Genomic DNA, 53,931 nt, shown 5'->3' with positions numbered 1-53,931 from the left:
TACCACCGTGGACGCTACCGCGACGGACTCAACGCCACGTTGCCGGTGCTACGGTCACCGCAACGACGGTGCGCGGGAGTGTCGTCTTGAAAACTTGGTGGTGCGGGAGTTAAGTGCGTTGAGTTTGAAGATGTAGACTCACGTTTCGCGTGGACAAGAACTTGCCAGTAGACTTTCGTTAACCTCGTATCGTCCTGATGTTCTTTGTGAGATTTCTTCGTGTGTGTTCTTGTCCTCGTCCAATATCCTTTGTGTGTCCTTTGTGTGTCCTTGTCCTCGTCCGTCACTGGAGGAGTTCGCACGAAATGTGGCTGCAACAACTGCGCAGAAACAACAAGCGACCCACAATAGTAAGCTTGCGACGCTTCAAGGAGAAAAACACCACTACAGTCCTGACAACGAGAATTTCGTCGTCAATCTGTCCTCCAAACAACTCTCCCCGACAGAGCACAGCGTGCTGGCAAAGGGACACAACTTCAACACGACCACGACACGTCCGTCACTGCCGAAGATCATCGCGGCTACGGAGGAAGGCATAAGGCGACTTGACAGCGGCATTCGGGAGAACGTGCGTCTCAAGGCTATCGGCGTACTATCAAAAATAGGAAAGCGCCGTGAGCACAACCTCTCGAGAGAGGAGTGTAAGGCGATCCATGCGCTCCGAAATGATGATAAGGTTGTCATCCTCCCGGCCGACAAAGGGAACGCAATGGTCCTGCTCGACAGGGAGGCATACAACGACAAGGTGCGAGACCTGCTGGACAGTCCGGCCTACGAAAAGCTGACGAAGAACCCCACACCAAGTGTCCAAAGGGAAATGAACAAGCTCCTGGCGGATATCTTTAAAGCGCACCCGAAGGCGAGAAACACATACCTCCAGCTCATCTGCCGGAACGGCTCTGCACCAGGATTTTACGGGCTTCCCAAGACCCACAAGCCCACAGTTCCGCTCCGTCCTATCGTGGATTTTACAACATCTCCACTCCGGGCGCTGTCCAAGTATCTCCACCGGACTCTCGCGCCGCTCGTGGGGCAAACACCGACCCACATACGCGACGCCAGCCACTTCTTGGAGCGCATGAGAGATGTGACCGTGAGCAGCGATGAGTGCTTCGTCTCGTTCGACGTCGTGTCCCTGTTCACCAGTGTGCCCGTAGCACTCACGGTATCTAGCGCACGAGCAGCATTAAACCAAGACGAGCTCTTGGATGAAAGAACCTGCCTGGGCGTCGACGAACTGTGTCGCCTACTGGAATACTGCATCAAGGGGACGTATTTCAGCGTCAACGGGAGCTTCTACAGACAAGCCAGCGGGACCGCGATGGGAGCGGCGATCTCCGTTACGGCTGCGAACCTCACAATGGAACACATAGAAGAGACGGCACTGGGCTCCTTTATTGACAGGCCGAAAGTATTTGTGAGGTACGTGGATGACTGTTTTTGCATAATAAAGAAGGCAGCAGTAGACAGCTTCCTCGAACATCTAAACTCCATCGACCAAGCGATACAGTTCACGGTGGAACGAGAGCGAGACGGGGCGCTTCCGTTTCTCGATGTTTTAGTCAGACGACAAGGCGAGCCCATGACCTTTTCGGTGTATAGAAAGCCAACTCACACCGGCAGGTATTTGCATTTTGCGTCCTGTCATCCAACTGCCCACAAAGCTTCAGTGGTTTCGGCACTCCTTTCACGTGCACGAGTAATCTGCACGTCGGAGGGTGAGAGGAAGAAAGAAGAAAAGAGGATTGTAGCCGAGCTACGAAGGAATGGCTACACAGAAGCGTTCATCCGCCGGGCGTCACGCCGTTTGTCGAGACGACAACCACCGCACCGCGGAAAGACACCTGCAAGCGACACACCGCCCGACCCCCTTTCCGCCCTGGCCACACCACCGCACACGAGAAAAACGAAGGCGCCAAACAACCGCGTCGCCATTCCATATGTGCCGGGCATAAGTGAACAGCTCTCGAGAGTCCTAGGAAAAGCCGGGGTCACGGTAATCCATAAACCTGTTTCGACGCTCGCTCTTTGCTACCGCGGCCGAAAGACCGACCTCCGAGGGAGCTACACCCGGGCGTTGTCTACAAAGTGTCGTGTTCTGGGTGTCCAGCCTGCTACATAGGCGAGAGCAAGTGTTTCCCGGAAAGAATGCGCCAACACAAGAGCGACGTCAGGAAGATGGAAGTGCAACGTAGCGCTCTGGCGGAGCACTGCGAGAAGCACGACCATAAAATTGACTTAGACGGCGCTTCTGTTATTGAAACAGAACGGAATTTGGGAAAGAGGCTCTTGCTCGAGTCTTGGCACATTCAGCATACGCCTGCCAACGTGAACCGCTCGCTGGGAACAATGCCTTCGGTGTACGTTCACGGTCTCCGAAACGTGGTGGAAAGGGAAAGCCGGAGCCGTGGTGACAGAACACGACGCGACGACACTTCCATGACCAAGACAGTCACCCCCTGAGGAAGGGACCGAGTCGGTCTCGAAACGTCGGACTCTATTTGAACTGTGGCTGGAGCAATTTCAATTTTCTAAACTTTTCTACCCAGCCAGACAGATTGCTGTCAAAATGTTTACGTTTAACGTTTAATATAAAGAACGTCTTCGTGTTATCAGGTTGTCTTGAGTGCGTCCGATGACCTGGGCCCATTGAGTAAACCCCTTACTCACCACAACTAAAACGGATCGATCACCAAACACTAGAGGCTGGCGACATTCAAGCCACTGAATCGAAAAATTAAGGTCGCCTAAATATTTTTTGTATGCGCAGTGGTGTTGGTGTTGGTTATTTAATTGATATATTCAAATGTGGTTGAGCTATCAGAAGCCCGAGAGCCCCATAGCAGACCTCTCTAAGCAAGTACGGCCCACCAGACCTAACTGGTCATTTGACCTTGGCGTATGATGAGGAGTCTCCAGACGGAAAGCGAAAGGTTGAGAATAAGGACTACCACCAGACAATTGGGACAGCTCCCCAAAACACAGAAAATATCTGCCTAGAGAGCGGGCCAGGTTGGCACAATGATACTGAGTTAGGCAGTACAGCCGTGTCTAATAGGGTCTGCATTCGGCGTCAGACGGGACACAGGTGCGTGGGTGTCGCAACTGTGGCGCTTCCGTAAAATGATATTTCTATAAAAAATCACAGAATATTACACATTATTGTCATTATTTCTGCAGTATTTTTTTTTCAAAATATTCAACAGCGAAAATGTTTCGACAACATCTGAAATTCATGAGATGTTGAAAAATCAGGAACGAAAAAAAAAACATTCTCTACAAGTTGATCACTTCGCTCATTCTTTCACCGCTTGCTTTATTATGTTTTTCGAGCATCGTGGTTTTATGACAAGAGAATTCTTTGAGATATCTTTAAGTATTTAATGCCTGGGCACGTAGGCAATGGTCAGTAAATTACAGCGTTTTCGGGAAGTTTCCTACAAAAGACGAATACTGGCAAAATTCATAAACTACCTTTATCAAACTCTCCACAAAACATAATATTTCATTATATTTTTCTTTTGCCTGTGTGTGACAGGTAGGCATGACGTAGGTAGGTAGAAAAAAAGCACGAAGGAGCGGTCCATCAGAAAATACTTATAACCGGTGCCCCCAAAACTGGTCTGATCACAAGTTTTACGCTGCAAGTTTTAAACGCACAGTTTCTTTAGCTAAAAAGAATATGATGAAAAACACTATGATTACTTTTCCAAACGTAGTAACGAAAATGCACTGTTTTGATATAATGATTTGATATGATGATATGATTTTGAATGATATTGAAGGTGATGCTATGTCTTCTAAAAAACGAAGAATTTTTTTGAAAACATAGCTAAAGGCCTAGAATGCCGATTCGCATAAACTATGACAAGTTTGCGATTAACAAAAACCAGCGTTAACAATGGAATTTACTAATGCTACACTGGAAGAATTAGCACAAGTGATTTAAGATTTGTTCTCGTCAGCTCCAGGTCAGGACTGAATTACAGCTGCTATGATAAATATATTAGTCAAGTTATCACCATGTGACCTACTGAACACTGTAAATTATTCGTTAAAATATGCCTGGATTTCGTATGAGTGGCAATTAGCTAAAATAGTGCTATTACAAAAAAGACAAAGATTAGGCTATAAAGTTAAAAAACATTCGATCCATTTCTTTTACTTCTAATATGGTTAAGCTCATGTAGAGGGTGCTCCATAAGAGAATTAAAAACTGGATAAGGAAAAATTCAATATTTATCAAATTGACTTCAGAATGGATTGTTCAATCTTGTGGGTACACACAAACTTAGAAAGCCACATTTAACTTGTTCGCAAAAGAAGACAACATGCTGCTGTCGTGACCTTAGGCATAACCAAGTCGTATGACAGTGTGGAACATTCAGTTTTATTGGATACATTACAGAGTCACAATTTTCCAAAATATATAATTGTGTGGGTGAAAGAATTTTTAAGAAGAGAAAAACTTTATTGTTTATATATGGTTGTGCATCGTCAAAGTGCAAACAAACCCGCTGTGTGCCCCCGGGCTCTGTATTGTCACCAACATCATTTAACTAATTAATGAGTTAAATTTACAATTGCCAGGACTTTAAGGTGTTTGTATACGCAGATGATATCACGTTTTTCGAGCAGATAGTGACGTATATTTTATATAAAAACTACATAGATACGTGACTATGCTGATTACATAGATATAGACAATCTGCATGACCTTCAGTGTAAATAAAAGTACATTGTTGATATTCCCGTTAGCAGATCTCATCTCAACTTGAATATGTTATAAACAAAAGCCCAATCCATTGGTAGAATCGCTTAAATATATGGGAGTAGTTTGTAATGGCTACCAAAACTCGGCTCTTCACATAGAGAGCATTACATCTAAAGCACAAATTGCCTTAGGAATTCTTCGCAAATTAAGCAGCCGTCAATATAGACTATGCAAAAACATAATGGTGATGATATACAATATGTATATTACACCTATAATAGAATTTGGGTACGTTTTGTTTGTTCTCTGGTGGCCATGCTTACAAAATAAAGCCTCTGGTAATGCTGGAACGAGAAGCATTGAGATTGTGTCTAGGGCTACCTATACGTTTGTAACATTTTTTTTTTATCAAGAAGCGCGATTGCTTACATTGCCTTGTCATTCCCGTGTCCTAACGGTTCAGGCATTTTTAAAATTTTGTAGCTATGCCCTAAGACGATTAGAATATGCTTTTATAAATGATCCAAACTGCTTTTTTTTTCTTGCCCATTCACCAAAATTTCGAACACCTCATATTATTTTTTGTCCAGAAACAAATAGACAGGATAAATGAGAATTCGAGATGTGCTTGCAGTGCAGGTTTCGAATCAGGAAACAAACATTGATGTGATTTTCCTCTTTAAGCCCAAATTCCAGTCATACAAGGTCTTGAATAGCCGGCTGCAGGATTATCTTGCACACGCAGAAATTAATAATGTCATATAGCCACTGATGTTCCAGTAATAGAGTAAAAGATAAATGTTTATACGTATATACTCCAATTCGCTTGGCTAGTCTTTTTCATTAAGGCTACCAGACTTCACCCCTGTTTTTCAAGCTGAACTGTTGGCAATATTTCCAGCACTGTGGAACCTAGAGTTACTGTATAGGTAGCATATACAGTAACTCTTGCGGAAGCTACCTTTGAACGCCCATAACGCAATAATTATTACTGATTCCCTGTCAGCATGTACGTCGATTACGGCATCACCAAATTTATGGCCTTAAAGGCACTTCTTAAGGATGCTATTCCCTCCACAGTTGCAGCTACTGAAATTATTATGGGTACGTGGTGATTGCGGATTAAAATCGAATAAAATCGCCGACTGTCTAGCACGAGTGGCATTGACTGGTCCAATATTATTGATTCTTCCCGAAGTGGGCACAATAGCTGCGATAAGACACAGAAAATTGTTGCTTTGTGCAGATCTTATGGAATCAATAACGTCATCAACAGAATTTAGTGACTTTATTCTCGTGAAAAACTCAGTGGTGTCCTGCAAGATATTTAGAAGTCATATTAACCAGATTACGATGCCGTGTCCCCTCGTTAAACTAAGATTCACAAAGGGCTGGTCTGAGGATATCGCCTCTATGAAACTTTGGTTCAGAACCAGACACAATAGAGTACTATGTTTTGTCATGTCACCGATACATATTGCTAAGAAAAATACTTTTGATTGATTTATATGTAGGGTTTATTCTCCCAAAACCACCATATGATTATGAGAGACGCCGTAGTGGAGGGCTCCGGAAATTGCGACCACCTGGGGTTCTTTAACGTGCACTCATATCTGAGCACACGGGCCTCCATCATTTCCGCCTCAATCGAAAATGCAGCCCCCGCAGCCGGGATTCAATCCCGTGACCTGCGGGTCAGCAGCCGAGTACCTTAGCCACTAGACCACCGCGGCGGGATAAGGATATCGTAGTTCAGTGGGATCTTAGTCATCCCATTCGATATAGCCTGCTGAACTTCACAACTGAGAACAGACACTTTCCTTCGGTGCTTGGGATCTGGCTTTCAGCCAAAAAAAAAAAAAACGTTTTCGATGCCATTTGTTCTTAATTTCATGAAACTAAGTGAATTAAGTTTTCAGTTGCGTGAGCTTTATTTCTGCCGAAATAATTTAACATAAAACAATTTTTTTAAATCACGCTAACTTCTGTTACACATAGCCACTGTATTGTCTGATCTGAACGAGTGAAAAACAATTATTGCACTACTTTCATTTTACGTCATTGTATTTCCTAAGGGTATAAATATTGAACACGGAAAAAAGTCTCACTAATTTATATAATAAATTCTTGGCCGATCCCCCTGAGTGAGTATGAGCCATGTTTGCAGAATCATCATTAACCTTTTTTTTGTGTGTGAGCCATGTTTGTGGATTCATCAATTTCTTTTTGCGTTGCTGATACCGATTTTTACGCGGATGACATCAGGTTTATGACCGTGAATCCTAGCTACAGTGCCCTCGGGCACACTATCAGTTAACTGCTGTTGCATGAATAGTCGCTAGGTATTTCCTGGTGATGTTGCAAATTATTTGTATCTGTTCTTGTCATTTCATTAGAAAAATGTTGTATAATCCCCAACACACCTTACTCCGTGTGTCACCAGTGTCGCTACTTTGCGTGCTCGGCTATATACTGACGCAGCAGAGGTGGATTCGATTACGGCCGTGGCGGCCATGTTTCGATGGAGCCTAATGCTACAGAGGCCAGGTTACTGTGCAATTTCGGCACACGTTAAATACGACCCCGTGCTTGAAATTACCCGGAGTTCTCCAATGCGGCGTCCTTCACAGCCTGAGCTGTTTTGGTGTGGTAAAAGTTATAAGTATAGATATATAGAAAAATGCATGTGCGTTTATATGTAGTTTCTATTCTTTTTGACGTGGTACCTCCCTCTCGACACGGGTCTTTATGTGCGCGCGAAGGGCGTTTCACTGACTTGAACGTGACTTAAATGAGTCTATATAAGAAGACCTAATAAATTAACCGACTGAAGTCTGCCACATTCTGAGTTGCCTCTAGCGTTTACTATCGTGTTACAATGGGTATACTATCGTGCTGGCGGACGCGTCGACACAAAAGTAAAGCACGAATAATTTTGTGTGCTGCAGCTTGCAATACACACGAAAAAAAAATTCTCACACATCGCCAGAGCCTAGAAAAATACTCCCTGTTCAAGGATCTCATTGAGCACCTCGATTTAAGGGAGCTTCGAAGCGAATAAGGAAGAAAGCAATACCCCGTGGGCCTTCGTTTGCTTTCTGTACGCGTCGTCATGAAGTGCGCGATCTTTAAGATGTCCGCGTTGCACCACTGTCTTGAATAGTTGACGGCGTTTAACGTCCCGTAAGCAGTGATGGCGTAGTGGTTCGAGCATTCGCCTCGCGTGGAAGAGGTCCGTGGTTCGAATCCTGGTGCCGCACCCTTTCGAGCCGGATTTTTAAAAAAATCTGCGTGGTGATGAAACTGCACTAAGAGGCCTGCAATGCGGACTCACCGGACCACCGGTAACGCACTCCCTCACTAGACAAGGATTGGCCACCCTGGTGCAGTATTTGGCCACTACCTCCCACATGCATACGTCAATTAACTCGCGGCCCTCAATCCCCAGCGGCTGCGAAGAAAATGACCACGGCGGCGGTCAGATCTGCAACGCAGCAGAGGATGCTAAGAATCTATGGGTCCGCACAGGCCGCCGTTGGAACCTGAACTTGGCAACGTTAAACGCTAGAACCTTATCTAGTGAGGCAAGTCTAGCTGTACTATTCGATGATCTAGAGGGTGTTAAATGAGATGTAATAGGCATCCGTGAGACTAGGAGGCATATGCAGTGCTACAGATTGGTCTTTGCGATCATGGGCTGGCTGACAGAAGAGAACTGGACATGGCGCTCCTTATCAAGAAAAATATAGCTCCCCGGAATGTCATTGTGGGCATGCAGAAGAAAATGTTCGCCATATATTTTGGAGTGCGTTAAATATGCGAAATAAATAGAAAAATTAAAGAACAAATTAGCAAGTTTGGACAGACGGCCCCTCACACTAATGAAATTACTTGGACCATAGCCTGAGATGCATCTTCAGAAAAAGGTGAACATCTTCCTGACAGACTTTTTAGTGGAGGCCGGACTGGATAAGCGCCTGCGATAGACAGCCAGGGATCGATATGTATAAAATGTGTTAGCGAATACTGACAGTAGAAAAGGAAGGTGTGTGTGTGAACAGTTTACGACAGTGTGAACTGCTGTAAGCAAACTGTGTATTGCCATGATATTTGAACTGGTTTCAGTGTGCTATTAAGTTTTTTGGATAGTTCATTTTTGGGTACCATTCACTATTATTCTTTTTTTTTTGCTGAGAACTTCGTGATATGGACTAGCCAAGGCAATATGGATCTCAACCTCTCCACAGCAAAACAGTTGGAACAGAACCGAACAGAAATATAGCTGGCAACATAGAGGAATACTAAATCATTAATGAAAGGCTGGTAAGTAGCGTAATTAAACTCAATAAGAGATACAAAATGAAGGTGGTACAGGCTTACGCGCTTACATCCAGCCATGGTGACGCTTCAGTTGAAAGCTTCTATGAAGACGTGGAATCGACACTGAGTAAGGTAAAAACACAGTATACTATACTGATGGGAGACTTTAATGCAAAGGTATGGAAGAAGCAGGCTGGAGACCAGGCATTAGGAGATTATGGCATCGGTACTAGAAATGCCAGAGGAGAGCTTCTAGTAGAATTCGCAGAACGCAATAATTTACGGATTTTGAATACCTTCTACCGAAAGCGATGGAACCGTGAGTGGATGTGGAGAAGCCCTAATGGCGAAAATAAGAACGAAAAAGACTTTATACTGACTGCCCACCGAGGTGTCGTGCAGGATGTGGAAGTGATTGGCAAGGTACGATGCAGTGATCAAGGAATGGTACGGTCTCGAATTCGGCTATACTTGAAGAAGGAACAACCAATACTTATACGCAAGGAGCTAATCATTGAGCTAGTACTGAAACGGAAAGTAAAAGAATCTAGAGTCTCGCTTCAGAACAGGCGGTACTCAGCTATTATTGAGGAAACTAGCTTCAGCATTGACGCAATAAATATCTGAGAAGTATCATTACAGAGTGTGCAGTGGAAGTTGAAGGTATGGCACTTGAACAGGGCACAGGTAAGCTGTCCCAGGAGACGAAGAACCTCATTAAGAAGCGTCAAAGCATGAAAGTATCAAATGCAGCAGACAAAATATAATTGGCAGAGCTTACGAAGAATGATTAATAAGCGTAAGGTATCCTATGTAAGAAGGTATAACATGAATAAAATTGAACACGCTCTGAGGATCGGAGGAAGCGTCAAAGCAGTGAAGAGAAAACTTGGGTTTGGCAAAAACCAGAAGTATGTACTGAGGTACAAGGAATGCAAAGTAACTACCAAAATGGATAAAATAGTGAAAATTGGGGAGGAGTTTTACAGAAATATGTACAGTAGCCGGCACAACCGCGACCTTAACATAAGAGCTATAGCAGTATCCCAGATGGCATCCCACCAGTAATGATAGAAGTCAGAAAAGCCTTGGAGAGCATGCAAAGAGGTAAAGCTGCTGGTGAGGACTAGGTAACATCATATCTGCTGAAAGATGGAGGACAGATTGTGTTAGAGAAACTAGCCACCCTGTTTACGAGGTGCCTCCTGACGGGAAGAGTGACAGAATCTTGGAAGAATGCGAACATCATCTTAATACACAATAAAAGAGATGACAAGGACTTAAATAATTACAGACCAATTAGCTTGCTCTCTGTCGTATACAAGCTACTTACAAAGGTAAATGCTAACAGAATTAAGTCATTAGAACTCTATCAACCAAAGGAACAAGCGGGATTTTGAACAGGCTACTCAGCAATCGACCACATTCATACTATCAATCAGGTGATAGAAAAATGTTCAGAATACAACCTACTATTATGCATAGCCTTCATAGATTACGAGAAGGCACTTGCTTCAGTAGAAATATCAGAAGTCATGCAGACACTGCGGAACCAGGGCGTCGACAAAGCATATATATGAACATCCTGGAATAAATCTACAGGGGATCAACTGCGACTATATTACTCCATAAAGAAAACAACAAGATAGCAATCAAAAAGGGTATAAGGCAGGGGGATATAGTCTCGCCAATGCTATATACCGCATGCTGACAGGAGGTTTTCAGAGGCCTATAGAGTGGGAAGAGTCAGTGATAAGAGTTAAAGGAGAGTACCTTAGTAACCTGCGCTTTGCCGATGACATTGCATTGCTGAGGAACTCAGGGGACGAATTGCAACTCATGATTACGGAGTTAGACAAGGAGACCAGAAAGGTGGGTCTTAAAATTAATCTGCAGGAAACGAATGTTGTGTACAACAACCTCGGAAAAGAGCAGTGCTTCGAGGTAGGTAATAGTGCACTTCAATTTGTAAAAGACTATGTCTACTTAGGGCAGGTAATAACCGCAGAGCCGAACCACGAGATTGAAGTAACTAGAAGAATAAGAATGGGGTGGAGCACATTCGGCAAGCACTCTCAAATTATGACAGGTAGATTGCCACTATCCCTCAAGAGGAAGGTATATAACAGCTGTATCTTGCCGGTACTTAGCTACGGAGCAGAAACCTGGAGACTTACAAAGATAATGATATGTGGGGTTTAACGTCCCAAAACCACTATATGATTATGAGAGACGCCGTAGTGGAGGGCTCCGGAAATTTAGACCACCTGGGGTTCTTTAACGTGCACCCAAATCTGAGCACACGGGCCTACAACATTTCCGCCTCCATCGGAAATGCAGCCGCCGCAGCCGGGATTTGAACCCGCGCCCTGCGGGTCAGCAGCCGAGTACCTTAGCCACTAGACCACCGCGGCGGGGCAGACTTACAAAGAGGGTTCCGCTTAAATTGAGGACGACGCAGCGAGCATGGAAAGGAGAAGTGTAACCTTCAGAGACAAGAAGAGAGCAGAGTGAATTAGGGAACGAACCAGGCCTAATGATAGCATAGTTGAAATCAAGAAGAGTAAATGGACACCAGCCGGGCATGTAGCACGTAGCATAACCACTGGTCATTAAGGGTAACTGACTGGATTCCCAGAGAAGGCAAGCGGATTAGGGGGAGACAGAAAGTTAGGTGGGCAGATTAGGTGGGCAGAGTTAGGTGGGCAGCACAGGACCGAGTTGACTGGCGAAACGTGGGAGAGGCTTTTGTCCTGCAGTGGACGTAGTCAGGCTGATGATTATGATCATGATGAACGTCCCAAAACCACGATATGATTATAAGAGACGCCGTAGTGGAGGGCTCCGGAAATTTCGGCCACCTGGGATTTTTTTTAACTTGTGCCTAAATCTATATACACGCGGGCATTATCCCTACCATCAAAAGTGCGGTCGCCGTGGCTGGGATTTGATCCCGTGACTGAAGGGTCAGTAGCCTAGTGCCTTAGCCACTAGACCACCGCGGCGAGTCGGAATCACTGTTTCCGTCCGCAGGAAAGAAGCGTAAGTTCGAGAGCTCGTTTTCTTTGTTAGACACACTATTAATGTTAACTAACAGACATTGATGCCAAGGAAAATATAGGGGCTCTTATTAGGATATATTTTAATGTAAATGTAAAGAAAAGTGGGCGAAAAGATGACTTGACACCGGCGGGAAGCGAACCGGTGACCTTCGAATAACGCGCCCGATGCTCTGGCCCGGAGATATGGTGGCGGTCATCCCTCTGTCCACTCTATAGAATACATACGTAACATTTAAACGTGGGAGCGTCAGTTAGCGCCGCCACTAGCTATTGCAGCGAGTGTGGAACACCGTTGTTGTTTGTTTGTTTGTTTGCTTGCTTGCTTGCTTGTTTGTTTGTTTGTTCGTTTGTTTGTTTGTTTGTTTGTTTGTTTGTTTGTTTGTTTGTTTGTTTGTTTGTTTGTTGTCTGTTGGCGCCACGTAGCATATGAACTTATTACAAGCTGGCAACTGACCAACGCCTGTGTTGCTCAAGAAAGAGAGCACAAAACGAAAAGTTCTCGCTGTACGCCCATTATGAAACTGACGTTACATATGCATAACACTAACAATCAAATCAGGTGATGAATGCTGAAAGTAAGCCCTAAATTATCAATTCGCGATTGTGATCTAGAATTGGCTATATCACTATAGCGCAATGACATGTACGTTCAGAGCTATCAACCTCCATGAACTCAAGTAGAGTTTTTCTTATAAAACACACAGCATAGAGAGAGTTAAACTAAAGCAAGGAATGAGAATATCTAGGCAGTGGCAGCACATTCAGGATAACAATACTCGAATGATCCGTCGACAAAGAAAGTGCCGGTGTGCGTTAGCTGTAAATTAGTAAAAAAAAATACTACGTCAAAACACATCCTGACGTTCATGTGTTCGCACAAACGCAACTATTAAAAAATAAAGGGGGAGGGTAAAGGAGAAGTGGTGCGTGAGACAACCACAGCAAAGATGCTGCACAGGAGAGAATAGAGAGCAATGAGACTCTATACGATAAGCAGTTGACCATACAGCCTTGGACCTTACTTTGTACGGTATGTGGCACACAAAAATAGGTGCCTTGAAGCAAGTAAACGGTATGGCATGCAAAGCAGAAGGCAAAATATTTAGAGCTTTAAGAACCCACAATTTGTTTGAATAAAACTTTCTTTTCTCTTCACAACATATGGCTGTGCGGCTTTTACCGTAGACGTACTCGTCTCGTAGACATACTTTACAGCGCAAACGCAAAGACACGCCGTGCACAAAGAAAGAGACGACACACTCTCTGTGTCTTTGTGTTCGCGCTGCAGTGTGAACATACTTCTAGGATCTTCTTGATTTTATTCGTGCACTCGGGAACGAGTACTAAGAAGAACAGAATGTGCAGAACACGGGCGCTGACTCGCAACTGAACTTTATTAGGAAAAAAGATGCAAATATGAAGGTGAAGAAAAACTGAACAGAAAATCGACAATCCTTGTAATTGATTGACTTGATTGATTTGTGGGGTTTAACGTCCCAAAGCCACTCTAATACGATTATGAGAGACGCTATAGTGGAGGGCTCCGGAAATTACGACCACCTGGGGTATGTTAACGTCCACCCAAATCTGAGCACACGGGCCTACAGCATTACCACCTCCATCGAAAATGCAGCCGCCGCACCCGGGATCCCATCCCGCGACCTGCGGATCAGCAGGCGAGTACCTTAGCCACTAGACCACCGCGGCGGGGCATGACTTCACCCTGTGTCACAGTCAGAAGCAATCATATGTTACTCTACAGGCATATTTAAGCATCTATAACATTGCTCCAGTACAGCAATTGGTTTAGTGGCTAAGGCACTCGGCTCCTGACCCGCAGGTTGCGCGATGAAATCACGGCCGTGGCGGCCGCATTTTCGATGGAGGCGAGGATGCTTAAGACGCATGTGCTTAGATCTATAGGTGCACGTTAAAGAATCCCAGGCAGTCGAAATTTCTGAAGCCCTTCACTACGCCGTCTCTCACAATTGTATAGTGGCTTTGGGGCCTTAAACCCCACATATCAATCAATCAAATTAGAGCTGGTCGCTTCGCTGAGGCAAAGTTAACACTTTTTTTTAATTGGTTACTGCCGCAAAAATACAGGACAACGCTGGTTGCCAAGTCATACCGGTGTGCTCGTTATATCAGCGAAGTGGGGTGTTAATAAATCACCATGCTTTTGGCGAAAACTTTATTGTTGTTTTAAACCATGACATGCACGCATGCGTAATAATTTTCTTTATTTTTTTTCTTGTACCCAACCCGTAATTATGTCTTAGTAGGTAAAATATCCCGCCGTTAAGCTCGAGAACGCGGGTTCAATTTCTGGTCATGGCGGACGTATTTAGATGGGGGCGAGAAGCCGAGAACACCCGTGCGCCTAGACTTGCGTACGAATGAGCCCGCACTGGCACAGCTTAATCACATGATAACTTTCACCCGTAAATCTCCCCCACACAGGGGCGTACTAGGGGGTAGTACACCCGGCCTGTGTCCCCCCCCCCCACCGAAAATTTTTCACCATGGCAGAGAGAGCAAAAAATGGCCATTCTAAGGGGGTGCCCTCCGCGAAATAATGGAAGTGCCTCCCCCCCCCCCCCCAAACAATTTCCGTGTACGGCCCTGACCGCCTCCCCCCTTCTTTTTGTTGTTATCGGGTGAAACGCGCTACTTTCACAAGGCCCTAATTGCATACTTTGTCTCTGTTCGTGGCGTGGAATTATCACAGGCTTTCGCAGCGTGCATGCCAGTCTCTTAAAACAAGATAAGCCATCCGCAAATGTCCTTGCGAGGGCATTGGATGATTTGCCCCATCGTTGTAAATATTGCAGTCGCCATACACGGCCTAATATATAACTGAAGCCCCGTGAGTACTAAGTTTATTTTTCTTAAAAATCAACCTGTCTTCTCAAGCTTTTTTTTTCTTTTTTGTTGCCATTTGGTGTTTATCGGAGTTTATTTTCTGTCAGTTTCCAATTCTCCAAAATTCAGAGTTTAGCTTTATGCCTTTCGGAATACTTCAATATTTTAGATAAAGTGCTTCCTGAACACGAAATGGTCAGAATACACGAAGCGTATGTTCATGTTCTGTATGGTCTGAATGTACAAACGCCGAAGCAGAAATGCTTGAATATAAAACAACTGTGTTTGAGCGGATTGCAACCTTAAAGCGTGTTGTAAAAAACGCAAGCATACTTTACGGGGTCCGCGAATTCGATGTCTTCAGTGCTGCCAGGGAACAGTGTATCAACATGCTGTCTCCTGCTCCCGGTTCGCTGAATAACTTGGCGTCTTCGTGTGCGACAAGAAATGTACGATGGGTGTGGTCTATCAAACAAAATTAATGTGAGCTAAAGCTTATATTGGCCCAACCGGCCGCTGTATAAATGATAGCTTAGAACATGCCCTTTTGATTTAAAAAAAAATAGAACTCGGCCATATTGGCCACCAAAATCGAAGTTTTTCGGATAAATCCAAATTCTCAAAAATTTTACTGCCGAGTGTTTAACAGATTTGTTCAGATTTATCAGAAAACACTGCGTCCTGTGCATAACTCAGGTTGCGCAGGCTCAAGTATTATCAGCTCGTTTCATCGCCAACTGGCTTAGCCGCAGCACAGGTAAACAAAAAAAAATTACGGCATATTCACGGGGTGAATGATGATGAATGGGCGAAGCTCCGGAGGGATTCATCGGTAAACTGTGAATCTTCCGTGTAATTCGCCCAGTCGATCATCATGTAAAGACGTGAGAAACGCTGTGTGTGTATATACACAAATCAACTTTTATTTGTTCTTAGACGATGGATGGCTTGCGATATCCCTTGCCTCGCGCGCTCGCACATCGGGATTCTGTCCGCGAGCGCGCGCTGCTGCCGCCTTGCGCTCTCTCCGCTGTGCAGCCTTATCCATCCGGCGACTCCAAGCGCGCGCCAACAGCGAACGGATTTTATTACAACGCTCCCCCTAGCGTACGTCGCCGCACTAAATCGAACGATTGCCTTCAACCAATGACACGCGCCATATGTGACATCATTCCTATTTTATAAGATCTCGCATCTTTCATCAACTACAAGTACCGCTTTCTAGTTTATAACATCTTGCATCTTTTCATCATCAGCTACAAGTACCACCATCTAGTAAACACTACAAGAACTAAACGAGAGGTGGCGACATACAGGAGACGGTACCGCCATCTAGTGAACACTGCAAGAACTAAACTAGAGGTGGCTACATACAGAGGACGGTACCGCCATCTAGTGAACACTGCAAGAACTAAACTAGAGGTGGCTACATACAGGCTACAGGGGACGCACAGCCCACGCCCTAAGGAGCTTCGCCCCTAAAACATGATAGACAGACGGGTTGCATACCATAGTTTTTATTGTAAAATTAATTATTTCTCTCTTTCAGCGCATTCTCGACTAAAAACAGCTTCCCAGTGAAGTACCCTCCCTGATATTTAGATCCTTTCTTCTAGCATTAGACGGTAAACAAACAACAACCACAACAGCACAACAACAACTACAACAAAAACTTGCACAAAAAATGATGATAAAATGATGAATAAAAAAAGAATGCACCAAAGAGAAGATTTAATGAATGGAACAGAGAGATTAAATTAAGAACATGCAGTAAATCTTTTTGGTATTCTCTAACATGTATCTCTAGTGTTTTTTTTTTCTTTTTTTTTTCTTGAGCGTGTATACTTCCTGTTTAAAGGAAGTAGTACGCTCAATTATACCCGACAGCAGTCTCTGTCAAAATGTATCTCTACCAAGTTTCCAACTTCTTGTGTATATAAACAGTAATCATCATCATTTTCAGCCAATTGTCCATGTCCGCTTCACAGCAAGGGCCTCTCCCAATGGTCTCTAACTTATCTGTATTCTTACGCAAGCTCATTCCATTTTTATTTAGATTCAATAACACGGAATCAAGAATAACATTGTTTTGGGGCATATGAAAATAAAAAAGATATTATTACGATTTCAAAGTGTTTGGAATCTGACTCGTTGGTAATAATTCGTCTTTAAAAAAAAATCGGCAGATCCCACGTACCTTGGGAATTTACGTTATGCGAAGCATGCCACGAGGGAAGGTGGCCATGTTGTAATTTTTTTTATTGAGCGACACGTCCTTAAATGACACTAAATACAGGCATAAATGTTGCACGCTGTTGCGCCTTTGGGTAGCGTGGTGCGGACTCGGGCCATCCGAGTCCCCGGAGAGGACGAGTAGAGAAGCCGGAGAAGGAGAAAAAAAATGTTTATATACAGTATTTACATGGTAGCGTGGTACAACATGAAAAGAGAATCACCCACGAGCGCCTCTGCGCTAGCGTTTTTATACATCGTCCGCCTTCCCAAGATCCCTTGCAAAGAAAATTTATGCGCAGGATACTCCAATGAGATCGTCGTCTTCCTCTCCGTCCCCGAAGAGGGAAAGCCAAACACCGCCTCCCTCTGAACCTAGGAAAGGGGCAAGACATGCCCAGTTCGCTGTTTGGTGAGGGAGACCCCACGCGCCAGCGTGGCACCACAGTGAGATGACGTGGAATCCCATGCGCAAAGTCGCTCCCTGATGCAGCCAGGTTGACTCAAGCAAGGCAGAATACCCCGTACAGCTGCTGGGTCGACGCTGCTTCGGAGTGTTGCTCTCGGCGGCTGACAAAAGCTTGGCCAACGACTTTTGTGTCAAGAGGAGCCGGCGACGTGGTTTTTCCAGATCGTCCGCGTCCGTCGCCGTCCCGGTGCAGGGTTGACTCATCAACAGCTGCCAGGTGCCAGCAGGCCGCGAAGACCACGTGGAACTTGGGCGAGGCACAACAGCACCCCCGCCGCCAGATGATACATCGGGAGGTCGAGTTGTTCCATGCAGCTCGGCCGGGTCGATGTCGGCGACGTTCCGGCAAGGCTCTTGCTTTCTCGAAGGGCCTGGTCAAACTGGAATGCTCCAAGAGCTGGCCTCTGCGCCCCGCTTCGGTGAAAAGTGGGTGACAAGCTCCAAGAAACGACCTTTGTCAGCCACACACAATGCGACAAGCACCGCGTGCACGCCACTCTCATCGCCAGGCCTCCGATTTTACAAAGCAAACATCTTATCTTAATAACTTAAGCTCAAGAAAACAATGTGCATACCAATCGGGACAAGTGTCCAGTAACTCTTTCATACGTAACTCCATTTGGAATCGAGATAACATTATAATCAAGCTAAACAAGCAAACTGTAGAGCTCGGGACAACGAGGGAGTCAGTGAAAAATTTCTCTACGCCCTCACTGTAACACATTGAAAAAAAAAAGTACACATAAACTAGGTAAAGGTAAACAAAAAAATCAAACAAACCTTCCGCGTCTTTTGACGAGTCAAAACGCTCGACTTAGGGCGTCTGCATTTGTATGAAGGCCACCTCTCTTGTAGCGCACCTCGAAATTGTGCTGCTGCAGTGCTATGCTCCATCTGAGCAAACGACCATTCTTAGGTGACATTTGGTGTAACCAGGTTAGTGGAGAGTGATCAGTTTCTATAATAAACTTAGAGCCAGCAACATAGCAGCCTAGTTTTCGTACGGCCCAAACAATGCAAGCACATTCTTTTTCCGAAGTGCTATAAGCCTCTTCCCTGCTGCTCAATTTGCGACTCAAATACAAAACCGGCCGCTCCTCTCCACTCTGGTCCGTCTGACATAGCACTGCTCCTAAACCGCGTTCGCTTGCATCACACTGAATAGTGAAAGGTTTTGCAAAATCCGGTGCCCTCAAGACGGGTTTCTCACTCAATGCGTGCTTCAGCTTCTGAAAAGCGTCTTCCTTTTTAGAGTCCCATTGAATGTTCACAGGTTCGGTCTTGCGTAAACTATCTGTCAAAGGGCTGGCAATCTCGGAGTAATTCGGGACGTAATGCTGATAGTAACCTGTGAGGCCGAGGAATGCTCTCATCTCGGTCTTAGTGCTGGGACGACGATAACCGACCACCGCGGCTACCTTGAGTTCGGACGGTCGACGACGCCCATTTCCTACAATGTGCCCTAAATAGCTTACTTCAGCACAGCCCAAATGACATTTCTCTCTCTTTACCGTAAGACCTGCATTTTTGACCCGTTCCAAAACCATCCGAAGGTGTTCAACATGGTCTTCCCATTTGTCCGAAAATATCGCCACATCGTCTAGGTAAGGCAGCGCAAATTTCTCGAGCCCGTGGAGAACCTTATCCATCAGGCGGCTGAAACAATACGGCGCGTTCTTGAGCCCAAAGCTCATCATCAAAGGACGAAAAGTGCCCAGGGGTGAGATAAAAGCAGCGTATCGACTCGCGCGCTCTGTCAAAGGGACCTGCCAATACCCCCTAACAAGGTCTAACGTAGAAATGTATTTCGCCTTAGACACTGTCTCTACCCTCTCTTCAATGTTAGGAATAGGGTAAGTCTGGTCGACTGTTACAGAGTTCAGGCGGCGATAGTCCACGCATGGCCTCGGATCACGGCCCGGAATCTCAACCAAAATCAAAGGCGAGGTGAAATCACTGTCTGCTTCGATGATAACACCTAGGTCGATCATGCGGCGAATTTCGGCCTCTAGTATCTCTCTCTGTCTAGGTGACACCCGATACGGCTTACAGCTGATCGGCTTGTTAACCGTCAGCTCAATGTCGTGCTTAATCACATCCGTTTTGCCTGGCTTCTCGGAGAAAACGGTAGCGAATTCCTGTACTAAAAGCTCTAAATCTTCCTCTTGAGCCTTACTTAGGGTGTTCCCTGTGTCTACCCTATCGGACAATGTGCTGCTGACCGTGCCATCGGAAAGACAAAGGATTTCCGCGCCCTCATCCTCAGGAACATTGAGTGCAAGGTTTACTACTGCTTTTCGTCGCATGTAGGGTTTCATTAGGTTACTGTGATACACTTTGGGGCATTTCCGGCCCCACTTTACCTCGTAGCTGGTGTCTGAAAGCACTGACAACACTGTCGCTGGTCCCTCCCCTTGTACGTCCAGCTTGTTTTTTCTTGAAGGGCACAACAGCATCACCTCATCGCCCACTCTAAAGACTCGCTTTCGAGCTGACTTATCGTAACGGGCCTTGGAAAGCGCCTGTGCTGCGCGCATGTTGCTCTCCACCACTTCGCGTGTAGTCCCCAGTCGCCCCAATAAATCCAGTACATAGGAAACCACATTAGGGTCCTCCCCATATCCAGTCCATGACTCTCGTATTAAGTGCAGCGGACCTCTCAAGTTCCTGCCGTAGACAAGTTCAGCCGGACTAAAACCCGTACTCTCGTGTGGGGCCGACCTCAGAGAAAACATCGCAGCTGGTATACACCCCTCCCAGTCACTTTTATGCTCAAAGCACAAAGCTCGCAAAACGCGTTTCATGACCGAGTGCATGCGTTCCACAGGGTTCGACTGTGGATGGTGAATAGAGCTATGCGCGATTTTTATCCCGCAGCGTTCTAGGAATGTAGTCGTAAGGCAGCTTGTGAACACACTTCCGTTGTCACACTGTATCTCCGAGGGAAAACCCACCCGAGAAAAAATAGACAACAATGCGTCCACCACGCATACTGAACTCAACTCTTTCAGTGCGATTGCCTCCGGGAACTTGGTGGCAACGCACAGCGCGGTCAGGACGTACCGATATCCTGATTTAGATGGAGGCAGAGGCCCCACGATGTCAATCACGAGCCGACGGAAGGGTTCTGTGACTATTGGCACTAGTTTCATTGGTGCCTTCCATTTGTCTGTTGATTTTCCTATCCGCTGACAAGTGTCGCATCCACGGACAAACATCTCTACATCCTTCCAGCACCCGGGCCAGTAGAACTCCTGAGCCAGCTTAGCTTTCGTTTTCTTTATACCTAAGTGGCCCGCCCAGGCGTTGCTGTGGGCCAGGTCGAGAATGTTCCGCCGGTATTTTAGTGGAACTACCACTTGGTTGTAGACCCGCCCTTTAGCGTTCTCATACCTGCGATGCAACACCTCGTTTTGGGTGTAGAACGAAACGTTCTTCCTAGAGTTACCTTCCTTATGTATGGCATCTAGCAGCATAGAGAGTGCGAGATCCGCCTTTTGATCGACCACTAGCGTTGCACGGTCGGTTCTGGCTAGCTGACACCAACTGGTGGACGCGGGTGTTAACACCGAGCCTGTCACCAAGTCCTCGTTTTCGGGCGTTAGAGATATTTCCTCGCTGTTGTCGACCATAGCCCCAGTTTCCGTCTCGACAACTCGCATGGCAGACTCATTTTCCGTCGCAACTACCTCAGGTTTTCCTACACTGCCCTCGGACGTCTGTTCCCCAGAGGGTGAGCTGCTCAGCTGTTGCGTCAGCTCGCGCGCCTTCGAACGGGTAAGGGCCATGCAAGCTATTTCGGTGGCAAATGATTCTCCACGTGTTTTTAACATTTCCTCAGACTTATTTGAAAATAGGTAAGGGAAGTGCTCCGGGAGGTTGGCTGAAATTGCTGCTTCCGTACACAATTGGCCGAAAGGGCCCTCGATTACAACCCTTGCTATCGGTAGGCAGACGCTTTGCTTTTCTGCCACTTGCCGAATCCAGGCACACTCTCCTATATAGTCTTCGGAAGATACGCAACTTGGATGCGCTACATCCATTGTGGCCGCCGAGTCCCTCAATACCCTACACATTCGGCCGTTCACTGAGAGTGTCCTCATGTAAGGCTTCAACAGCTTTAAGCTATCCTCTGACTCCTGAATTGTGGCAAATGCCATGTGCCTCTTACAGCTCCTGGCCATGTGGCCCTTTTCTCCGCAGCTGTAGCAAACAACTGGCTTCCGCGCTTCTAACGCATGCGCTATGTCACCAGGCGCCTTTGAACCTGATGAAGGTGCCGCCTTAGTCCCCTTCCTGTCCTTTCCCTGCTGACTGTCTAATAACTTGGAATTCTCGGGTTTCCAGTTATTTCTTGCAAACCTCTTGCGTCCCTGGTTTCCCGACCAGCTTTCTACCTTTTCATTTTTTTTCGAAGTTCGTGGTGTACTGCGGAGACTACGGCGTGAGCAGTAATCTTCGGCGAGTTCTGCTGCCCTGTTCATGTCTACGTCTTTCATCCTATCCTGCACCCAAAGCCTTACCTCCTCGGGAATTCCCCGGTAAAACTGCTCAAGTACCATCAACTCAATGACCTTGTCATGGTTGCCATAGACTTGCGCGCTTTTGAGCCACTCTTCAAAGTTGGCTCTAATTTGGTAGGCATAGTCTGAATGAGATTCGTTGCCCCTCTTAGAGTGCCTGAACCGCAGGCGGAAAGCCTCTGTCGATAGGCGACATTTTCGTAGCAATGCAGCCTTTACCCTGTCATACACCTCGGAGTCCTCTTTATTCATTCTTGCGATAACATCGGACACTTCGCCTGGTAGTACGCATATCAGTTTTTGTGGCCAAGTCTCCCTACTAAACCCTGCATTTTCGCATGCTCGCTCAAAATGCACGAGGTATAATGCAATGTCGTCACCCGCCTTGAAGGTGTGGATTAGATCCTTTATCTTTGATTCTCCACCCCCTGAATTTTGATTTCCCACGGACATACGAAGCTCCAGTTCTTTCAGACGGATTTCATGTTCTTTATCCTCGCGATCCCTCCTTATTTCCTCCTCTCTTTGTTCACGGGCTAAGCGCTCACGCTCCTCTTTCTTTGCCAAAATGGTTTCTCTGGCCTCAATGGCCTCTTCTAAACTCACTTCCTCTTTTCCCAAGTGCTCCAAAATTTGTTGTTTTCTTTTAACCGAGCCGACCGAAATATTCAGCTCCTGACAAATTTCGAGGAGTTCTTGGACCTTAAACTTCTCCATCTTAGATATGCACACCGTTTCTCTTCTAAGGTAATTTTGCCCACGAGCCACCCAATTCTTGGTCTGCGAATCAAAATTTACCAAAATCACCCTACCACGTTACCGACCATCTGCGCTAACGAGTCTGGCGAAAAGAAGAGCAAACACGCGGCACTCACCACTTCGATGCAGCCGACGCAGGCGAATCCCATAAGCTGCCAGCCACTGTTGCGCCTTTGGGTAGCGTGGTGCGGACTCGGGCCATCCGAGTCCCCGGAGAGGACGAGTAGAGAAGCCGGAGAAGGAGAAAAAAAATGTTTATATACAGTATTTACATGGTAGCGTGGTACAACATGAAAAGAGAATCACCCACGAGCGCCTCTGCGCTAGCGTTTTTATACATCGTCCGCCTTCCCAAGATCCCTTGCAAAGAAAATTTATGCGCAGGATACTCCAATGAGATCGTCGTCTTCCTCTCCGTCCCCGAAGAGGGAAAGCCAAACACCGCCTCCCTCTGAACCTAGGAAAGGGGCAAGACATGCCCAGTTCGCTGTTTGGTGAGGGAGACCCCACGCGCCAGCGTGGCACCACAGTGAGATGACGTGGAATCCCATGCGCAAAGTCGCTCCCTGATGCAGCCAGGTTGACTCAAGCAAGGCAGAATACCCCGTACAGCTGCTGGGTCGACGCTGCTTCGGAGTGTTGCTCTCGGCGGCTGACAAAAGCTTGGCCAACGACTTTTGTGTCAAGAGGAGCCGGCGACGTGGTTTTTCCAGATCGTCCGCGTCCGTCGCCGTCCCGGTGCAGGGTTGACTCATCAACAGCTGCCAGGTGCCAGCAGGCCGCGAAGACCACGTGGAACTTGGGCGAGGCACAACAACGCACAGGCATATGTTGAAAAGTTGTAGATGTTTATATAACTTGTTTGCACTTACGCAACAATGCCAATAGGAACATAAGTATTAGCAACATTATAAGTCATAAGCTGAGATGAAGCGCTGTTTTTCCCGAGAATGGTAGCCCTGCACACTGCTACATAATTCAACTTCAGGGCATGGCAGCTAACTGCAATTGTCGTTAACCCGACGTCATGGCTGTACCATAGGAATACATATGTAACGTTTGTAAAATTGAATAGCCAGCACTGCAACCCCACTTGACGTTTCACGAACACTATAGGGTCTATTTGAGAAGCAGTTCCAAGACCTTACGTGGATCTGTAGTAGAATGCTCGATCACCACGCAGAATGCTTGGGTTTAATTCCTGCTGGGACCCGGACATTTATTCTTCGCATTCGTCGGGTAAACGCTGCCGACATCAGGTTTTGTAGCGTTAGCTACACTGGCCTCGCTGAGCCAATTTTGCGTGGCACTGGTCTGCGCATGCGCAATGATACTCCGCGGCCGCCGCGCGCGGCTCGCCGCCGGTGTGCGCGCAATTCGATGCGCTGCGCAGACGATCAGTGGTGTCACGCACCGGAGCCGGCACCTCCCTCGCACTCGGCCGCGGCCGCGCGCGACTCGCCACGGCCGGTGTGCGCTTTCTAGAAGAGTGCCGTCATAGCCTTGGTAGACATGTGGACGCCGACGCACGCGCCTTCCCTGTGCAGTCGCCCTATGACACTGCGCTGGAGCCGCTTGATAGCGCCTCTGACTGACTTGATAGCGCCTGTGACTGACTGTGGTATAGCCATGGAGAAGGAGAGTGCAAATGCTGCTCAACGGTGCAGTAGAGCGGAGAAGCTTAAGTCATCGAATCCCGAAGTAGTTGCCCGGCAAAATAAATATACGTTTGTCATTGCAGCAGCAGTAAGCATGATAATCAAGCTAATCCTAGACACTCTGGAAAGCTAAGAATAATCAGCTGAACCTTTGCTAACGCTACGTATATCCGCATAGCTGAGCTAAGCAACTGCCATTTCTTTTTCATAATGCTCACGCGTTAAAATTGTCCATGTGTGTTCCTGTCGTTCTTGTGTAGATACTGCCAAGCTCCTGTGGCTCATACCTGCATACCAGTGGCACATACGCGTCCTTTGGGTATGTGCCGCTGTCTGGCGGGAAGTGTTTGGCGACGTACTTGGCAAGATTGTGGCATTATTCATGTCCTGATTATATCGCGTCATATTTATCAAACCATGCGTCTTACCCTCCCATACTAGTTTTGGTTCACGCCAAGCTGTGGGGGTGATCACGAGAGCACCCAGAAGTATACAAGCTAGCGGCTAGATAGATAAAAAGACACACACACAGACGCCAAAAGTTTTTGGAATACGCCTAGAACTGCTTTGCATTTAAAAAAAAATTAAAAAGGCACTCATTTACACGGACAAGGCAGCGCCCGCAAACATGTGTCTTGTCCGTGTGTAAATTGGCGCTGTTCTTTTCTCTTTCTTTTTTCAGAAGGTTATCACTTACGTAGATACGTGGATACGAACGTATACAGTGGGCCCTGCAGATACATAGCTATCCGTCCACAGAGATAAGAGCTCGCCGTCACCGAGCTATCTCGGGAGGAGCGCTGCTTAAAAGCTCACACATTCTAATAAAAAAAAATAAGAGTCCTTCGAATATTTTTGCAATGTATATAACCCCCACATGTATAAATCTCTTTGACGAGACCCGCCAACTTCCTTTCGAAGAGTCGCGCGTCGCACGAATTTCCAAAACAGTGTTGACGAGTCTTTTTAGACAGCGTTTTATTTATTTATTTATTTATTTATTTATTTATTTATTTATTTATTTATTTATTTATTTACATACATATACACGAGAACACAGAAAAAACAGGAATATAGCAGCCGGCAACTGCCACCTGCAGGGGCAGAAAAAGGAGTCAAATGACTCTTCTTTCTTCTTAAGAGTGCGAATAACGGTCATGATCGCATCTCTAGGGGACAGCAAAACGAGGAACAGGCGCGGCATATTACTTAGCCAAGCCGAGCCCGCTGTATTCGAACGCCACGTGGAGCCTTGCCACAGCAAACTGTTCAGCGAGAGCGTTATCAGCGCTTTCTGGGCCTCCCTTATCTCCGTACGCCTCTATTTATTGGCGTCATCCCGAGCCAGTCAAAGCACTCCTGTCTCTTGACGGCTCACTTCGCCCGGTGAGAAATGGACGCTTACGGAGGTGAGTTCTGAGCACTCTGGATTCCTTAATATTTGCACGCAGAACCGTCTAGTGCGTTCAGCTACGTATGTGGACTTACCTTACTTCCTTTTTTTTCACACTTATCGCATTGCAGCCGCTGCGCTAAAAGCACTACGAACACTTAATTAGTTTTCTGATCTTGCCAACGGCTATATCACGCCACAGCGTCTTCACACGTAGACTCATACTAATAAAAAGGGGCGTGGAACTACAGGGGCGTGAGTGGGGACCACTTGCAGCCACGCACAATGCTATTCGGTGAGCTTCGTTTTTTATATGTATCATTTATCCCGTTAGTTTTCGTATCATCTTTATTATGCTCGCCTATAATAGGCACCAAACTTGTGGAAACATCAAACCATTTTTTTTTCTTTGTATGTCTGCACTTCGCATTGCTCATTCATTTCCGGATCCTCGAAACGTAACCCCGCCCCCCATATATATATATATATATATATATATATATATATATATATATATATATATATATATATATATATATATATATATATATATATATATATGTGTGTGTGTGTGTGTGTGTGTGTGTGTGTGTGTGTGTAGTGGGAAATAAGATCAGTGGACTCCGTTAGAATAAGAGAGGGAGTAACGACTTTTTTTTTTTGGTTTTGCACTGTACATTTCACTAACGTTTCATCTGGTGGACCAGGCTATGAACAAAGTCTGGCCCTTCACTAGACGAAATTTTAGCGAAACTATACAGTGCCAAAGCAACGAAGGTTTTTCATTCTTTATTTCTTATACACATACACACACACACACACACACACACACACACACACATATATATATATATATATATATATATATATATATATATATATATATATATATATATATATATATATATATATATATATATATATATATATATATATATATATATATATATATTGAGAGAGAAAGAGAACCATTGTACTCAGTGTCTATCTGAAGTCTCAAAACTGTCGTTTGATAGCGCAGAAGAGTCACTGGGGGAATATAAATCAGGAAGCGAACTTTAGCAACAGATATCTCCGGACTGCCTGCATTTCGCCACTGACGCAGTGCACGTGTTGCACCCCAGAGCGAACTGACTGCGTTTACTTCACACTTTGTCAGTTTTAACTCACACCAACACATGGCGAGCTAATTAAGCCATGAACGCCCCTCTCAGTATACCAATCGTGTCCTCTTTTTATTGCCCGATACTCCACCTATACGAACCTCAGTGCACCTTTAATTTAACGCGGAATGCCGCGAGAAAACTGTGTGCTTGGCCGGGTGTTGCCGTGCGCGTTCTCTTATCGACACGTTTCCGGCGATTCTCGGGTATATAACGATTTCAGAATATCCTTAAAGCATGCCTCGCCTGTCGATGCATTCATTTCGGAGCAGCGTGACGGTTATATGTTGCTCGCAGCAGTGAAAGAGCTGGCGGGTGATAGTGCTGCATGTGATAAGCTTGCGCTCTTTTTATCTGGGCGCTTCCATCAACACATTGCTTCAAAAAGCGTTAGAGCGGTGAAACTCACCAAGCTTTCATGTAGATTTCATCTTACTCAGTAACTGCAGTCCGAGCACATTTTATGCAGAACGACTGAACGGCTCATAGAAACATCCAGGCTATATTAGAGGGGCCGCTGATGGGAAGAGGAAAGGGTGTGGCATTGGGTTAATTGGTGATGGTAATGGTCTCTTTATCACGCTCAAAAAGAAAGGACCAGTCTTAATACTGTTCGCGCAGGCTTAGAGAAGGTCGTCGGGGATCCCTTGGGATATGGCGGCATCCACCACACGCAGGATCATCCACCGCAGCTCGGAGGCACGCTGGAGCGACTCCCACGACTCTGGGGTCACTAATCGTGTTAATTGGATACATCTGCGGTTGACATATATGCTTTTATAATCCTGCCCCATTGCAACATCGCCATAGCTGGAAATCGAACATGTGGCTTCACGCTCAGGAGCAGAACATGCACACTGAGCAATCCTATGATTCCATGACAAACTAACCGCATGAAGCATGGCTTTGGATCGTAGCTCCATATATCTTCATCAATTACCTACATAAACAAAGGCGTTTAACCGCTGAAGAGAGCTGACCATCACGTAATGAGTTGAAGAGCAGCGGCAACGAGGTTTTATGAGAAGGAACACACACATCATTAAAGTCTGCAGTGAGTAAACCTGCATGTGCGGTGGAATGCCGCACGATCCCAAAGCGTTCCCGAAGCAGCAAAATTTCGATCTTTCCTGCAGTCCTGTTCAGCCTACATATCTCCTTCACACCGATGTGGTAAAAAGAAAAATATTTGCGATGTTGGCTGGTCGATGGAGGAGGAAGCAATACCGTACGCTATATACGCTAAACAGGAAAAAAAATGAGCTATGGTATCTACAGGGATGTACTCTGACACATCTCTCTTTATCGAGCATACGTGCAGCCCTGCACACGATGGCTAGTTTCCCCAAGTACTCAGTATCGTTGGACTACAGGCATACGTGGTGACACACAGGTATACATACAACACTGCACACGGCGAATCGGCCCCACTCGCTTGTTGCACTTTACTTTGATCCTCCATTGTAGTTACGTACAATGCGTAGAATATGACCTCGATTCCGAGTTTATAGCTATAATCGAAGCAGTCATATCGGGCGTTAGGACACATGCAATTAAAAGCAAACGGTGCGCGAAATAATGATGCCATGGCGAAATGAAAAGCGATCATTCCTAGGGATTAATTATTGTTGCGTTAATTGATGATGTGTCTACTCTGTATAGTGTCTACATTGAGTATGCGTGTACAAACCACCACTTCGCAACATGTATATGCCACGTGCACGACGAGCTCAACATCGCAAAAAGAAAAAAGAAACATCACAGCGCTCAGTTATCTTGATTCTGCATGAATTAGGACACACCGGCGCTTCTGCATAGTGAACAATGCTTCTGATGCCTTCCGATCATATTGAGAGAAATTGTGACCTTTCGTGCTCTACTAATAGGCTTGCTACGTCGGTGAATGGACGTTCTAAAGCAGAAACGCCATTTGCCGTACAGAATACTTAAGGGGAGTAGGGGTGGGGATCCGTTTTAATGCGTTTTACACCACTGTCACTGACTTTATCTCTTAACGAAACGAATAATGCACATCCAAAAAAAGCTCCCCTGGAAAAATAAATTTCAACAAGACAGATCCTGTGCTGAACATAAGAAAAACAAGGCTCTTATAAATGTGCTTAGGGCGTGATGAAGTAAAATATCTTATAAGAGCTTTTAGCACTCTCAAGTGGCAGACATTATGTGGAAATCTGACAGCGATTGACAGTGAAGCCTATGCGGTGTTGACAGGCTTAACACCGTTTCGCAGCACCCACATACAGGCCCGTGTGCGAGTGGGTCATATGCTTCGAGAACCGCATTCCGTACAACGCGGTGCCCGGCGGTGAAGACAGCGGAGAGACCATCTACATCGGCCGCGCTGTGCACAACGGCGAGGTGATACCTGGCAAGGTGGTGCCGTCTCACAGCTGCTGCTACGTCGCGTATGAGGGCGCCGAGCACAGCCACAGGGACTACCAGGTTCGGTACAGCTCGGAAAGTTTCTTGCTTGGGCCTCGTGACATTGGTAGCAGTAAAAAAAAATTAATTCGAGGCAACGTTAATCTTTGAATTAGGCATCTGGCACCGCCACTCGCACATCAGCATTCTTGTACCCAGGTATATTTGTTGGGTTTCGTGGCACTGACGAAGTGGATCTCAGAGGCTACGTACAAAGAAACACGTGGTTGAGATCTGGTCCGCCAGGTGTTGCAGTGATCCCCGCTTTTCTGGGGAGCCTTCATAAGCGCGCAGGCGCGCACATGAAGGCACTTAAGCTGTTATAAGCTGTTCACAAGAAACGCACCTGCTCGTTCAATGACAAATTTATTTATTAATCCTCATTATTTCTTCTGACAATTATTGGTCCTTAATTATTTTAAGTAGACTTATGCTCCGATATAATATTTATCTAATATAACTCGTAACTTCGACTGAAATTGTATATCTTTCAGAAGACTTCTTCAGAAAATTCGGTCCACCAAAAGTGCTTGGGAGAGGAACAAGAGTGTCACTCGGTGATCGTGTGAATAATAAAAAAAGACAAAAAAACGTTATGTCAAGCATCCTTTCCCGCCATCAAACTTCTACATTGGAAAATGACATCTGTGTAATGTCTACAAGAACATCTAATATCGTCTTTGAACCCCATTCAACAATGCTTTAGTAGAAGCGTTTGCCGTACGGCATGGTACCAGCTTGAAATGTTTAAGTAGATGCATTCGCTGTGTGCCATGGCACCTGCTGGAGCGTGCGTTTATTATATGTCTTCCTGCTGTGAATATCGAGGGTAACAGCAGTAATAAAGTTTCTTCAGTCTAGAAATTCTCGCCCAAGCCGTCTTTTCAACAAGCCATCGCGTTATCACCGAATCGATGTCATTCATCGGCATAATGCAAGGTATCAGTACCGATCGGATCTTGCAACAGCATGTTACACTAAATATGTTTATAACATAATGTAGCTGAATACAACCGCTGTCTCTTTGCCACGAGCATGTGCACAAAATAGGGGAGGTGTCACCCTTCTAATTATCTAAAGTGGAGCACTAATTGTGCGCCTTGGCTTTGCTCAGTCAGACTGACTAGGGACAACACCTGATACTGTAGGAGAGCGGACTCACTAGGGGCTGCTTTTCCTATCACCTCTGTAAATATCAGTTAATAAATATTCGCTATCGCAACCACGCCGTAATTATTTTATGTGCTCAATTATGGCACCACATTATTTTTACTATAAGGGAAATCGAGCGCCATTGATGTTGCATGCCAAGAATGGTTTATTTCCGAGAAAAAAAAAAGAGGACCACTGGCGGGTCGTTTTGAGAAGTGAGTCATGGCTTCAATTTCGTTTGCATTCGTTGCGGAGCTTGTTACCTTTCGTATTCGACGAAGGAGGAGAGGGGGCACTTCTGTGAAGCTTGCCCCCATCTACCCAAAAATGGACCACATTGCGCAAGCCTATGCCCTTTGGTTGCTTAAGACGAACATCTGCAGCGACTTGGTGGCAATGCGACAGCCATCTGAGAATACGGCTTGGGCGAGCTGCAACAGGTACTGCCAGAACTTACGAAAAAAAAAGAAAGAAAAGGAAACGTTTCTATTATAAGTTTGCTGGATTTGTGGTAGAAACTTTCTATCGCGAAAATAATGTAAGCACGTTAGTTTTTTTTCTCTCTCAACATGAACAAAAACGCATGCACACGACAACAACACAGCGCATAGTCAAGCGATATCCAATGTGACGAATGCGGTCGCTGACCTTTTCGCAGACTCTCATCTCGGATGGCACTCCGTTGTCCTGGGTGCCGGCTTCCGACGGCGCACTTCCCACCGGCGCCGTCCAGGGCGGCGTGTGTGCTTCGGGCGAGCCACTCTACATCGGCCGTGCCTACCACGAGGGAACACTCACCATCGGCAAAGTGCAGCCTTCGCGCCGCTGCCTCTCCATCCCGTACGGTGGCGAGGAGCATTGCTACTCAGACTACGAGGTACTGGTGGTACAGACGGTCAACTTCTGAGATAAAGGAAAGGTGGACTCGTCACAAGAACGCCTGACGTAAACGCTCAAGCTAGCTCACTCTTGAAACAACCCTATTCGGATCTGGTTTCAACGTCCTTGCGCAATAAACCACTGTCACATATATTTTAGTAAACTCCTGGCTATTTATTTGTCCCAAACACGTACCCATGAAGTCATACGTAACCTGAGACTGAATTGCCGTTAATCTGATGCCAGCCTCAATGAAGGCTAAGACAAAGAACACTGTACAAAAGAAATAATTTAGTTCGTTGCCGAACAGGAACATATACACGATCACACCATCGAGACATGAACACCAGCCTGTCCAGCACCACTAGCAAAACAGCAAAGGGTGTTGTACTCGTGCTTCATTTTGGCGAAGAATAATATCGGCTGGTACTTCGCGTCTGCCCTGTCTATAGGGTTATATAATAATAATAATAATAATAATAATAATAATAATAATAATAATAATAATAATAATAATAATAATAATAATAATAATAATAATAATAAACTGATGCGGCTCAACGTTCCAAAACTAGTGATGCAGAACTATTGCAAAGTGGATTATCGATATATTGTAACGGGTGCAAGAGAAGAAACGTCAAAAACTAGTTTATTATGGGCGAACTTGTGCCCTGAAAATTATGTGCGAAAAGATGGAGGAGTTAGCTAGAGCGTTCCAAAACGAAAACTGTTCATCTGCCAACGCACCTTCTTCTTCTTCGCAGCTCCAACCCACACTGACTCGTGCCTGTGAACAAGAGGCATGAGTCGTGCTGCCCCAAGCAAGAGTGCGCACAAGACTGTGGACGCTGACTCTTCATAATGTTGGATATTGTAAACAGTCTCTGTGGAATTAGTCCCCCTTCGAAATACGCATCCTCCCGATGCGCGATAGAGGGAGGCAAACAGAGAAAGGGAGCGTTTTCATTTCCTCTCATAATAGGGCTTCATACGAACGACGTGCACGACTTCTGCGCTGATTTGCCGCTTTGAACGGATGTGTCCATCGGCGATGACTTCGTAGTTTAGGTCACTAATTCGTCGGAGAACCTTATAGGGGCCAAAGCATCGACAAAGAAGCTTTTCTGATAGGCCGCGGCGTCGGAATGGTGTCCATATCCACACTCGCTCACCTGGGTTGTACTGAACTTTTCTGCGGCGCAGGTTGTAGTGGCTTGCGTCCTTGTTTTGCTGTTGATGTATTCGATGTCGTGCCAACTGGCGTGCTTCTTCAGCCCTTTGCAGAAAGTCGTCAAGTTCAGATGGTTCGTAATTGTCGTTGTCCACTGGCAACATGGCATCGAGTGTCGTAGTGACAGTGCGACCGTAGACCAGCTGAAATGGTGTGACGCGGATGGTCTCCTGCATGCACGGCGGTATTGTAGGCGAAAGTTGCGTATGGCAAGATTTCGTCCCACAATTTATGCTCAATGTCAACGTACATCGACAGCATGTCGGCGATGGTGCGGTTCAGGCGTTCTGTCAACCCGTTGGTTTGGGGATGGTATGCAGTGGCTGGTGTTAGTCATTGTCATTAAGGACTGCATCAAATCAGCCGTGAACGCTGCTCCTCGATCGGTAATCACGACGAGTGGGGCTCCATGGCGAAGAACAATATTCTGAACGAAAAACTTCGCGACTTCCGTTGCCGTTCCTCGCTCAAGGCAGCCGGTTTTAGCGTATCGTGTAAAATAGTCAGTCGCAACTATTATCCACCTTTTTCCTGATGCCGACATTGGAAATGGTCCGAGGAGGTCAATTCCAACCTGTTGAAATGGAGTCGCTGGTGGCTCTATAGGCTTGAGAAGGCCGGCCGTCTTGAGGGGTGGTGTTTTTCGCCTTTGACACTCGCGACATGTCTTGACGTAATGCTTCACGGACGCTAGCAACTTGGGCCAGTAGTACTTCTGATTAATTTTGGCGAAAGTTCGACTCGCTCCCAAGTGACCCGCAGACGGTTCATCATGACAGGCTTCTAAGACTTCATGCCTCATGGCTGATGGTACAACGAGTAAGAACTTCTCCTTGTTGTGTTTGAAGTTCATCTTGTAAAGTGCATTATCTCGGAGGCAGAATGAGGATAACCCTCTCTTAAATACGCGAGGAACGTGTTCGTCGTGCCCTTCGAGATACTTTATTAATGGGAGCAGTTCCATGTCAGCCCGTTCATGTTCGGCAATTTCTGAGGTTTTCATGACACAAAGGAGTGGGAAGTCCTCTTCTTCTGAAAGAGTTGAGTGGACTGGTGAACGTGATAAGCAGTCAGCATCATCATGCTTTCTGCCAGACCTATATACGACCGTAATGTCATACTCTCGGAGCCTGAGACTCCATCTCGCAAGCCGTCCCGATGGGTCTTTTAAGCTCGCCAGCCAACAAAGTGAGTGGTGGTCGCTCACAGCACGGAACGGCCTGCCGTAGAGGTATGGCCTGAACTTGCTGATCACCCATGTGACTGCCAAGCACTTTTTTTCGGTTGAAGAGTAGTTTCTTTCCGCTTTTGAGAGGGTGCGGCTAGCATATGCTATCACTTTCTCTTCTCTATTTTGCCATTGCACCAGGACCGCACCTAGGCCAAGATTGCTGACATCTGTATGAACTTCCGTATCTGCGGTTTCGTCAAAGTGGGCCAGGATAGGTGTGGCTTGCAAACGTTTCTTTAGTTCATTGAATGCACTGTCTTGTTCGGTGCACCAAATAAATGGCACGTCCTCTTTTGCGAGTCTTGTTAGAGGTTCGGCAATTTTCGCGAAATTTTTCACAAACCGCCTATAATAAGCACATAAACCCAAAAAATCGGCGTACCTCCTTCTTGTCTTTCGGCTTGGGAAACAGCCCCACGGCCACAGTCTTCTCCGGGTCCGGGCCAACACCTTTAGTGATGATTACATGACCGAGGAAACGAAGCTTCTCGAATCCAAACTGGCATTTTTCCGGTTTAATCGTCAAGCCGGCTGACTGGATAGCCTGAAGTACCGAACGTAGTCGCTCTACATGCTGTTCAAACGTTGCTGAAAACACCACAACGTCGTCCAGGTAGACTAAGCACGACTGCCATTTGAGGCCTGAAAGGACGCTGTCCATCATGCGCTGGAATGTTCCAGGCGCACAACAGAGGCCGAATGGGAGTGCTTTAAACTCATATAGACCATCCGGGGTTACGAAAGCAGTCTCTTCATGGTCCCTTTCGTCCACTTCAATTTGCCAATAACCGCTTTTTAAATCCAATGAAGAGAAATACCTTGCGTGCCGTAGCCGATCCAACGTATCATCAATACGCGGCAAAGGGTAGACATCCCGCTTGGTCACGCTGTTCAGCTTTCTGTAATCAACGCAGAATCTCAGCGTGTTGTCCTTTTTCCTCACAAGGACTACAGGCGATGCCCACAGACTATTGGATGGCTGTATGACATCATCCTCCAGCATCTCTTTCACTTGGCTCTTTATGATCTCACGTTCCTTCGGTGATACTTTGTACGGATTTTGGTGTACCAGCCTTGTAGCTTCATCTATTATTATTCGGTGTTTAACAACCTGGGTCCGCCGTACTTTTGACGTGGTAGAGAAACATTCGGTGAAGTCTCTTAGGAGGTCTTCAATGATTTTCTTCTCGGCTGTGGATAGATTTTGGCTGATTGCAACTCTTGCCACGACATTGGGCACAGGTTCCGAAGTAGGTGGCCCTGACACCAGACCACATAAGACCGTCACTGTTTGAAAACCGTGCTGGAAGGCGATAGCAGTGTCCTTTGCAACATGCTGAATTTCGTTTCCGAAATTCGTGAGCAATACATCGGTACATCCACCACGTAATTGAATAATGCCTCGAGCTACACAAATGCCTTTCTTGAGCAGTAGTTTGATGTTTTCATCCGCTATACCTTCAGAATCAACGAATGCTTCATTTCTTACACCGACTATTACGCTGCATCGTGGCGGCACGGTAACATCACAATCTATAACACGTAATGCAGTGTATTCTGGCTCATTTGTGTCTATGGCCAGTTTGGTCGAAAAAGAGACACTAGAATTTTGCAGGTCGATTATAGCTCCATTTGCTAGCAGAAAATCCATTCCGAGTATTAAATCTCTAGAGCATTCCGGAAGTACGACAAAGTCAGCAACGTAAGTGGCGCCTTGAATTCCGATTCGTGCGGTACATCTTCCCAGAGGTGTGATGAGACGACCCCCAGCCGTGCGTATCTGGGGTCCACTCCAAGGCGTCAGGACTTTCTTTAAATCCTTTGCGGCAGCGTAACTAACAACCGAATAAGCAGCACCTGTGTCAACTAAAACGGTAAATTCACACCCGTCTACGGTAACGCGTAAGTCTGAAGAAATTTTGTCTTTACCTAACCTAGTTGTAGTGTTCCGCTCGTCGTTGCTGCACTCGGACCTTGACGGAGGATCTTCAGTTGGTCGGACATCAGCGGCCTTGCCTCCATAGGTCGCTGGCTTCAGTTTTCCTGATGGGGACTGCTTGAACGGCGGTGTGTTGAGGTTGAAGGTGGAGAAGGTGAACTAAATCGTCGAGGGCTTGGCGATCGATAACGAGCAGGCACTGGTGATCTAAGCTGATGCTGGAAACCAGCAGATGGAAACAGATGGCCGGACAAGTAATCTTCAATTTCAACGGGTCTTTCGCCATTTCGGGCGCATGGCGCGTTTAGAGAAGACCCACGGAGACCAACTCGTCAATATGGGCATATTCTGTACAGGTGTCCAGCTTCGCCGCAGTAAAAACAGAGAGGCGTCCTGTCGGGTGTGCGCCACACGTCGCTTTTTCGTGGCCTCGAATTAGCTGGATAGTTTGAGCCACGCGAAGCCGGTCGGTAGCCACTGGGAGCTACAAACGAAGCAGTATGCACGGTGGGCTGGCGCACGGCATCGGCGTAAGTCGGTACGGGGCGTTCCTGCAATTGCTCTTCAAGTCGAACAGGTTGCGCCTCGGGTTCGGCTTGAAGAATGGCGTGGCGAACTTCATCTCTGATCAGGGTAGTCAGAGACAAAACTGGCGTTGTGACTTGTCGGGGCAGCAGCTTCTGGAGCTCTTCCTTCACAATGGATCGCACCATTTCCCTCAATGCTACGCTGCTGCTTCCCAGGTTTGCTGAGAGTACATCCGCAGGAAAACTACTCGTATCATGATTGTAGTGACGGGAGCGCTGCTGCAATGCCCGCTCTATGGAGGTGGCTTCGTTGCGGAATTCAGCTACTGTACGAGGTGGGTTGCGTACCAAACCGGCAAATAACTCCTGTTTGACCCCTCGGATCAAGTGACGCAGCTTTTTTTCTTCGTTCATGTTTGGGTCAGCGCGTTTGAAAAGGCGGGACATGTCCTCAATATACATGCCAACGCTTTCGTTCGTGCGCTGGTTTCTGGACTCTATAGAGCGTTCTCCGCCTCCTCCCGACGATCGGTGCTGGCATATGTAGCTACTATTTGTCGTTGAAATTCTTCCCATGTCGGTATGAACGCTTCGTGGTTTTCATACCACGTCCTCGCTGCATCCTCCAATGCGAAGTACACGCGACGAAGTTTCTTTGCTTCATCCCAACCGTTGGTTTTCGCAACCCGCTCGAAGTGTTCTAACCAATCCTCCACATCCTCGAACGTGTCGCCGTGGAAGGGCTCAGGCAAGCATGGTGGGGACAGAATAAGTTCCGATGATGTCGCCTGGTAAGCCATCGTTCCGTTGTTTGTGGACGCTGCTTGTGTTGCTGGAGCACTGGGGAGGGGTGCGAATTCAGGCGGCTCTCCTCGGAGACGGCGGCTTGAACGCTGGTGTACCGGAGTCAGTTCGCCAGGTTCCAATCGTTGAGAATCGCCGCTTCACTCTCTTGCGCCAAGGGGGCCTCCAATCATACCCAGCACCTCCACCAGAATGTAACGGGTGCAAGAGAAGAAACGTCAAAAACTAGTTTATTGTGGGCGAACTTGTGCCCTGAAAATTATGTGCGAAAAGATGGAGGAGTTCGCTAGAGCATTCCAAAACGAAAACTGTTCATCTGCCAACGCACCTTCTTCTTCTTCGCAGCTCCAACCCACACTGACTCGTGCCTGTGAATAAGAGGCATGAGTCGTGCTGCCCCAAGCAAGAGTGCGCACAAGACTGTGGACGCTGATTCTTCATAATGTTGGATATCGTAAAAGTCTCTTTGGCAATATCAATAGCTTTTTCAAAACTATCGATAGTATTATCATCAATAAGAAATCAGTATTATGGACACTGCAATCAATAGTACCATCAGGAATATTTCTACCCTTAATATACTCAATAGTGCTGTGAATACACTCGCCGTTGTTAAACGACTATGTTATGCCGACAGCATTAAAGAGCTCGTTTCGCGAGAACTCCATCATTGGCGTCGTTGGTTGTCAGTAAAAAATAGTCATCCTTGCGTGATCAAAAAACACAGGAATGACAAAAAAAAGTTAGAAAATTCTAGGAATGAGTGAGGAGCGCACGCGGGTTGCATGCGCGGCAAGCGGGTGTTGTACCTGCCAGCACGCCTCAGTTTGTGAATACAGTGGCCATAACTTCTTCCCCTACTTGCAAATGCAGTGAAAATACCTTTCGTGCTTCCTAATACAACAGAAAATATTGCCGTAATAGTGCGTGGTACAAGCACACGTTGGCATCAGACGCCAGAACATGGGATTATCATGAGGACTTTATATATAAAGCCAGTCACCCACTAAAAAAGGTACACACGTTACATGCCCCTTTAAGGTCATGTAGTGTGTTTACAGCAAGTTTAAAAGTATTTCAAACATGCTTATTTCGATTTAGAGAAGATATTGAAGTGCACACTAGGAACGGAATATCACTATCGCTGAATATACGAAGAGCGCAACCTAGAAGTAGTTACAGCGTAACTATTGAAGCAAAAAACAAGACTAGAAAAGAGCACTGACTTTCAACAATGATTTGGCAGCGTAGTGGTGACAATATATAGTGAAACAAGAGTATACAGCATGCTTGAAGGGCGCAGTTAACAACCACTGCGAGAAATTATCAGCGAAATTCTTGTCTCCTGATGTGGAAACAAATAAACAGCTTGAAAATGATGGAGATATGCAATATCTTTTTGCAATGACGACGAGCTGCTGGTAAACTTACACATGTACCGTCAAGCTTACTCATGTGATACGCTGCAATTAACTCACGCGTGGCTTGCTAGTGGAGCTTGCCTATTACGTCGCAACGTTCAAAGAGGGACACGCAGCCACAGTCTCGGCAGTGGATTCTGCGGTGCCCATGAACTGCATTGTGCACATTATCATTATGCTCTCTCAAACAGTCATTCAAGCACCTTTCGGTTTGCCCTTTGTATATCTCACCACAAGATCTAGAGCGGTTGTTAACTGCTATACGCATGCCCAAACTCCTTGTTTCACCTTTAGATATATGTACAACACTATACGCTCTTAAATCATTGTTGAAAGTCAGCGACCTTTTCTATCTTTCTTTTCTGCTTCCGTAGTTATAACGCTGTATACCGAAAAGGACTTAAGTGGGGTATGCCATTGGTCCTCTAGGGGAATAATGGGCTGCCACAGATTTTGAACCAATTTTGGACTAACTGCAGGAGCAACTGCAAAGGTTCAACTACACTTTGTTTAAATTTTGGTCCAAGTAGAATGCTCCAGTAGGACTAACAGTTGAACCGTCTCGACGAATGGCAAAAAAAATGGCGACCCTGCACTTGTAGAGTATATTTTATGTTTATTCCAATTTATTCAGCACTGAAGAACGCGGTATATTGGTCATGCAACACACACACACACACACACACACACACACACACACATATATATATATATATATATATATATATATATATATATATATATATATATATATATATATATATATATATATATATATATATATATATATATATATATATATATATATATATATATATATATATATATATATATATATATATATATGCGCTATTATTTCAAAGCAGAACACCGCAAACACTGACTACCCGCGCTACACTACAGAGAACGAACTCTACCGGCCCATTAACAAGAAGGCAGACAGCCGCCGCCGCCATTTTAGGGACGCCCGCCATACTGCAGAACCGGTCTCCGTGCCGGGAGAGAGAAAATGGTGGTGGTGGTAATGGTTAGAAGATAAGAAAAGGCGCCTAATTTCTGCAACCCGGTCGGGAGCACGGCACAGTGTTTACAGAAATTCAAGCCAGCAGCAGTAATGAGGTTGGCTACCCAGAAAAGACAGAATGTGAGCTGTCTCCCTCCCCTCAGAAGAGCGACGCAGCCAGCAGTGGTTCTTTCCCCATCACTGAAACGTCGTCCCCCACCTCCTCCTCGTCGTGGTCACACAACACACTGACCTCCTCTTCCAACACCTCTGTAGAAGAGAGCAGCCCGAAACAGAAGGAGCAGGGCTCCTCCTCCCGTTTGGTGACTGACGACACAGGGACACCTGGAAAGGCAGCGCTCTCTACCCGACAAGCCGAGGGAGAAAAACAAGTTTTCCTCTCGGTCCCGACTACACCTCTTTCAAGACCGTCTACTCAGCTACGCCGGAATGTAAACAAATCCAGCGCATCTCAAGAAACGCAGCCGCGCCCCCTTGCTCGCGAAATCTGTGTGCTGGGGCCGCCCGAGGAACCATTTCCTTCACTGCCATCCACAGGTGCTCCGAACGGCACCAAACTCTGCGATCCACAGCTTCCTACCACCAACACACGGCAAAAGAACCAGGGAGTACAAAAACCTGCGGTTTCAACCCAAAAATATACCCCACCCTCTAAGCTACCTGCGAGCCCTGGGTCCACTTCCCAGCTGGAGACAATCCTTTACAGGCCAACCACCAGGAAAAACTCCTTTTGGTCTGCGGCACAAGAGACAATCTCCGCACAATTAGCGGCAGTCGAGGGAGCACACCGCGTGGGAATTAACTTCGGCCACAATGTTATCGCTGTCGACGTTTCCGCGGGAGCACCGCTCTCGCCCCTCTTCGCAGTTTCCAACATCTGTGAGATCCCCGTGCGTGCCAGGCCGGCGTCAACCAACACCTGCAGTGCAGAAATCCACAACGTCTACCCAGCACTTACGGAGGAGGAACTACGCGACAACATCGCATCGCAGCTCCCTGTACTACAGTGCACGCGATCCGGACGCAATGTCATCATCATGTTCTCGGGACGGAAACCTCCACAGGTCATGGAAATTTACAAACAACGACGCCCGGTCCGTGCTCGCCGCCCTCGTCTTGTGCAGTGCGTATGGTGCGGTCGCTACGGCCACACGGACATCACCTGCACCGCACATGAGTTGTGCGTGGTGTGACGGGCCACATCCGCGTGCCGATTGCACCGCGCAGCGCCCGCGTTGCATATTCTATGGCGTCACCCATCTGGCCACAGAACCCCGCTGTCGTCGCTGGCAACAAGAGCGTCAGCTACTAGAGGTCCGCGCGCAATCGGCCCGCCACATAAGACGCCGCGAGGCCTTTGCAGTTCTTCGTAAGAACAACCTCACGGCACAGAATTCTGCCACTCGAGAGGGGTTTTCATATGCGGCGGCCGCATGGTGGCTCTACTGCTCATGCATCAATGAACACCACCACCGCTCCAGAGAACGCCTCGGCGATCTTGGTGCTCGCGGCCGCAGTTCGTGCCGCGTTGGGCTTCCTCCCTCGCGACTGTCCGATTCGCCCGCTCTGCATAGCAGCGCTGGCTACGCAACAAGCTCTGACACAGCATGGCGAGTAAAAACTGTGCACGGCGGCCGCACATCCTTCAGTGGAACTGTCGTTCTTTGCGCCGCCGTCACAGTGAGCTCGCTGAGTACTTGCGGCTCAACGCGTATGACATCGTCGCACTACAGGAGGCTTATGTACGCGTAAGCGAACGTAGACTTACTGGTTACTCGAGCTACCATTGTACAGCAAGGTGTCAAGTTCGCGATTGCGACTTAGATGTGTGCTGCGACCCCACACATCCTTCTGCCCGCTCTTACGCCTCCATCTACGTGCGCAATGGACTCGCACATTGCACTGCTGAGGTTTCTGACAGCTTGTGCACTGAAGTTGAATGTGTGGTGGTTAAAGTGCGTCTCGGGCAGTGTGACACGGCAGCGGCGTGTGTTTATGTCCATCCTGTCCACAGGTGGGATACCGCATTCGTGACCCGTTTGGTGCGACGCCTACAAAGTGACTGTGTAATTTCTGGAGACTTAAACTCGCACCATACGGCTTGGGGAGTGACCACATAGACTGCAAAGGCAGATACCTGTTGGATATCATTGCTGGGACAGGCTTGCTTATTATAAATACGGGCTGTCCGACTTTCGTCCGTCACGGTGTAAAGAGCAGTGCGATAGACCTCTCACTTGTGAATGATCATTGCCGCTACGAATGGAAGAGGGAGGCAGACTCGTGGGGCTCAGACCATTACCCCCTCCACCTAAAGCCACTTGATCGGCGCCGCGCGGGCACGCGCACATACACTGTTACTGACTGACCGCGTTTTCGGCAAATCTCGGCTGCCTCCCCACCTTCCGGTGTCGCCTACTTCTCGCACGTCGCCCGCTGCGTCGAAGCGGCCTCGCGCAAGGGCACAGCGCCAGTGGGAACACCAGTTCCGGACATAAAACTTCTCAATCTACGCGCGGCTCACCGGATGCTCCAGCGCCGTGCGACTAAAAGCGACCTCAAGGAGCTCTGGACACTTTATAATCGCCTTGACGCCATGTGTCGGCGACACGCACGGCAAAGACGCGACCGCTCCTTGGGCAGTCTATGCGTCACGCTGGACAACCCGCAACGCTCCGCGCGTGCGTGGAGGATATTCAGTGCCGTCCTCTGCCCCGTTGATTTACGTTTCTCAGCCCTCGCCATTGCTGTTGCACATCGTCTCACTTACCAGCAATTGGCCGAGCTACTGGCTGACACCCTCCGCCTCAGAGCTGTCGAAAGCTTGCCCGAGGTTCCCCAACTCCCGCTGCACCACCGCCGAGAGTGGTACGAACCTCGCCGCTTTTTCCTCACCACCGGCATGCGCAATCAAGTACGCGCTTTATGCACTGAGGATTTCACTCTCGGGGAGTTGTGCCCGGCTTTGGCGTCGCGCAAACGGCGCTCAGCGCCCGGCGCTGACGGTGTGACATACCAGATGCTTCTCAACATCGATCAGTCCCAGCTCCCAGTGCTCTTGGCCGCCCACAACGACGAGTGGCGCACGGGGATAGTGCTGCAAGAGTGGCGCGACGCCATCGTCGTCCCTGTGCAGGGCATACCCGCCTCGGAGCCAGCTTCCTATCACCCTGTTTCCCTTACCTCCGCAGCGGGCAAGCTCTTCGAGGCCATGGCACTGAGGAGACTTGAATGGATTGCCGAGGCACTGGATGTTTCCTCGCCTTCGCAGTGTGGCTTCCGCCGTTCGCGTGCCACTGCTGACGCCCTTGCCGACGTCATCGCAACGCTAGAAGAGGCATAGCACAAAGAAGAGGCCGGGTACCTCCTCCTGTTAGACATCAAGGCGGCATTCGACTCCCTGCCACACCCCACCATCCTGAACGCGGTGCACGATCTCGGAGTGACCGGTCTCCTCTTAACGTACATCGCAGCCTTCCTCGGCGGCAGAACCATGCGTGTGCGCCTCGGTGGAGTCCTTAGTGAGCCGCGTCCCGTGATTGTCGGTGTTCCGCAGGGCAGTGTATTCAGCCCCTTCTTGTTCAATCTCGCCTTGGCTGACATCGACGATTACATTCCCAGTGCTCTTCCCTGTGATGTGCGCGTGGCGGTCTACGCGGATGACATTGCGGTGTTCACGACGGGACCTGTGCCCAGTGGCCGGTGTACTTGCACCAGTGTCCAAACCGTCCTGGATTCTATTGACGCATTCATCACGGGCATGGGGATGAGGCTTTCACCGGCGAAGACGGAAGCAATGCTGCTACACCCCAGTTATGGCGCCCAGCGCTTCACATCAAAGTTCACTTTCCAAACAATCCCCATTCCTTGGAAGAGTCGATGACCTACCTCGGAGTGCAGCTGGACCAACGCCTCAACTGGTCACCAGCGGTCAGCGACCAGCATCGAAACGCGCGAAGGGTCGCCTCCGCCGCTCGAGCGCTCCTTGCTCGCGGCAAAAGATGCACACCGTCCCTAGCTCTCCGCATCTACAACGGAATGGCTGCAGCGCGCATTTTGTACGGCCTTCCTCTCACGGCGCTTACGCGTTCCAACTGGAAGACACTGGACACAGCACACTGTATTGCGATTCGCCAGTTTTTCAGCTTGCCCAGATCATCTCAAATCGGCCCAACACTCGCTGAGGCGGGAGACATGCCGCTGTCACTCCGGGCCGAATCTTCGAGCGCTAAATCACAAAAAGCGTATGAAACGCACGCGCCGCGGACAGCAGCTGGTATTCCGGCTCTCCTCACTTCCGCACTCACGGATGGGGCAATGCGCTGCGGCATTCTACGCCCTGGTCCCGAGCTCACCGGATGTGAATGACTATAGTGCCCCGCCCTGCCACCATCGGCCTCTGAAGATTCGGACACGGTTACCGGGAGCAAGTAAGCGGATGACGCAAGCAAGCAAGCGGACGACGCCAGAGTGTATGCTCCGGTACGAAACTGCCACCACTTTCGACGAACTTCTCGCGGGGCTACTCCTCGTCTTTACTGATGGTTCAGTGTTGAACGACGGTTGTGTCGCGGCTGCGTGTGTGGTGCCTTCGCTGGAGCTTTACAATCAGTGCCACCTCGCCTGCGAGGCATCGTAGACGATAGCCGAACTCGCCGCGCTTGACCTCGCCGCCGATGCCCTCCTTCAACTGAGAGTTCCGTCGGCTGCCGTTCTCTCGGACTCACCTGCTGCTCTCCAACTACTCGCGCAGGACTCCCGCAGACCTCCGGTTGCCACGCGCATCGCGCGAAAGCTCGAAGAAGTGCAGGACCTCGGGCGTGATCTTGTGCTGCAATAGATACCAGCGCACGTTGGAATATCCGACAACGAAGCGGCCAACGAGCTCGCCAAGGATGCGCACTCTCCAGGAACCCCTGTGACTACAGCGGTGAGCACATTCGACGTAGCACGGCTTCGCACATGGTGCTCCGTCACCGCTCGCCACCTGGACCCACGAGTTGCGGCAGGGCAGCTACCACGCCCACTCCCGAAAACTGGATTTTCGAGAGAGGAGCGTGCCTTCCTTATCCGCCTGCGCATCGGCTGCTACCGCACGGCGGACAGTTCACAGACAGTCGGGACGGGGAGACCCAAATTGCCGTCATTGCCCGCAGCCGGAAACACTGCATCACATTATCTTCAAGTGTGAGGAGTATTCCGACGCGCGCAGATCACTCTTCGATGCTTACAGCAAACTAGGACTCTCCACCACCAGTGTTGATGTGATTTTTTTTCCCCGTGCGCACGCATGCCTGGTGAAGCGCGGGGAAACCTTCCTCAAGACTTCTGCGCTATTTGAGCGTTTGTGACCTGAAGGAACATTAGTGCCTCCCCATTGAGGTCTACTGGTCTCCTATTAGTGAGTGCTACGGACCACAATTTTTCCCATACAGAGATTACGCGCTTCGGCGAGTGCTTCACGCGCTTTCTACGACGTGCCAATCCAACCCGTTGTCTTCCTCTCAATGACGATACCTCTCCAGCCCTTCGGAGCTTTCCTAGTCAGCTGCACATGGCGCATGGGGGCTTGTGAGTTCGTTGCGGGAAGCAGGTCGAATGACCCTCCCCTCTCTTTTTTCCTCTCTTCCAATCTTACCTTCCCTATATCTTTTATTCCCCATACCTCATTCCTGTGCTGACCTGTTGAGGTGTCCTTGTAAGGAGAGACAGTTACGGGTGTCGGCACTTTTCTTCTGCTATAACTACTTTATATATATATATATATATATATATATATATATATATATATATATATATATATATATATATACCGGTTATATATTGCACAGTATTTTGACCTCCCATGTAGTGCCAGTGGGCGACTTTTACTCTGCTTAAAAAAACAATAAACATTGACACCGTAACGTCAAACTTTACATGGGCTAATTCGTACCCCGAAGCGCACCGATCTTTTAATATGGATCCATCTAATCTTACATCACTCTAGTCAGATAATACGAATTATTAGCTTGCATTCGATCATGTCGGCTGAACCAGCGTTCGCCGCGCTGGTGCACGAGTCCGCAAACACAAACAAAGCAGCGGCGCTCATGCAGGAATGCTGGCGAAGCAGCCAGGCGCCCCGCCGATGCCACCGTGTCGGCTTGCCGACGGCGTCGCTATAGGCTTACGAGGAGTACGGCTAAACGACCACCAGCGATCGCAACATGCGGCTCGCGTGGAATTTTCGTCGTTGTTATTTTATAATCACAAATCAACAATAGGTAGTTGTCTAATGTTCGCGGTGTCTTCCCGGGTGATGTAGATATATGTATACTTACAGCGACGAGACCGTTCGTACGTACGGTTCTTTCATCGTGCTGGTAATCCGCTCGCTGTGCACCGCCGGCCGCACGATCAGTCGTACCCTCGATCGCATTCACGCTTGATGTTTGACAACGATTGTCAGATGGAGGAAAAGACATAAGTTTATCTGAGCTTCAATTGAGCATATATTATTTTCTGCGAAATAAATTGTATGCGATGCTTCCTTCGCGTGTGTCGGCAATGCACTCACACCGGCAGCACACTTGATTACTTTTGTTATATATCACTTTGAGTTTGTGGCCAGTGACTGTGCGGGTACACGACTACTGACAATAAGCTTACTTGTATTAGCGTTGTCAGTGTTCTTCGTAGTTCTAATTCATCACATTCAAGCGAGTTATCCGCATTGCCCGTGTTCGCGGAGACGTTCACTTGGTTTCGGCACGCCAGTGCCGGCATGGTGGAAGTGGGCTAGTTGATATGGCATGACCTTGGGCTAGTTGGTATGGCATGACGATAGTTATCGCGCGAGAACAAAACGACGCTCGTGTCTTCTTGTCTCTGTGTCGTCGTTTTGTTCTCGCGCTATAACTATCGGCATGGTGGAAACGCGAGGGCGCTTACTGTGTGCGCTGACTGCGCGTTGTACTTGCCTCTCATAACATCTTCTATTCGTTTCATAGCGCTTCACTTTCACAGTGGCATATAACCGATATAACTTGTTTTCATGATCGCCGACCGCGCCGAGCATTGCAGTGCAGCATCGACAGAAGACGATCGCGGTGCAGTTACCCTCACCGTTGGTCCCTTCATTGCCGGGCGTTTGCGCACGGCACGCACTGTCTCGCATTTAGTTCCTGTTGGACAAACTGTTCGCCCGTTGGTTTAACGAATGCAGCTAGTCCAACTTTGCCAAATTTCGGCTTGAGTTGCACTGTTCGTATATTCGTATACTGCTTCTAGGTTGCGCTGTTCGTATATTCAGTACCGTCCTACCAACTTGCCCAAGTTTCCACGCTTCATCACCATCGCGTTCATCTCCTATATGAAGGCGAAGATTAAAGGTCCCCAATTTTTTGCCAAATGATTTGTGGTATAGCCAACTATCGGCGGCACTCGGCTCACTTAATTTATTAGTGATCTTTTGGCGAAAATAACAAATGATTGCCGACATCAAAATACCAGAATATGTCTATAAGTACATTCCTATCCACAAGCATCTACCATCGATAAGCAGTTGAATGGAAGAGCCGCGTCCTTCCAAATGCGGCTGTCGTATATTTCGACTGGGCCTCTGGTATTCACATGTCGGTCGGTGATGATGACCTTAGCTGGGCGCGCTTTCCGGCCCCTCTAACCAGCTAGGTGGTGCCAAGGCTTCTAGTTGAATCTTATCCATGGTGTGCTGATGCAGGTTCCGGTTAATGGCATTGCTAGCCTCTATCTGTTCCTGTCTGGCTTCTAGCTCTAGAACCTGGTTTTTGCTCTGTGCTGCCTGCAGACTCTGGTTTCTCGCCATGTGCAGCAGCTTGAGGAGCAGGTATACCAGCCCTGTGGTTGCACCATGCCTTCCAAAACAGAACGCAGTTCCAGGCAGTCTGTGTTGTCTTTAATGTCCTCTACTTGGACGATGAGAGCCTGGCATTCCCGAATGTTGTCGTTCAGGTAGTCTAGATTCGCCCTCACGCTCTCTATCTCGTAGTCCAAGTCCCGGATGTCCTTCCCAGTTTGAAGCGGACTTTCTTGCTCCAGCATCAATCTTTCCAGGTAGCGCGTGAGTCTCTCCCGTTCTAACAGTGATTGTTTCACTTTCTGCGAGGTGCAGACACTTTGCTTGGTCAAGATCAGTTTTTCGATGTTCTTTTTTAAGTTTTTGCCACCTCTGATTGGCCGCTTTTGGAGAGAACTGGCCGTTTGCATGGTACAGCTGGATTCTGTTGGGGAAAACACCAATAGACGCGCTGGAACATGGATGGTGCCTGTTTGCGCAGGGTGGCCATATATATACTCGTGGCACCGCTTCAGGACCATTTCCTTGTTGTGGTTCTGGACCTCAAGGGAGCAGGTGCGGTTTCCCTGCTGACGGCTCTCTTTGAGCATCTGCGCTATCTGCTGGTTTCGCTGATTTTCAGCCTCGTGATGCCGTCTGCTCGCCCCTTTCACATTGCTCACCAAGGCCACCTTGTTTTTTACCATGTTCGCCACTTTAACAAAATGCTTGATTGGGCTGGTTGGTGCTGCATGGTAGACAAAGAAAGTGCTTAACAGCGCAAACGACGGGAGGGGATAGAAGAGTCAAGAACTGAGCGTTGAACTAACAACAAAGTTTATTCCAAACAAACTGCAATATACAGGAAAACAGAATCTGTGCATATCCAACATCAGCAAAATCGTACATACATGTGCCAAACAGCTCATACCTTATCAGGAGCCAGTCATATCAGTGGACCCTCTAGCTAAATTCACAGCCATGAAGAAAAATCGAAGGTACGCTAACACAGGAAGCGCCAAATTGTTGAATGTGGAAGGCTTCGATAATCTCGAGCTCACGCCGATATTATATCGCCCAAAAATCACACACTTGTCAAAAATTCACTGTCAGCCGCACTTTTTACAATGGTCCGCCAAGTGGCTGGGAACGGAGCCTTTTAGAGAGTAAGCGTGCTCCCTCAAGCGATTATTATGCATCGGCCTGTTTGGTCAATGTAACAAAGCCCGCATGTAAACAATATTCTCTATACAATCGCTAAAACACATTCAACATAGCGCGTAGCGTGTTTCTTACTGCATGCTTATTTCTTAGGTCCTTCACTGTAGACCCTGCGACATAGCCCAGCGAGCTTGTCACGTGCGCAGAATACAACTCGTACACCTATTTTGCCAGCGACATTCTATAGCCTATGGGAAACCTCGTGTACGTAGGGAATAACAGCCATGTTAGAATGTTACTTGTTGAGTAGGCTGTTGCTTTGTCCCTTATCAGGTACTTTTAGTGACATAAGGAGAGTCTCGGCGATGGAAGTTAGCAGGGGATTAGGAAAACCTGCTTGTTGAAGGCGATTAACTTGGTGTAAAAAACTACATTCTATCTGGTGGTGACAAAAGCGAGGTATAACTGCCTTTAGGCAGCTTCGGTTATGTGCAGATTATGTTTTCCGATATATAGCAGTTGGTTTGCAATAAACTTTGGTTGTTAGGTCAGTGCTCTGTTCTCGTCTCTTCTATCCCCTGCTGTCGTTTGCGCTGCTAAGCACTTTCTTCGCCACTTCTTGTTTGCGCTTGCGGACCAGTAGCTAATACTCGCTCTCGTTCTTCATGAGCTTGGCATGCTGATGTTCGGCCGATTTCATCTTCTTGAGCTGGCCTTGAAGATGGTTCAGCTTGGACTCAATGTCAGTCCTGATTTTTTGCACTTTCGCGCCTGTGTCCTCGGATGCCCCATCAGAGCTCAAGTTTGAGACAATTCGATCATTTTTCATCTTTGTCCCTCGTATCTTCTGCTGCAGCTGCATCAGCGTCTTTTCGGACCGCATGCGCATAGATTGCAGCCTGCGCTGACACTGCTCAAGTTCACCTCTCATCTTCTGCGTCAAGGAGATCTCGGTAGTGAGTGTGGCCAGGTCCTTGTCAATGGTTTTGTCTTCCTCCAGTTCCTCAGCTTCGGAGTCTGAGCTTTCGTTCTCACAGTTCTGAGCGGTGTCTTCGCCTACGTCTGATATTTTGTCGCTGCGCTCGTCCTCTTTGTTCCTTGTAGTACTTTGCGCAGCAGTTGTAAGCGCGCACCTACAGGTATTTCTCTTCAATGAAAATGGAAGTGGGGAAAGTTCACTTCTGAAGCAATGAGCGATCGTGCTACACAAACAACCGACCTAACTAGTCGGATAAAACATAAGCGACAAAGTGAAACACTTCTAAAATGAGATTTTCCATCGCTTACATGCTTGAACTAACTGCGCAAAAGGATAATGTCCATTGGTCTAGACTGCTGTGCTCCACAGTTACAAGTGACTTAATCTAACGCGAACGCACTGGTTGCTCGGATGTGCACCGTCGATTACGATGCACTGGCGCAATCTAAAGATATACTCGCTAGATTACATACATCTATTATTACTTCCTCAGCTCCTTAAACCATACGTTTGACGAATTAATCCGCAACAGTTGCCTTTAGACAAACTTACGATAATGGGTACCTGTAAGGTAGCTTTCGGGGGAGCTACGGAGGCATGTTATTTTGACGGCTAGTGTTGAGGCAGAAAAATAGTTCAGTCAACAAAAGTCAACAACACGAAACCTTCTTGTCGAATACTAGCCGTGCTTATTTTTTGTAGTCTAAATGCGGTTTCTTTAACCTCTTGTTGGGGGAATAAATTATGCTTATTCGTTGCACGAACCGTGATCTCGAATGAGCTAAAGAACGTGCCTGAAAAATCCATATGTCTTTGAACAGTGCAGTGTGAATTTTTATGAAAGGGAACATGGCGACGCGAGGGCTTGCGCGCTCTGGCGGCTGCTGGCAGCACGTTCAAATGGAGCGAAAGCAGTCTCTTTTCGTGTCATCTCGCGGCGACCAATACAACCATGCCTTGCTGATATAGAACGGCAAGCTTTTTTGACCAGAACGATTTCTGACCATGTCAAGGTTATGGTGTTTCAATGTTCCCGAGACACTCTTGCCATGAGCCCAATAGCCCAAATGCTCAGGAAATTAGAAAATAATTTTCAATAAGCAAAAATATGCAATACCGAAACTGAAACCCAACCGAGTACCCTGTCTGCGTATGGCGTACTGTTTGGTCGAGCTGGAGGCCATATACTGGTTCCGCCAGCGCGGAGTATGAAAACTGTGAAAGCCAGTCCAGCGAAGCACCGGCCAAACACCACAAAGGAAGGAAGAAAGATTCCCGTGCTATACACGTATCAAACACCGCCACCGTCACCTTGTGGAAAGATAATAAACGCTGTAGCGGCCAAAGTAGCGATGGCATCGGCTGCGTCACTTCCGTTGACATGCCAAACATGACGTCACACAGACATTGTTGCCAATAATTCTGGCAAGTGAGATGAGATTTTCGAGGATATCTTTAAAATTCATTTGCAAACGATCAGTGCATCACTCAACCTATGATTTGGCATAAGGACAAAAATGTGCAAAGGAAGATACCAGCGAATTTCATTGAGATTCATTGACCTAAAAAATCACCGGAGTTGGCCTTTAAGCTGATTACCAGCTCTCGCGTGCTCACCCTGAAAAGGAGAGGGGGTCGAACTCTTGCCGCTGGTTCTATATCAGCAGCAAATGGTTGTTTTGCTCGCCACGACATGACGTGAAAAGAGACTGTGGTTGCTCACGCTCTCGCTTGAATGCACTGCCTGCTGCCTCCGGAGCACGCAGGCCACTCGCTCCCATGTTCCCTTTCATAAAAATGGACACTGTACATTTGCTACATGGACGACGTGTACACCGATTCAAGCAAAAAACCGCGCCTAGCTTCGCTCCCATAACTGTCATACCACGCCTTTGGTCATGCTATGCTTACACGGACAAGGATGCCCTTCGTTAGGTGCCCTTAAAACGCCCTAAGGTGGATTTATGAAAGGTCTCTTTTATTTAACTCTACCTGAAATTTTTTTTTTATTCAAGGCTGCCTTTAATCGCAAGAAAAAGGTTATTAGTAAATACGGGCCCAAGCTTCACGTGTAACCCGAGTGACGACTGCAAAATACCAGCAAATTTCTGCTACGTCATGCAAGCGTGTCGCCAATCATGTCATGACGTCATCGCCATCGCCGAGCACATAAAAGCGAGACGCGCAAAATAAACCTTCCTTGTTCTTGCTTGGTTACTGAGCCGTTCACTCGCGACGTAACAGTGGCGACGAGGCACGAATCGACGCGGTGGGAGGAGGCTTTGAAGCGCGGCTGCTGAAACAGGCAGCGATGGCGCCGGGACAGGCGCCTGCATTCACGGAAGAAGAAGGAGGCTGGTCCACCTACAGGGTACGCTTGGAAGCATACTTTCAAGCACAGGAAATCACAGACGAGGCGAAACAACGAGCCCTGCTGGTGGCGGCTCTGTCCAATGGCGCCGTCAAAGTACTTCAGGGACGATGCCACCCCAAAAGCGTGAACGACCTCACCTACAGCGATGTCATCAAGCATCTGCAGAGCCACTACGAGCCGCAGGTCAACGAAACAGCAGCCAGCTACCGATTTTTCACGCGCACACAGGCAGAAGGTGAGCGAGGGCGGGATTTTCTAGCCACCCTTCGCCGCATGGCCGAAGACTGCAATTTCGGCGACATGTTGCACCGCATGCTGTGGGACCGCATTGTATGTGGCGTTCGAGACGACGACGTAAGACGTCTGTTGTTGACCCGCGGTTCCCCGACTTTGAAGGAAGCAGAAGACTTAATTCGTAATGGCTGCTGAGGCCGCCGCGGAAAATGCGCAACACATGCAGCCACTGCCCTCCCCGGTAGCCGACAGAACGAATTTTGTCCGGCCGGGCCTCTCACGTTCGGAGTCGAAGAAAGCAAGTGGGCTATCTCGCGATGAGCATCGGCCTTGCACCCGCTGTGGTGCATCCTCGCGCCAACCGAATGATTGTCGTCATCTCCGAACAGTGTGCCATCGATGCCGGAAACGCGGCCACTTGGCACGAGTGTGTAGAGCGTCGGACGAAGACGCTAATCGGAGGCAACAAGCGAACGCCCTTTCGCAAGACCCACAAGAGAGTTCGGATGACTGCGAAGCTTTATACACGCTGACTTCGCATCAAGTGACGGACAGCGCGCACGTAAAGCCTATTTTGCGCCAGATAAGTTGGAACGGAGTGCCGCTCACGATGTTGGTAGACACGGGTTCCCCTGTGAGTGTTATTCCGCGGTCAGTGTTCGAGCGACACCGAGGCAAATGGTCACGTTTGCAAGCCACAACAATGAAGCTGTCGTGTTTCAAGGGCCCACTTCCTATCAACGGAAAATTGCAACTCAATGCGACCATGAGTGGCGCGACCATTCAGGCCGAACTTTTAGTCATCGACTGACCGGGACCGATGCTTTGCGGCCGTGACACTATATCCGCAGCTTCAATACGGCAGGCGTGCCGGTACTCACTGGAAACGAGGTGGCGTGTGTGCAGGCGGAAAATGCGGACAGAATTAATGGTGGAAATCATGTTACAAAGTACAGTGATGTCTTTGCTCCGGGGTTGGGTTTGCTCCGAGGGCCACCGGTACACCTGACCGTCAAAGGCGCAAGACCCCGGTTTTGTAAGGCGCGGACGCTGCCGTATGCGCTCAAACAAATGGTATCAGCAGAGTTAGATCGGCTGGTAAACGAAGGGGTGTTATCACCGGTAACATCGGCCGAATGGGCCACACCCGTGGTGCCCGTAGTTAAGAAAGATCGACAGGTGCGATTATGCGGCGACTTCCGGCTTACGGTGAACGCAACTACCATAATGGAGCAATATCCGCTGCCGCGGGTTGGCGATATCTTTGCGAACCTCAACGGCGGAGAAGTTTTCAGCACATTGGACTTGAGGAACGCCTATAATCAGCTGCCCCTTGACGAGGACTCGAAGAGGCTAGTCGTTTTTAACACGCACAAGGGTCTCTACTGTTTCAACAGGCTGCCGTTCAGAGTGTCGTCAGCGCCAGCAATCTTCCAGCGGCGCATGGAGGCCGTGCTCAGCGGTATCCCCGGCGTGCAGGTATATCTGGAAGACATAATTGTATCGGAAAAGGCAAACGACTGCAGGATCCTGGAGCAAGTGCTACAGCGCCTGAGAGAACACGGCCTGCACCTACG

General features: G+C 47.7%; 1 protein-coding gene across 1 annotated transcript; it reads left to right on the top strand.

Moving 5' to 3' along the window:
* Positions 1–25,852: 25,852 nt before the first annotated feature.
* LOC119186205 (natterin-3) lies at positions 25,853–31,794 on the top strand. The gene is made up of 3 exons (XM_075876679.1): positions 25,853–26,011; positions 29,410–29,621; positions 31,411–31,794. Exons 1-3 carry the CDS (start codon positions 25,996–25,998, stop codon positions 31,657–31,659), a joined length of 477 nt encoding a protein of 158 aa, XP_075732794.1. The 5' UTR covers positions 25,853–25,995; the 3' UTR covers positions 31,660–31,794.
* Positions 31,795–53,931: the final 22,137 nt, after the last annotated feature.

Source organism: Rhipicephalus microplus, chromosome X (genome assembly GCF_043290135.1).
Source record: "Rhipicephalus microplus isolate Deutch F79 chromosome X, USDA_Rmic, whole genome shotgun sequence".
Taxonomy (NCBI): domain Eukaryota; kingdom Metazoa; phylum Arthropoda; class Arachnida; order Ixodida; family Ixodidae; genus Rhipicephalus; species Rhipicephalus microplus.
The sequence above is the reverse complement of the archived record's forward strand: the minus strand, read 5'-3'. Positions and strand labels throughout refer to the sequence as shown.

Bases quoted from the DNA above. Each gene is read 5' to 3' on its own strand.
- LOC119186205 (XM_075876679.1), top strand. The intron at 29,622-31,410 runs GTTCGGTACAGC...ACCTTTTCGCAG, and splicing joins ACAGCCACAGGGACTACCAG to ACTCTCATCTCGGATGGCAC.